Below are 72,089 nucleotides of genomic sequence, written 5' to 3'. Positions count from 1 at the left end.
ATTGAAAAAAAAAATTAAAATTTTATTTTTTGACCTTGGATTGGGTTGGACTATTTTTTTTACTGTTCAGTCTATCACGCCTTGCCCAAATTTTATGCTAGTTTATTTAGTTTTTTTTTTTTTTTTTAGGACTAGTCCACTGACGCTCGAACTCATGACCTCCATTTGGAAGAATCATTTTATACCGCTTAACTATAAGGTCTTTGGCTCAATTTATTTAGTTAGTTAAGGCTCCGTTTGGAAAGCAGGAAAATGACTTCTGAAAAATGTTTTCCGGAAAATGAGTCATTTTCCATAAAACATTTTTCTTTCCGGTGTTTGGCTACACAACGAAAAACTGTCTTTGTGTGTTTGGTTCATTTTCTAGAAAATGAGCAGAAAAATCAAAAGAATTGAATACTTCAAAATTTTAATTGTTTGATACTTTAGACAAAATCCTTCTGTGAATAGCATTCTTTTGATATATATATATATATATATATATATACATTTTAAAAAAAATGTAACTTTTTTTTTAATTTATAAATATGAAAAAATTAATATTATTTGTAGACTTTACTTATTTTTTTGAACTTTTAATTAAAAAATAATAAATAAATAAAATCGCAGACCGACCCCCGAGGCCCGTAAACCCGCATACCTCGGGTTGTGGTTGCATAAACCCTAGCCCACGGACTTGGTGGGCCGACTCGCAAAAGCCCGCCAACAATTAGCCTGAAAATTTTTGCATGTACATTCCTTGAAAAATGATTTCCCAAAAAAATAGAGGAAGGGTCATTTTTCTCCAAAACATACCTATTTTTCTTTGACTAATGCATCATTTTCCATTGACCTCATTTCTCCCCTTTTGCTAAACACTAAAAACCTGAAAAACATTTTTCAGAAGTCATTTTCCGAATTTTCAAACTCACCCTAAGTCCTAGTAGTGATTGGAAAGATGGTATGCCAATATGCTCATTTGACACCAATTAGAAATAGGGAAAGAAAGAAATTAAAATTGAGGTTGAGAGAGATATCTGAAAAATATTTTTTTAAGTAAAAATGTTAAAAGATATTTTTTTGGTTAAATATAATCTTTTTAAAACATTTTTCGACCATAATGAACATTTTTATTAACTTTATTTTTTTCTTAAATATCAAAACATTAAAAATTCAAAAATGACGTTTGGATATTATTTTTAGATTTCTAAACTACCCTAATCTTTTGAGCAACAAGAGCTCCTTTTTATGTTATAGCAAGGTATTTGGTAAATAGATGTTAGCTGATAGTTGTTAGTTAATTGGGTTAGTGACTTTGACTAGTTGATAGCATTAATTGATGGTAGAAAAGTGTTTAGTAAATTAGCTGATAGCTGATTACATGCAAAATAACTTTCTCAAAAAATTGACCGAAAAAAACTGCTTCGAACATCTTTTTGAATTTTAGCAGTTTATAACAATAAGTTGTTATTAAAAAAATAAAATAAAAATAAAAATAAAAAACTAATTAATCAAACACTCATATTAATTATTTAACTAAGTCAAACAACTAATAATAATCAAATAAACTAAAATTTACTAATAAACTAACTAAGTTACCAAACATGTGCATAATCAATTCAAAGTAAAGGTCACATTTACCTACGCACAATCAATCAATAATTTACTAATAATTCACCAATGTGATGAAAAGATATATACTTTCTAGAATTGTATAGAAACAGTCATATATTTAAGAATGGAATACTCCATGTATTAAAGTATCAAAAAGTTTCATAGATGGAGACTATTGGTACATGATAAGACCCATCTTGCTAGATAGAAACCATTCCAGGAAAGTGCTATAAGAAAATAGAAAATTTATAACATCAAATCTCACTTTATCGTACATGTCGGCGTTACTTCCTAATCTAACCCTTGTATTTTTTTTATTTTTATTTTTTGAAAAATAGTAATTTTACTCCATTAGTTATGTCTAATTAAATTGTAGACTCATCAGTTCATAAATTATTACTCTATACAATATTTCTTTTTAAAAAAAAAAATTATTACTTCGTCTATAAATTATTACTCTAAATTGTTTTTTTTTTTTAATTGTTGACTCAGTCCATTTTGTTATTACTCTAATCAACATTACAACAAATTCAACATTCACTTGAAATCATCAATGTGAAAAGTTTATTTTGTTATACTTGAAAAAAATTTACAAAATGACCAATTTGTCCTCTAATAATTTGGCAAATCAAAATAAATTTTTAATTTCAATAAAATTTATAAATAATGGATTGAAACAACCACTTTCAACATAATTAAATGACAAAAGTTGTATACATCGGAGCAATACTTTGTGGACTTAGTCTACAATTTAGGCATTATTAATTGACTAAAATCACCATTTTCCATTCTATAAAAATGAGAAAAATTCACAATCATTATTTGACGGTGTGTATTGAATAAAACATATCTTGTGACTCTAGTTTACAAATGACTACAAAAAGGTAAATCAACTACAAAAAGGTAAATCAATCTATGTTACTCATAACTAATCGGCTCAAACTAAGAAGATCAATAATAAACTGCTCCCACTGAGAATCAAACTTGTAATCTTGTGATTATCAAGCCAAAAGTCTGACTAACTTAATTAGATTTTCCAATTTAACCTTTGTTTTATGGGTATCATTGATTGATTTTGACCTAGACTTTTAGTACCAATTCAATGGCAAGATATATGCCACGACTATAAGTGGGGTGTAAAAGTAGAAAACATGTGAGACATGATCATTTTGAGTAGAATAAAGCTAGTTCATAAATTATTAAAATTATTATCAAATGTTAATGTGACATATGCTTAATCAAGAGAGTTTTTCATAAATTGACTAATGACAATACATTATAACAAAGTCTTTACCGACTAAGAAGAGTTTTAATTTTCTTACACTCAAGCCTATACCACTTATATATTATTATTATTTTGTGAAAATAAAGTACTTAACTCATTAAATCATAACATGAAGCAATTACAATAAAGTTCAGAAAAATGGTACAGTCAAACATAGAAATAACTAGAAACAACTTTTTCAGTTACGCTACAACAAAATTTACTGTTTTACAAATTGGAAGTTTGACTCCTTGAAAGGACATAAAGCTTCTTTAAGAACATTAATAATCTGGCCAAGTGTAGACAAGATTATCTCAGAAGTTCTGCACATCACTTGGAGATTCATCTATATTTTTCCGTGCATTGACAATATTACCAATATTACCGCCTTGAGAACACCCGATCTTACATCAATGAGATTTACCGATTTCTCATATGGTAGCCTACCAACCGAGCTGAACTCCATATCATAATTTAGGAGATGCACTTTTTCATTGGCTTTTACGTTGCCCAGGATGAAGTTTACATAGACCATGATCATTTTTATCATTTCACGCTTCATACAAAACCTCGTCATATAAACGAAAAGGAGAAAACTCGGCAAAGCAACAGAAGAAAATAATCTGTAAAAATATAAAGAAAACAAGGTGGACCCAGAGCCTCAAAGCAACACAAGAAACCAAGCACAAACACACCAGAACCAAAGTAACTTTCACCCTTAGCACAAACACACCAGAACCAAAGTTACTTTCACCCTTTCCTACCCAACCACAACGGGTTGTTCACTTTTTTGGTAATGAAGCTTGGAGATGGCGAGGGGCGGTGGTGAAGGAGGAAGGAAAGTCGGTTGAGAGTGCACCAAGCCTAGTCGGGTAAGTGGCCGAAAAGACTGGGAGAAGGGTGGGTTGGGGTGCCAATTGTGGTGATGGGCCAGGGGAGAGGCGGGAGGAGGTGGAGGCGGCAGGAGGTGGAGGCGGCAGGAGCAGGGGAATAAGAGAAAGACGAGAAGGAGGACGAGTCGAGAAGGCCGGTGCTGCGGCGGCCGATCGGTGGAAGTCTGGAAGATGAAAAAGACAGAAATTTTAGAGGGAGAAATAAGTAGGGTTTGATATAGGGAAATTAATAATAATAATAATAATAATAATAATAATAATAATAATAATAATAATAATAATAATAATAATAATAATAATAATAATAATAATAATTGATGGAATATAATGAGATGGGCCTGGGCCCGTAGGCATGAGGGATGCAAGCCCAAGAGGGAGGAGCCAGTAAACAGGCCCGTGGGTGTGTGTAACGACAGTGCAGGGGTGCACGCAGGGTGGCGGCGGTGTGCGTGTGGTCGCATACATGCTGGGTGGCGGCGGTGTGTGTGCCATGCGGTCGCATGCATGCAAGATGGCGACGGCCTGCGTGTTACATGGCCGCATGCATGCAGGGTGGTGGCGACTCGCGTGCGTGGTACGTGGGAGGCGGCGATCAGCGCACGGGCGAGCATGGGGGATATCATCTAGGGGAGAAACGTGGGTCGGATGCGTGGGCGTGGGCGCGCGTAAGACGCTGAGTGTGCGCAAAGGGGGGGGGGTGCGGGATGCGCGGTAGGCGGCGGCACGCATATGGCCCGAGAGAGGGAGCGCCGTTGCCGTCCACGTGGTTGGATCGGAGGGTCCCTCCTCCAGTATAAAAGAAGGGGAGATCGTAATCCAAAGGGACACGGTGGGAGGAGTAGAGGAGGTGGTAAGGATCATCGAGCGTGAGGCAAGTGGTCACGGGATCGATCTTGTATAGCGTCAATCGCTGGTCGTCAAGTAGGGCTTATCGTTGGGCCTGATAATGGGTCAGGAAATCTGGACCTTGTGTTCTTAGGATAGTATAGTCACTTATATCACCCTTATTCACTTGTTTGGTTTTATGGTGGACCCGTTTTTATTAAAACCATCAATAATAATATACCACTTATATTTTGTTTCAAAAAAAATATACCACTTATATTTGAATTGAAAAGGGGAAATCACAAATTTGATTCATCTATTATTATATTCCACATTTTGAAATATGGTTCTTCAATTTCTAAGTATATTGATGAAGAATATTTTTGCTTAAGATGAGTAATTCTTGTTCTATTGAGGATTGTTGATAGATATTTGCTTAAGCTTCTTTCAATCACAAAATATTAAAAACTTCTATAGAAATCTAGCCCTAATCACGGCTGAAAATCTTTGATTTTCCAATCACTTAAAAAAAATGCCCTAAAAAGTGACTTTTTATCAATTTTCATTGAAGGATTATGGTGGGGAAATAGGTCGAAATTTCCGACCACTTTTACTTAGTGGTCAGAAATGTCGACCACAAAATAAAGGTGGTCAAAAAAAATTCGGCAGTTTAAATTTTTTAAATTGAGTTGGGAATTTATGCTAATCTTTATAGTAGTCGATTATTTCGACCACTTTACAAAATTGGATGTTATTTCCGACCACCTTGTCCAGTGGTCGGAAATGGCGACGAAGATTTTTTCGGATACCAAAAGTGGTCGGAACAAGGGTTTCCGACTTGATTTAAGAACACTTTCACGTAGTTACAAATTCCTTGATATCCAGCAGTGAATTAGAGTGAACGAACATTATAATAATCTTCATGAGGTAGAGCTTGAGTTGTATAAAAATTATTGGATGGAGCCTCGTAGTATCCTTCTTGTGGCATGTAATCCTCATAGCCACCATATTGATTAGACCCATAGGATTGGGGATTACTAGATGGAGTCTCGTAGTATTCAACTAGCTCTTTTTCACTTTCTTGACCTCTCAATTGGGTTCTAATTTACAAAATTTTATAATCACTAATCAATGCCTTCAAATCGCCTTAATGATACAAAGGGATCAAATAAGCATATACTTAGATTCCAATTAACACAAAATCATATTTGTTTGATGTCAAATACATACACATAAAAAATAGTAAGAATTGGCACTCATCATGCATGTACAAATGTGGCCATTAATTTTTATTCAACTCGTCATTTTGATCTTTCAATTGTTGGTCAAATTTGTTATGTGGATCGGAGGACAAATTGACGACTTAAACAAAAATTGAGGGAATACATTTATTTACTTAGAAATTGTGAGATTACATTTTAAAATAGAAATAATTGAAAAAGTAAAAATATGATTGTATGTAGTTGATTGGTTTTTTGGTTTTATTAATGATTTGAGTGGGGATAAACTCTCTAAATTTGTTACGGTGTGTTGGGGTCTTTGGATGAGCAGGAATGAGTATGTTTGGAAGGGGGTTTCTTTTGATCACAAATTAATGCTACGCCAGGCTCTCATCTTTTGGGAGAATTGGAATCATGCAAATGAAATTCTGTGCAAAACCAGTGCCACTGCTACTGTTGATTATTGGGTTCGGTCGCAGAGAGGAAGACTTAAACTTAATACGGACGCAGCTTTCTACAACAATAATAATGTAATGGGTCTTGGTGGGCTCTTCGTGATGATGAAGAAGGATTTTGGCAGCTAAAAATATGAGTGTAAAGAAGCTCAAGCTATTGCTGTTAGGGAGGCTTTCAGTTGGCTCAAGGAAATTGGTATGAGTGCAATTGATGTTGAGATGGACTCCCAACTTGTTTTTCATGCTATTGCTACTTCCTTTTTTAACTCTGTTTTTGGTTACTTAGTTGCTGATTTAAAAGAATTGGCATCTGTGTTTGATGATGTTAAATTCTGTTTTGTGAAGCGTTCTGCGAACTATGTCGCCCACACTCTTGCTCGGGAGGGCTATTCTGTGTCAGATTGCGGGGAGTGATTTGATTCCTCCCCCACCCCCTCCTTTCCTTGTTGATTGTATTTCTTATGATTTAATGCATTAATGGCCCGTTTGGTTAATGGAATACGCCGGGAATGGGCAATTTATACCATACACCCCGGTGTATAGAGCTATGTACGCCCAGCATCAAAACAACGCCGTATGGAATTGTTATGTAACGAATTTTTTTTTATTAGTCTGTTAACGCCATCAAACGGTAAGAAGAGGGAAGTGAGAGAGCGGCTCTAAAGACATGATGTCGTTGCGCCGATCATGCATATTGGATTAGAGAACACGAGAGCTACCTGATTGTTCGATTTGCGTCGTATTCTGCAATTGTTGGATGGAAGCCATGTCTGATTCGATTGCGCAGCAGGATGTGGCGGAGACAGAGCATACAACTGATCATGTTGGAGTGGTAGATACAGAGGATGCTAATCCAGGTATTTGATTTTTAAGATTTTATTTTGTATTTGTGTTTGATGTATGATGAATATATTGAACTCGGTGTTGAATTATATAAGAATTGATATAGAATTTCTGTTTGATTGTGGTTGTTTTGGATGTTAGTATGGTTTGATTTGAAGTTGTTGTTTCAGTGAGGTTGTACGTGTATTATATGGTTTGATTTGTTTGGTTTTATGATTATGTGTATTGTGCCATATGTGTATGTGTATTGTAGTTATGGATTATGTACATTAACAGTATGCGATATAGGTTTTATGTATTTTAATGATTATGTGTATTGTGCCATATGTTTATGTGTATTGTAGATATGGATTATGTACATTAACAGTATGGGTAGTTAAAATGTATGTTATTTGCAGCTGATCAGGATTTGGTAGGGATGTCAGTGTGTTCGGTTGATGAAGCATATGACATGTATAATGATTATGCCTTTAGAATAGGTTTTAGCGTGAGGAGGGGTAAGCAAAGATATAGTTCTGCTACAAAAACAATGAAGACGAAGATGTTCCATTGTTCGAAGGATGGTTTTAAAAGGAGTACAGGAAAAGGGTGTTATTCTAAAATTGATGGTCGTACAGGTTGTGGTGCATTTGTCCAATTCGATTTACATGAGAATGGGATGTGGATTGTTTCGAAGCATGAGAAGTTGCATAATCATGAATTGGTTCCACCAAGCAAGAGTTACCTTCTAAGGTCACATAGGATGGTGTCTAGGAATCATATATCATATCTTACTGATTTGAAGAGCAGTGGTGTGTCTGTTGCAGATGGTGTAAGATTCCTTAAAACACAATCAGGGGGATCACCACTTGTTGGGTTTACAAGTATGGATGCATATAATTCTCTATGTATCGATGCATTGAACAGATTGGATGGTACCGATTCAAACACATTGATTGAAATATTCAAACGGAGGCAGTCAAGTGAAAGGGATTTTTACTTTGATTTTGAGGTGGATTTGGAGTCAAGGTTGTGTAGTTTTTTTTGGAGGGATGGATGGATGAGGAGAGACTATGATTTGTTCGGGGATTTGCTAGTTCACGATACAACATATCGTACTAACAAATATGACATGATTTGTGGACCTTTTGTTGGCATGAATAACCATTGCATGAATGTTATGTTTGGATGCGGTTTTTTGATGAATGAGAAGATTGAGTCATTTGTATGGTTGTTTAAGACATTTTTGAGATCTATGGATTACAAAAGTCCACAAAGCATAATGACTGATCAATGTGCTGCTATGGCTGCTGCAATTGTTCAAGTTTTTCCAAGTTCACGACATCGGCTATGTATATGGCATATTGGCGAGAACTCAAAGAAGCACATTAAAGGGTTAAGAAGTCAAAAAGATTTCCTAGATATATTCAATTGCTTGTTGAAGTATATGGATACAGAGGCAGAGTTTGAATTTTACTGGACGAGGTACGTGTCTGATGTATGCTTCGTTATTTTGTTTTTTTTTTTTTTTTGTTTTTGTTTGTTTTTATTATTAGTTTACATATGGATTATCATTGAATGAATAGTTGTAGATTATATTATACAGAATACAGAATTATTTTTCTGGATCAAGTTTATGTGTATCTGTTTGATAGTTTATGTGTATTCATGTATAAGATTATGTACATTAGTCTGTTCTGTATGTTATACACTGACATGCTTGTAGGTTTACTTTAATATATCTATGGCATGTTATTTCAGGATGGTTACAACATATAAATGTCACAATAATCACTGGATTGAAAAGTTGTATGGGTGTAGAGAAAAATGGTGTCCTGCTTTTAATAAAGATTATTTTTCGAGTGGGATTTTATCTTCTCAAAGGAGTGAGACCACCAATCACTCTATTTCTAGAAGGTTGTCCAAGACATCTGGTTTGTGTGATTTTTATAACTCTTTTGTTGGGGTCATATCAGAGTGGAGAAGTAGAGAGAATGGGGAAGATGTTCGGTGTTCACAAGGTGTACCCACAATGGTGATGGATAATGTTAAGATTTTGTTGCATGCTAGGGAAATTTATACAATTGAGATATACTATTTGTTTGAAGAACAATTTTTGAAAGGTGGATCATGCTATCAAGAGTGTGCGATGTTGGAAGATGGTGTGTATAAGTATCATGTCTGGAGGCTTGATGTTGATATTATTAGGCATGAAGTGGTGTTTAACAGTAGACAAATGGACATTGGATGTAGTTGCAAGTTGTTTACTGAATTGGGGATTTTGTGTTGTCATTGTTTACGCATTCTAAATGTGCATTGTGTTTCTGAAGTCCCCGAGAAGTATATTTTGAAGAGGTGGACTAAAAAAGTTGTTGAAGTTGATAATGTTGATATAATGTCTAGAGTTGATAGTGGTAATGGTGCATCTTCTGTTTGGTTATTAGAAATCATTAGGAAATTTCAGAGGCTTGCTGTTTATAGTCAGGAAAATATCGAAGGACGGAAGATTTGTGAAGAAGCAATTGCAGATGCAAAGAGAAGACTTGAAGCTGAATGTGGTGGCAGTTTATTTGAAGATTGTGACATAGGATCGACAAGTGGTGTTATAAAGGATCCATCTACTAGGCGGATGAAAGGGTTGCGGAATAGGAGGGTGAGCAGCGTTATTTCAAAGAAATATAACAAAGCAAGGGGACGGAAGCATCTTGCAAATATGGTTGCTTCCAAAATAAAATCTGTTGTTCAGTCTCAAGTTGAGGGTGATATTTTAAATATTGCAGGCGATGGATATCTTGTGCACCCAAGTTCCGGAGGTTCTAGTTTTTGTCACGTTAGCACAATGTCAAGCATGGATGATAATTAAAGCACATGTTAGTGTTAATCATCGTAGTAATATGTATCACGTACAGAACGATGTTAAATCACATAACTCAGCAGTAATAAAATAGACTTTTATTATGATATGTGCTGTTTTAAAAGTTTATGTGTATTAATTATATACTTTATGTGTATTCCTTATATACTTTATGTGTATTACTTCATATGATTATGTACATTTTTATTTGTGTTAATTACTTTTATTTATTTATGTACATTTCTTTTTTTAGATTTGCAGTTATCAGTATAGGGAAATGATATGCTTGGTCATATGTGTATTATGTACATGTTTACGTTCAGTAGGATGTTTGATTATATATATATTAGCAGAAACAAAATATTTGTTAGACTTTTTTTAGTAGTATGTGCACTGTTTGAAAGTTTATGTGTATTCATTATATGGGTTATATGTATTACTTCATATGATTATGTACAATTTTTGATAGTTCACAGTTTGTGTAGTATATGGATTGATTATGCACAAAACCATATTGGGGAATATGAAAAATATAGAATACAAGTAAACATTAGATTGGATTACCAAAAGGGGCATATACAAATTTTTGATAATTGTTTATCAACTGAAACTTCTAGAAATTGAACCAAAAATACAAGTAACCATGTGTTTGGATTAGCAGAACTGATTTTTACAGATTGTGGTTAGTAGTTTCACTTCTCTTTCTTGTAGTTATCCCTTGCTGATTGCATGACTGTTTCCATGTATTCGTTTTTCTTCCACATGATGATGTTTGCTGCATATTTTGCTCTAAGCGATGTAATGAAAGCAGCCTACAGTAAACAAAAGATACATGTTAAAATTAGAAGAAACAAGAGATAACATGTGTAATGTAGAACAAAGTTGATTATTACTTACATCACTATCACCCCCTACGAAACCAGTTTCTCATTTGTCTACTGCAGTCCCTTTGTAAGTTTCCATGTGGCGCATGCAATACACACCACAATCTGTTGTGTTCTCTTCATCTTGCCATGGCATGTGAATGCACTCAGCTTCGATATTCTTCACTTTTCTTACAAGGGTGTTTTTCTTCGATTGGAGGTATTTGTAGAAAGCTGTTTTCTGCACATTATAGTAATTGCAGTGTTTAATTAATTTAAGTAATGTAAATATTAAACTATAGGGTATAGATATTTAATAGGAGTATTAGTTTATCTTACCAACTTAGCCGGGCAGTTCTCATATCTGTTCGTATTTGGTATTCCCTTGGGCATTAGCTTGTTATCAATGATCTGAAGTTTTCACTTGGGGATGTTAAAGCACATCAAGTAGTAGTGAATGTGCCTCAAGATTGTAAAGAAAACCTGAAATGAATAATTAAAAGGTATTTAACAAACTGTGTCAAATACAGACATAAATTCAATAATCTTAGAATTCATATATATATATATATATATATATATATATATATATATATATATATATATATATATATATATATATATATATATATATATATATATATATATATATATATATATATTTTTTGTTTTACTTACAAGACTTGCATCTGTGATATCAATTGCAGTCCCCCTCAACTGGTAGTCAATATTTGCACAGAAGTCACCTATATCCATATTCCTTGCTTTTATTTCAACATTTTCAAGTGTCATCTGTAAAGAAGAGGTTGTGTGTCATATAGTACATTGTTTTAAAAAATGCGTTAGTTGTAGATGTGTACTTACGTAAGCAGCTTCCGAGAAGAAGATCCTTTTTGGTTGATCAATTGATCTTTTCATATCAAGCACCGTCAATCTGTGTGCCCAGATTTGCAGGATATTTGTAGCTAGTTGTCCATTTGCCAATGTTGCAATGTCCTCCCTCGTTGCAAACGGATCATGGGCAGAAGACAACATTTCACTGGAAACAAACAAAGCAAGTTGATATTACAAAATAAACATTTCACAATTTAAAGTAATATAATGTCATGAAGTAATACACATAACATATAACCAGGATACACCAATGTACATAATATCATGAATGAATACACATAATATATACCATGAATACACATAACATATATCAGGAATACACATAATGTGGTATATCAACTGAGAACACCAATGTACATAATATCATGAATGAATACACATAACATATACCATGAATACACATAACATATATCAGGAATACACATAATGTGGTATATCAATTGAGAACACCAATGTACATAATATTATGAATGAATACACATAACAAATATCATGAATACACATAATGTGGTATATCAACTGAAAGCATCTGTTATAACAAGTTATAAATGAAATACATACTAATAAGGGTACTCAGTTTCATCTGATGGCAGGAATGCATAGTCTGAGATCAGTTTTTCCCTGGCGGAAACATTCTTGAGCTTTGAAATGTTGCTTGTCCAGTACGGGGATCGACAAGCCAGAGGGAGGTTTTTGAACTTTCGCTGTGGCCTCTTCCGGACATTGACATCTTCAACATCATCTTCAGATTCAGCAATGATGCTTTGTAGAGACAGAAAAGTAATTAGGAACATGTTTTAATGTGTTAAGCAGTAGGCATAACAACATGATTAAATAATTAACAAGGATAAATGCACATAAGGATACTGTTAAGTGATATGTGAGTTTTACCTATCAAATTCAATTTGTTCTGGAGTTTTTTGTTCAGTTGCTGGTAGTGATTGGGGTGAACCATCAGCTATGTCATCAATGATATTCTCCAAGAGTGTTGCAATTGGGGTAAGTGCTGCTGTTGTGTTTCCTTTGGTTGTTTGTGGTGGTGGTGTGGTGGGTGATGCTGATAGAGTTGCTGCTCGGGGTTCAGATGTGGGTTCGGGCGGAAGTGGTGTTGTTTCAAGTGGAGTTGCATTTCTTGGAGCCTCTTCGGGAGTAGCGTCACGGCTAGTTGCGTCACGGCTAGTTCTTTAATAGACACGTACACCTGCAAATTCAAAGCCATAAGGATATCCAAGAAGATTGTTTTAGGTTGGTTTTTTAAAACAATCTTTTAATTTGTGTATTTTCCATCTAAGGGAGGGGGAACTAGACACTCAATGTTAGCTCTCTCCACCATCTATCATCTATGGCTTCCTCAACAATTAATACAATTATGGCTTCGGAGACAGATGAAGGATCTATTCATTAGCCAAGATAGATGTTTTGATCTCACCAACATTTGTGGTAGATTATGTAGAGAAACGTATGCCACTTCCACTACCGGTCTTTCCATCAAATTCCTTCTTCTCGTAACCACCGTAGACGAGTTGTTATACCAAGGACCAGGTCTTGATCTTAAATGATGTATAAATTGTGTATATTTTATTATTGGAATTGTAAACTTCTAAGTCAAAAAGCATAACAATATTAGAAGGGAATTTGTAAATACAATACAAGGTCATCAAATCATAATTTGTTAATATTGTGTGACTAAAGTATTTAAAAGGAATTTGTGAAAACAAAACAAGGTAATCAATTACATATATGTTAACATTGTGTGTTCGTATGTAGCATACAAATTGTAAATTTTTAAAAGGTGAATTGTGAACATTTGGACATGAGTCTACAGAATAATTTGCACCCTTAAACCTGTTGGACTTTAATTTTAAAATGTCAAAATACTTAGTTGAGGCCACTAAATAAGCCTGATAGTTTGGTGGTTTAAGGTTAGAGTTAAAAAAAAAAAAAAAAATTACCTAATAAAAAATTAGCTTGAAACCAATAAGTGCGACAACCCGATAGGGTTGACCCAAAACCTATAGGACTAGATGGATTGACATCCCTAATACTAGTAAGGTATACAAAAAAATAAAAATAAAAAAAAAATTAAATAGGCATTTTAGAAAGATTTGAAGAATACCCCTTATATTCAATTTGCAACTATACAAATCCTTTTATTTTTTGGATACCTTTGATTTTTTATTTTTTATTTTTGCAAAGTGTGAATGTTGAAGACAATCCATCTAGAGTTATGAAAAATTAAAATAATACTATCCATATTATCAATACTCACCATCATATCATCAATATTAATGCCAACCACAACATAGATGTACCAAATTACTATATATCTTCACCAACCACATTATTCTTAAAATTCTTATTACCCTAATTCTTCTTGAGATAATATAATGTATGCCCCACCAATGGCTTGGTAGGGAAACGGAGGTTGTGAACATGAAGGGAGAGAGCGATAGACTGGCAGGCTGCAACGGTGGAGGATGAATAAGTGGAGCATTTTTGAGATGCCAAATATTCGTACACTTAGTTTTTTTGCCATTAATGAACAATACTAGACCAAATATGATGCAATATTGTTCACCAACAACAAAATTATTGCTATTTTGACGTGTTCATTAGAAGCAATGTGTCAATTTTTTGCCAATGTTAGCTGGAGATGGTCTAAATCTTTAAACGGATGCCACAATTTGCAGCCTTGAAGGTATAAATCCAAGAACAGAACAATATTAAGGCAATGGGTTGATTGATAAACATCAAAACTACTACTGAATCGATGGTTTACATCAAATTCTTACCGATAAACACAAAGATTTACACCACTTCACTGGGCAATAGATCTAATTTAAGCGGGCACTACGTGAGAACACATTCAGAACATACAATTGAATAACCAAACCAACCTTCTTCATCTTAATTAATTAAGCCCTCTCCCCGCGAATCCTCCTAGCCAGCTGCATATCCTTGGGCATAATGGTGACCCTCTTAGCGTGAATAGCACACAGATTAGTGTCCTCAAACAATCCAACAAGGTAAGCCTCAGCCGCCTCCTGAAGCGCCGCAACAGCGCCGCTCTGGAACCGGAGATCGGTCTTAAAGTCCTGAGCGATTTCCCTCACCAGCCTCTGGAACGGAAGCTTCCGGATCAGAAGCTCAGTCGATTTCTGATACTTCCTGATCTCCCTCAGGGCCACCGTCCCCGGCCTGAATCGGTGGGGCTTCTTCACTCCGCCGGTCGCCGGAGCAGACTTCCTGGCGGCCTTCGTGGCCAGCTGCTTCCGTGGAGCCTTCCCTCCGGTGGATTTGCGAGCGGTTTGCTTAGTACGAGCCATTTCAACAATCGAATACTGATCTTCAGAGAACGAGAGAGAATTTAGAGAGAGAAATTGGGAATGGTTTGTTTGGCTATGAACTGAGAGAGTGTTTTATAGGGAATTGAGGGCTGGGCGGGAACGAAGAGAATTATGAAATTTTCAGAGGTGATTTGAAATTTGGGGATTTTGAAGGTGAGTACAAGCCGTAGATTGAGTGAAATTTTTAATGGTCAGGATTTTGTACGAAATGGAGAGTCAGATAGTGATCCGCGTGAGGATGCTTAAGCCAATGATGTTAGGACGTATCACTTTTACTGTTTTATTTTCGCGCTTGCTATGCTCCTGAAATGTGAAAACAGCTGCACAAAATTTTGGGATATATATCGAATAAAAATTTTCGTATGCATATTACGCTATTTGTAATCCGTACCAAGTTTTACATAAATATATATATATATATATTTTCAGCATATTCTTACACCAAATTATTTTTATTTTTAACTCATTTACATCAAGTTTTGTACTAACCTTTTTTTTATCTCCAATTCATTTAAACCAATTTCTATTCATACATTATAACAGAGTTACTAGTACTCAAAAAACTAAATTCTTATAATTTAAAAAATTAATTTTTTTACTTTAATTATTTTAATATAAAATATAATTTTGATATAAATAATAATATTTTAAAATAAACTTATGTTTTTAGATATTTAAATTTTTACTTATTTTATTGTTGATATTGATCTTGTTTAAAACGACTTAATAAGATCTTTAAATTTTTATAATTTATTTTTAATAATATAAATTTTTAAAAGGAAACAATTGGCAAAAAGATTTTAAAAAATTTTACACCAAAATGGTATAAATGAATAGTATTACACCATGGTGTACGTAGAATATGGTGTAATACTATTTATTTACACCATTTTGGTGTAGAATTTGGTGTCTGGAGAAAGGTTGCGCCAAAAATTTACACCAAAATGGTTCTTTGTTATCTTCTTTGGAGATGGTCTTATATAGTGAACTATCGGAGTATAATTTATATTACAAAATGATTCACTAAAATATATGTCTATTTTGGTATATTCGTTTCATTTTTATTATTAATAGGTTCATTGGTCTTGTTTCAGTTGTTTGGCAAATGAGTTGTTAGTGGTTAGCATATTGTATAATTTGTATTAGTAGTTAGCCGATTATGTTAGTTGATTTGATTAAATATTTTTTTTTTTGGTAGAAAGATTTGATTAAATATTAATTGTTTATAAAAAAGCATTAGATAAAATTAATTATTCCGTACTAATTTTAGCTGATAATATGTAAAATGCTTTTAGACGATATAAATTTATTTTACAATAATAATTTATTAATTATTAATAATTACATACAAATAAAAATAGCTTTTAATAATTTATTTTTATACATACAAATAATTTGTTTTTATTTTATTTGCCTAAGTTTTTTTAAAAAAGTTAATAATATAAATTTTTAATTAATTTAATTAATATATCACACTTGTATGTCTTTCTTGTTTAACTAAAAGCTCAACTGGAGTGCATTTTTTCATTTTAAGTGCTTGTATGCCTTTGTGGTTTCTGAGGCAATGATGGGAAATTACCAGTTTACTTATTGGTTGATAAAGAATCTTTGGGCAAATTCTACACTACTTTGTTTCTTTGCCATTATTATTTCTTGTTTTTTTTTTTTTTTACTTGGAAATGTAACACAATTTGGTGTTTAAGTAGTCATCTGGCCAGTAACAGATTTTTTTATCTGGTCTGATTAGGCATCATATTCTACGGTGTCCACCAGGTCTCTTGAATAAGCGTTGTATTATGAGAAGGTGATAATTGCTCTATTTGGTAAAATATTTAACTTATTAGTCAATAGCCTGAAATATTAACAGGACGTTTGGTTGAAGGGAATTTAAATTCCATTTCCACTTTTTTTTTATTGTTGAAAATTACTTGCTCTATTACATTGCAGTATCTGTCTCCACTGAGGCTCAAACTCATAATCTTCCAAATGGAAGTCCAACCCGGGTACCATTAGACCACATAGTCCTGGTAATTTCCTTCCCACTTAATTCTCACATAATTCCAAAGATCACAAAATTTTCTTGTTTGGTTGAAAGGAATTGCAATTCTCCCATTTTCATGAAATTAAAATCCCATGTCCCCCTGCTATTTTAATTCCTGGGATTTTAGGAAGAAAAAAAGATAGTGATGAGCAAAATTACCCCTCCCTTTTTTTAACCTAAAATTAATGCTTGACAACAACAATAGACATTTTGGACTTTATACTACTTATTCCCTTTCAATTCCCATGTATACCAAACATTGGAATTAAAATTCCCAGTAATTCTATTCCTGTAAACCAAACACTGGAATTTAAATTCTCACTTTATTTCCAGTAATTCATTTCCCATGGAATTGCAATTCCTTTCCCACGTAATTCCCCCTCTCCAACCAAATGTCGTGTAATGGATTCACCATATGTTGAGTCTCAACCTTCTCCTGTTGAAAATTCTAATGAGTTTCAATATAACTTAAAGTCTTTTGCCTTAATTCATTGAATCTTGAGTGAAGATCTTATCATTCTGATTTGGTATTGTTGTAAATATTAATATGGACATTATTATATATATGGTAGTAGTTGTAATTGATAGGTGACTACCTTTTATATGTATTGTTATTACCTTATATTTGGTGATACCTTTGTATATGAATTCTATCGATGAATGAGAAACCTCCCCTTTCTATTCTCTATTCTGATATTCTTACAACACGTTATCAGTATTTTGCTCTACCTAATGGAGTTTTGCAATCAATCCCTCCGCCCTAGGTATCCTCCCTATACCGTAGACTATTTTATTGATCCTTCGATTCGGCCGATACAACCCCGATCGGTGCCGGCGATGCCGCTGTGAGTAACGAATAGACGGAAGAAGTTAGATGCCGGGAGGAGAAGGAGATGAGATCGAATGCGTGTAGTTGTACTCTTTGCGGAGCCATGGACCGGTTTTGATTTCCTCCACCGTGATGCTAGTCTCCGAATTGGTATCGGTTTCCTCAGCGTCAGCCGGCGACCGGGGTATTGTTCAGCGTCATCAACGAACTGGTGGTCGTCAGCCATCTGCGAAGTCTCGCGCTCCGAACCCGTCTTCGTCGTTGGAGTTTTTTACCGGCGATTGGGCCATTCCATGGACGACCGAAGGGTGTAGATGGAGTTGGGGGTGTGACGAGAACATCTCCCGCTGGTCAGATTATCGATCGGAGGTCTCCGGACTTCCCCGGATTTGTTGCGCGGTCGGTAGTTTTCCGGCGAACAAGAGGAGATCTCGGTGTGGTTGCGGCTACCTGTTCTCATGGCTTTAAGCTCAATTCGACAGTCCCCTAGTATTTTTTTTCCCTCCATCGCCGCAGGTTGATCTGGTCACAAATGATGACGGCCATCTGCGAACATGCAAAGGCAGACAGCTGCGTAGTCCATGTCCGCGTTGCAGAAAAGGGGGCTGTGAATCCAACAAGGGGGATTGGACTGAAAGCAACCATAGACCCCTTGTTGTAGGTTGTTGATTGTCCAGAAGACAAAGCCTTGAATTTTAAAAAGGAAAAGGGGTAAAAGAAAATAATGATCCCAGCTTCACCATGTCTGCGATTTGTTCATCAAAGATGGAGTGGTGGAGATTACATCAGCTGCCTTGGTGTCTGTTTCACCTCCTTCTGCTGCCTGTTGCTGTTCGGTTCCACCATGCCGTGATCTTCTGAGTTAATGTGTTGAATCATGGGTGAACGGTATTTTTCATAAACACTTATTACTTGTTTATGTTTAAATAAGCTGCGCTATTGAAGGTTTTTGAGGTAACAGTAAAATATCATCAAATGAGCATAAGTTTAGAGAAAAGAAGGACTTAAATGCAATGCGTAGTGACTATATGTCTATCTGTTTCAATATCATAGAATATGTTATGCATCACTGTTCTAAGCAAGCTCTTTCTTAACTTGCTTTCTAGTTTGTATTATGCTCATACCAGAAACCCGATTTCTTTGCATAACTCCAAGGCAAAAGTTGACAATTTTCTAATTTTCCATAGCACAATAGGTGCATGAAATGGACTGTGTATAGAAGAGTGCATTGATGATAATCGTCTCTTTCCTGTGTTGTTTCCTATATATTGGCTGGTCAGGGAAATCAATACCTGAGACGATGGGGGATTTAAGGTCATCACAAAGCAGCATTTCAGTTATAATCTGATTTACTTACCGCTATTTATCCTCCGAGAAACACCTTGTTGGCCATGAAAGACAAATATTTTTTTAAATGTGTTCATGCCACAGAATGAAAACTTTTACGTTATGAGTTTTTTTTTGTGATACTTGTGAGAGTATGATACTACTCTTCTATGCCATCTTTGCCAGTTATTGAAGCTGAAGCTGATGCTCCTGGTTTTGCTTGTAAATTTTTTTTCTTTCTTGAAATGGCAATTGATGTTCATTCGATATTTGATAGTTACAACTGAGCCATGCAAAATTGAAATCACCATTTAGTTATATATGAGCATGAAAATTCTGATTGGCGCAGTTTGAAAATTAAATTCGTAAAAAATACCTATTGAACTCTTTTTGGCTTGAAATTTCTTCTGGAGAATCTAGACTTGTGTTATTTGATATCTGTCAAAATATTTTGTTGAAAATATGCTCTAGATATCCCATAAAATTCTGTAAAGTTTTTGGCATTATGTTGGCAGTTAATTTTCTGTCCGCCCCGGTTTTTGGGAAAAATTTCGCGAAAAATACTTCTAGACCTTGGATTGGTATGAAAATTTTTATGTACGTTCTAGACTTGCTGAACTACATATCTGCAAAATTTTGTGTCAAAATGTGTTACCGTTTTTTCCCAGAAAATTCTGCAATCCAGATTAAAATTCTGAAAATTTCTGCTGTTTTCAGTTTGTATATCTTGCTATTTTGTGATATTTTCATGCTTGTATGAAACCATGAGATAAAATGAGAGCTTGCTTAGAAAAGTGTTATTTTTGTCTCCCCGAAATAAGAATGAATGGGCCTAGCAGCGAACATGTGCTTGTTACCCTTCGGCGAACGGTACTTCTCTCATTTTATTTTCTAATATATGAATTAATAGAATATCTCTTGTCATGTCATGTCTTGTGTGTATCAAACATGATACTCTTTATTTAAAATGGATGTGCATGATTTGATTGAGATTTTGGTGTCTAAGACATAAAGGACAATTATATCACATATTGAATATGTTTCTCTTTAATTGACAACATTTGGCATATAATATATTGATTAGGTTCATATAAGAGAATTTGTTATTCTCTTGTTGGCAATTAATTATTTGCTATAGGCCATAACAATTGAGATTTATCACACAACTTATAAATAAGACAAAAGCATGAATTCTCAATATGGGTTTTCATTGTTAGGTTGCACCTGTTGTTGCTAAACCTTAATTTGATCTTGTGATATCGATTAGATGATATGAGTCTAAATTCTGTGATATCTAGCATGGATAATCGACTATAGTTTTTCCTGGAAGGTGAATTCGTAGCACTAATTATATGATAACAATATTCGGACAAATTATATATCTCTAATGTGAAATTGACTTGATACAATTCAAAAGTCAATAATTATTTGTCCAAAGTCAAACTTGTATATAGTGCTATTTTTGCAATAGAAAATTTTGGACATGAGTCTTAAATATAGAAATTTATCTCATATATAATATTGAGATATAAAATTTATAGCTCTTAATTTTTGAATATATATTTACCCGATGGTGAACTAAGAGCTCTAATTTCCTATGTCAACATTTGGACCAAACCTTGACAACAATAACTATTTGATAAAAATGATCCCCAAATCTTTTGTCAAACCCTGGAAGGGTCGTTAGGACGGGTGCAAACACCGTCTGATTAGATAATACTATAAAGTTAGTCAAATTATGTTAGTGTGCTTGAAGCAATTAAATTGTGAAGGGGAATTCCTAATATTTTTTTATTTAAATCTAACTAACGGCATATCACAAATCAATCCCTCAAAGATTGTTATGATTGTTATACCTAGTACATGTTTTCAAAATAAACATTTCCCTATCTGCGTTATTATTTATAGTGCGCAGTCTATTTCAATATATCACCACCACAGCGTACCTCTAAAAAGGCTACCAAAGAAGCCTTAGTCTCTTGATTAATTAATGCCAAGAGCACATGATAGGAGACTAATATACATATCTTTAGGTACGCTGACTGCATACTTAATTAATGAAGATTGTTTCTCGGCATTAGGGGGAGATATGAGTTCAAATTTAATAGAATGCCAAGAAATTCCATAGAATAAAAATATCTTCATTATTTAATCCATGTACTAGTTAGACTGAACTGAAAGTTCATAAGATGATATATTTGTGATATTAGCAAATAATCTGCCAAATACATCTATTGATCATACTGATCATAAAAGAGTAACTAGGTCCATATACCATCCCCAATTTGGACCAAATATATCTATCGATACTCCTTGATGCCAGAAGTGTAGGAGATCTATCGGTGTAAGAGATAAGAATCATTATACTAGATCTAGTAAATAAACATTGTCACTCTTGTTATACCTTGAATAATTATGTCTTGGAGACGTTCGTCCAGATGACGAAAAACCCTAGTCAATTTATAGGTGCACCAAACAAACATAATACTAGGGATGCGGGACAACCAGATGTGATAAAAAAAAAAAGTTCTGGGAAATGTCTAGAATCTGGTTGACTTAAATATTGCCATAAACTATTATAAATATGGGAGCGATTTATGAAAGTATTATAGTTGTCGACAACACAATAGCCTGTACAAATTGCTCCATTATATGATAATCTGGATCCAGAGTTATGCACTGGAAGTGCCATATGACTATTTAACGTATAAAGGAGCAATTAAGGCATAGCTCGACTCGCTAATTATTAATAATTCTCTTTATAACAATACACCGTTGAGAGTTAACCCCGAAGGTTACAAGTGGGTGTGTGCACGAAAGAGAAATAAGAATAATGAGGTGATATGATATAAAGCGAGTTGTAGTCTTATGGGTTCACGCAGATACCCTTGATTGATTTTAATCAAACATATTTTCCCACAATAAATGGCATTAAGTTCCGCTACATCATTGGCAGAATAATAAATTAGATATGCAACTAATATTAAATTCAAAAGTCCCCGAAGGATTTTAAGTTCTCAAAATGCGAAAAAGTGAAAATCGCACATTAAAATATTAAGGTCTTTATAGAATTATAGGACCTAAAATAGTTAATAATTGACCGAGTATTTTTCTCTCGAAGAAGGAATATGTATTTACTATGTGCCATTATGTACTCTTTAAAGAGTTGCGAATGGAGTTATTATCCTCATGAAAGAAGGAATAATATGTACCATTATGTGCTCGATAAAGCGTTCATAATGAACTTATTTATTCATTATCTCAGTCAATTTTGATAGTGTAAACATCAATGAAATATCTAAACAATTTGATGATATCAGTTCATGTCTAAAGGCAGAGCCCTTTTAATAAAAGGCTTGAAAAATCTAAGTATTATCTTGACTTGAAGATCGAGTTTTTCCTTGAAGAATTTTATACACCAGTTAGCCTATATATGATTTTGATTGGATATTTAGACAAACAAATATATAATGGCTACTTGAGTACTGGCTATTACTTTTGTATCTCCATAATGCCAAGTTCCAAAACTGGTTGTACTATATTTACCCCATTGTCCCATAGAGGGTAAATAAAAGGATATATAATGAAATCCTTTTGACTAGATACTATGATATTAATATTATACCACGTGAACTCCAGAAGAGTCACGAGATTATTATAGAGTATATTTATTCAATTGACAATTGTATATATTTATTTACAAAATTCCTCTATACAATTTGGAAATTTAATGTATGGGATTAAAGATTGTTATCTTGAGGGGGAGTATCATTTTACATGAATCAATCCTGAAGATTGTGTCTTAGATGACTAACGGCTGTATACTTTTCCTTAGTTAAGTTTTTCCCTACGGGTTTTTCTTTAAATCTAAGGTTTTTAATGAGGCAGTTAATCTAAAACCAGAATACACATACATCATGCACTCTTTTCCTCAACTAATTTTTCCCACTGGGTTTTGTAGTGAGGTTTTTAATGAGGCATAAGTATGATATAATTATGTAAATGGGGAAATGTTGCAAAATAATTTCTTAAGTAGACAAACCCCAAAATCCTGAAGATTATATCGAGTATGCCTTGAAGGCTTATGATTGTACTCTTTTTTCCTTAACTAAGTTTTTCCCACAGGGTTTTCTTAAGTTAAGGTTTTTAATGACGCAATCAGTACAAAATATGTTCTTACAAATATCATGTACTCTTTTCTTCAACTAGGTTTTTCCCACGTGATTTTCCTAGTGAAGTTTTTAACGAGGCATGAATATATACATTTATACTATTTTGTCTAGGTTTTCCCACAGGGTTTTCCTAGCAAATTTTTACAAGGAAGGATCATGTCAAATAATGTCCCAAGGGGGAGTGTTGTAAATATTAATATGGACATTATTATATATATGGTAGTAGTTGTAATTGATAGGTGACTACCTTTTATATGTATTGTTATTACCTTATATTTGGTGATACCTTTGTATATGAATTCTATCGATGAATGAGAAACCTCCCCTTTCTATTCTCTATTCTGATATTCTTACAACAGGTATATCATTTTCCATTTCTCATTTAGTTTTTACTTTTTCAATTCTTTTCTTTTGGCTATAATAATGCTTCCACTTTGTCTTAATCAAAGAATTTTGGGTTGATAAGTTACTCATGAATTTTTGATTTTGTTCAAAAACTCAAGTAGCAATTTGTCCACAATCATACCTTGATATTAAAAATTAGCAATCTGAGTCACATGTATTTAACTTGTGTTAGTATTTAGTACAATATATATTTAACTTGTGTTATTTCACCTATTTGCATTTTTTAATCAAGAAGTGGATGAATTATAGTCTTGAACTGCTGAAGTGGAGTGGTGAACTGGTAATTGATTTTTGAAGTAATTTATAAACTTGTAATTTGGAAAGTGTGAACTGTTAAATACTTAAATATGTAACTTTGTAAATTTCATTTTTGTATTTGATATTTCAGTCTATATATTTATAGATTAATTAGCTAATTGGGTGCTAATGACCGTGTGGTCTATTGGTATGAAGTGATTTTTCTAAATAAGAGGTCATGAGCTTGAGTCTTATAAAATTGTAACTTACATTTTACAAGTTGTATATTTTGTATTTTTTTAATTATTTTTTCAAACCGAAGTTAATTAGATATCCAATATTATTCGAACTGTATCTAGCTCCCCACAGTTGAAACAATTTCCAATTATCAGTGTGGTGTTAGAGTTATGGTATGGTTTCTTTGTAGAGGCCTCATCGCTCGAATTTGTTGAAGGGGTAATTCTAGATGGCCTGGGTCTGCATTATTTGTGGCTACAGACTGAAAATTGCAAGAATTGTTGTAAATAGTGTGCTGTAGTGTCTCATGTTGGAAAAAAGGGCTTTGTAATCTGTAATACATTTGAGATACAACAAAAAATACAGAATACATCAGGGAACAAAAACTGGATCATTTGATATCTTCAGGCGTGTAATCACTTTCCTATAAGCTTTAAATCTCCCTCTATAAAAGCAACAAGGTTCAAGATTTAATCTTATGGGATACTGCGTTATATCTACTTGTGTAAAACTTGTGTGTGTTATATCTACGTTTCTTCAAAGAGACTACGTGATTCAAGGTTCGTCCATCACTGCAATCCGAATTAATGTAACGCATATAATACTATGTGAAAGTTCAATCTCTAAGACACTTTCATTTATGCATGAGTTTTGGATTTATCTTGGTAAAGTATTAGTCTTTACTATATAAATGGAGGAGGAATGTTGGAAATTTATATAGTAATGGAGATTAATGTTTCAGATGAACTACCATGAAAGCTTAAATAATATTTGGAGTTGTGAAGTTGTAAATATTATTTTAGTTTGGTAGAAAGTTAATTAAAATACTGGGAGAAATGTATATAGTTAATATGCTTGAGAGTATATAGCTATATGCTTGTGATATATAGCTAATATGCTTGAGAGTTATAGCTAATATGCTTGAGAGTATTAATGCATGTTTGGATATTTTCATGCGTAAGGTTTTGGGGCATTTTGAAGCTATATGCTTCAAAACTACACTTAACGTGCTTGGAATATGCACTTAACGTGCTTGGAATATGCACTTTACGTGCTTGGAATATGCTCTTCTATTTATGCATTTTGAAGCTATATGCTTCAAAGTTACACTTAACATGCTTGGTATATGTAGCTGTATGCTTGAGATTATTGAATTACATATATGGATATTATTTATATTTATTCTTTGCATGTTTTCATGCGTAAGGAATATATATATATATATATATATATATATATATATATATATATATATATATATATATATATATATATATATATATATATATATATATATATAATTTTGCATACAGTTACTGACTCAAAATAATTTTATTATTTCTCCAGTGGTAGATATATCTTATCTTATGGAAGTTGAGTTTTAAATCACAGCAACTTCCATGTAACTTCTCCAAACAGATATATTTTTCATCTATAAATATATTGGAGAAACATCTGAAAGGAACAATGCAATTTACATGCATATTTTACAAGCAATTATTTTGCAGGAAACGCACATGCTTACATCTCTACAGGGAATTCTCAAACAAAGCAACTTGAGAATTTAATTCATCTTCTTGTATCCCATAAGATTAAATCTTGAACCTTGTTGCTTTTATAGAGGGAGATTTAAAGCTTATAGGAAAGTGATTACACGCCTGAAGATATCAAATGATCCAGTTTTTGTTCCCTGTTGTATTCTGTATTATTGTTGTATCTCAAATGTATTACAGAGTACAAGCCCTTTTTCAAACATCTCATAATTTGAAGACCATGGGTGTACAATTGTTGGCGGCTTTTGTTGGTTGGACTGTGAAACTATAGCTTCAGCTTGCAAAGCCATATTGTAAGCCTCATCTACGGACCAAGCATGATTTTGGCTCATCTTTTCCTGTATGGCACATCTCAAACCATTTATATAACGAGCAGCTTGTTGTTCCGAAGTTTCAAAGAGATTGCAACATGCCCCTAGCCAAAAGAACTTTTCAGTGTATTCAATGATACTCTGGAATCCTTGGAAGCAATTCTGATATTGATTAAACAAATGTTGTTGATAGTCAGGTGGTAGAAATCTACTCATCAAAAATTTTCTCATTTTCCTCCATGATCTTACTGGAGATTTCCCTTGGTATCTCCTATTATTTTGCAGCATATCCCACCAGGCAGAGGCTCCTCCTCTCAGTTTACACGCAACATATTTGGCTTGCTTGTCATGGGAAATTTCTAGCATGTCTAAATAGTGTTCCACTTCAAAGCACCAGTCCAAAAAGGCTTTTGTGTGCACATTGCCATTAAAAGTGCGTAGCTCAAGATTTGGATGGTAATGGAGATGCGGTCGATGTCGATTTCTACTCACGTGCTTTGCCGGCAGATTCCAGTCATTGATAATGTCCGGAGTTGCACCATTACCTTCTAATTGAAGATTTATATTTGCAAGAATGTTACGAATTTCTTGAAACTCGTGATTAGCATTCTCACTATATACTTGAAAAACTGCCCGAAGGTAATCCATTCCACGGTCACCGCCGAAGGATGGGTTGTTACCCTTGTTGTTGATATCGCCTTGTGCCATCTTGGGTCGTGACAAGTGGAGAGGGCTATGCCGCTATCTCGGTTGTCGCCTAGGAACTTGAGGCTCTGAATACCAACTGATGCAGGACAAGGAGAACAGGAAGAACACAAACACTAGAACTCAAACTCAAAGACTTTCAATTATATTCAACTTAAACATCTCAATACAAAAGTCTGTTTAAATAGACAATTAAGAAAACTGAAGAGTTGCAAATAATAAAAGCATGCATGGGAACTACAAAATAAACATAATGAGAATAATAACATTTAAAGCTAATTCAGGGATGTGACCATTTCTTAGACTTCATGTATGTGACCATTTCTCTACTATTTTCTCAATTCCTGTTCCGCATCACTTAGTAGTTTAGGAAAAAAAATAGTAAAAAATTAGCACAATTTATAGAAACTTTTAGAATTAACTTTTACAAATTCAAACTCCAGTTGGCACATTGACTTTTTGTGCTTCAATAGGTTGAAAAAGTGTGTATAAACAGATACTACATACTAATACTTGTTTTGCTATATATATAAGTTTTCTTTTTTAAGGTGTATTGTTTTCTTTCTGAAGGTGCCTTGTTTTTGTTCTTGAAGTGCGTGATTTCTTTTAAGGTGTGTGGCATGTGTGCTTAAGATGCGTTATTTTCCGTTTTCATGTGAGTTGTTTTCTTTTTTAACATGCGTTATTTTTCTTTTTAATGTGCGCCATTTTTACAATTTTTTTTCAAGTTAAACCACAATTCGCAATGATTCCATTACTAGAATTCTTACAATTGAGAACAACTTGAGACACTAAATGAAGAACAATCCAAAATATGTCCCTCTAAAGTAACCTTAACACAGATCAAAATGAAATTACTCATATCTCGTGCTGCACAGCCAAAATGTCTTCATCATCATCCCTATACAAATGGTAGAAGAACAGTGTCAGCTTCCTTAAGAGCTACCGGCACAACATTCCCAGCTTGTCGTGGAGACCAGGTCCGACCGCAACAACTTTCCCCGAGTTCAGTTTGGATGATTTGAGGATGCGCCTTTTTTTTCTTTAAATTTTCTTTGATCGAGCAGTTGATCTAAATTTGACAACAGTTCATATTTAACTCATTTTTCACTTGGAAACATCTTCGCGATCAAAATTACCATAGCTAAATATGTTGCCTTTCAAAATCTATAAAAATAGAAGACAATGAACCTAATTTTATTTTGTCAAACTTGTTACTCTGCAATTCCTACTATTTTTAGTTTCATTATGCTTTTAACTCACGAATTACATCCATTATTTCAACCATTTAACATTTCAAGCCTTTTAATTTTTATAATTTAAAAAAAAAAATTGCAAGGAAATTGAGGATCATTGCAAATTTTGTTGCAAAAATTGTGATGAATATAGGTTTCAATTGCAATTTTCATTATAAAAATGTTTCTTCCCAATTTTTTTCACCAAAATACAAAATTCATTCAATTGCAATGAGATCCACTTCGCTGCTAAGATAACCAATCAAACTCTTAAAACTACTAAGATATAAATTAAAGATTTAATTATTCCACTAAAAACATCTTCAATTCATTTACATCAAATATTCATATACTAAAATAGACCCTGCAAAACAATGAAAGGGGAAAAAAATGCATCAAAATTTTGCCATTCATGAACAGTACTATGCAAAATATGGTGCAATACTATTCCCACAAAGCAAAACTTTTACTATTTGGCATATTTATTGGAAGTAATTTGCATCAATTTTTTTGTCAATATGCCATTCTCCAATGTTAGTTAGAGATTATCTAAATCGTTAAATGGATGCCAAAAATTGTAGCCTTGAAGGTATAAATCCAAAAACATAACAATATTAAGAAACTAGATTGATTGATAAACATCAAAACTACTACTGCATCAATAGTTTACATCAATTTCTTACCGATAATCCTTAAGATTTACACCACTTCACTGGACAATAGATCTAATTTAAGAAGAACAAAAAATAAAGTGGGCACTACGTGAGAACACATTCAGAACGTACAGTTGAATAACCAAACCTTCTTCATCTTAATTAATTAAGCCCTCTCCCCGCGAATCCTCCTAGCGAGCTGCATATCCTTGGGCATAATGGTGACCCTCTTAGCGTGAATAGCACACAGATTGGTGTCCTCAAACAATCCAACAAGGTAAGCCTCCGCCGCCTCTTGAAGCGCCGCAACAGCGCCGCTCTGGAACCTCAGATCCGTCTTGAAGTCCTGAGCGATTTCCCTCACCAGCCTCTGGAACGGAAGCTTCCGGATCAGAAGCTCAGTTGATTTCTGGTACTTCCTGATCTCTCTCAGGGCCACCGTCCCCGGCCGGAAACGGTGGGGCTTCTTCACTCCGCCGGTCGCCGGAGCAGACTTCCTGGCGGCCTTCGTGGCAAGCTGCTTCCGTGGAGCCTTCCCTCCGGTGGATTTCCGAGCGGTTTGCTTAGTACGAGCCATTTCAACAATTGATTGAGAGAAGGAATGGTTTGTTTGGCTATGAACTGAGAGTGGAGAGAATTTTATAGCGAATTTAGGGCTGGGCGGGAGCGAAAAGAATTGAAATTTTCAGAGGTGTTTTGAAATTTGGGGATTTTGAAGGTGAATACGAGCCGTAGATTGATTGAAAATATTAATGGTCAGGATTGGGCATGAAATGGAGAGTCGGATAGTGATCCGCGTGAGGATGCTTAAGCCAATGATGTTAGGACGCATCACTTTTACTGTTTTATTTTTCGCGCTAGCTATGCTCCTGAAAACGGCTGCACAAAATTTTGCTATATATATGGAATAAAATAAAATTTTCCGAATCATATCTTCCGTCCAATTGTTATACCATAAACTATAATTTATATTTATATTACAAAAGATTTCATCAAAATATATGAGAACAAGTCTTTTCTTACGAACATGTAAATTACACTACATTGTATAACTTTAAAGAATGACTTATATGTATAACTTGATATTCATTGAATGATCTTCAGACTTAAATTGGCTTGATCTTCTAACATGTTTGGCATAGTCTTCATGGAGGATATTTTAAAAGTATTTTATTTTCAAAAGCAAACTATAAGTTTTCTCGAATCTTCTCAGGATGATTTTTATGATAAATTAGAGCTTCTATGTATTCCTCCAAGGCTAAACCCCAATCCGAAAGAGCATTTGGGAGGATGTGAATCATGGTAAAGGCTAGACATTTGTTCACTGCGTACAAGGAACCCCCTCACTTTGAGAGGTAGCTCCCACATTGATTATGTCTATTATTGATAGTTAGAGGATTGAACTATGATTGAGTGAACTTGATAGTGTCATGAGAATTGGACCTTGATACATGTATCATACCAATGATAAGTGAGAAAGGTAATTTGTCAATAAGAAGGTGCTTAGTACTACAAGCAAGAGATGTTATGATCTGTACTAGTTCGAATTGAGGGTATCGAACCATAGAGAAGAATAGAAAGATACTACTAAGTAAGAAGAAAAGTGTTTACGAAACACTCTAAAGATTTCACGCAAGAAGCGTAGAAGTTCAAAGCGTTGAGATTGAAGGAGTGGTAAGAACAGTAAGAATAAGAGAAGTAACAAAGAAACTTTTAGTTAGTGAATTCTAGTAGTTAGATTAAGCTTAGCGCCTTAGTTGTTTGGGTGCTTGTTTGGAACTCAGCTATTCCATTTCTTATTAGTATTCCAAGAGAACTCTTAAGCCAATTCTTGAAATTCTGACCATCTTTTCAAAAGCTTTCAATTCGTCCTGAGAAAATCCGTTTGTTCCTTCTAAGTTTCGGGACGAAACTTCTTTTAAGGATGGTAGAATGTGACAACCCAAAATTTTATTTTATAAATTCGGTTTTAAGAAATTCCAAAATAGGCATTTTTCACTCTATAAAAATTTTTGGGATGAAATCGGCGTTTGAATAAATTATTTTGAACCACTTTTAAATAAATTCAACACCGGGACTTATTTTGAATCTAAAATCCTAAATCCTCGGGTACATTGCGTACCTAGTTTTTGATCCGAAAGTCAATCCGAGTGAAACCGAGAGAAATCTGAGAAACCTAAACTGCGTGGTTGTCTAGAAAGTATTTTTAGAAAAATGTATTTTTGACCCCAAACTATTTAAAATCTCATTCCTAGACTATGGTCCATGTTGTAAGATAGACCACAAGCTTGCCTGGTATTTTGTAAAACTCAACCAAATTACTATTTTGCCATTAACCAATCATTGGTGATCTACCTAGGGTTTTGCACCCATATAAGTAGAACCATCTCATCTTGTTTCTCCTGATCCTCTTCTTTTTCCTCTCCATTTTTTGCGCTCTGTAGAAGAAAGAAAGCAAAGGCAGTAAGATTTCATCTCATCCCTTCATCTCTTTTTCCTTAAGCTAGCTTTCAATCTCTGAGATCTTTTCTTAGGTTGTGTGTTGTTTGTTTTGATTTGAGGTGTTTAAGAGGTGAAGGAAGTGGTGTTTGAGTAGAGTGGAGACTGAGATCCACACAAGAAAAAGAAAAAGAAGAGGAAACAACAAAGGTATAACCCCATGGATTCCCAATCTCTTTTTGACTCTGTGAAGTCACTGTTATGTAGTTAGAAATGAGTAGAAATGCTAGAACATTGTGTGTTTGAGCTATTAGATGACTTGTTGATGTTGTATAATGTGTTGATGATGTTTTGGAAGTGAAAAATTGTCTGAAATTGCTATACAGGTGAAGAATAAGCCTCTGGTGCACAACTCAGTGTGCACCAGTTAGAAGTCACGGGCCTAGCCAACGGCCCACGAGGGGAGCCACTGGCTAGAGCCGTGACGGGATGGCCCTAGGGCACGACACTAGGCAAGGGCTGTGGCCCTAGGCCGCCACCGGGCGGTCCTAGGCGGCGGGGCTCTTCTAGCCCCGCCACAAGCTCCGTTTTATTTTTTCTGTGCAGTAGCCAGGCCCTTGTGGCTCAGCTACGTGTCGTTTCAGACCGGGTGTCACGGGCCTTTGTGGCTCAGTACCTTGGGGTCGTCACGACGCACATTTGGACTTTGATTTCGTTGAATTTGGTTTAGAAATTAGCATTTTATGATAGAATTGTGAAGCAAATGTGTCACAGTAAGGTTCCAGTTCTTTGAAAATGAGAAGAGACTTGGTTTTGCCTATGTGAGCTGCTTGATACTATTTGATTGTTAAGTTGAGAAGCATGATCATTAATTGAATAAGTCTTGTTAGAAAAGCATGTCTAAGGTGTATGTTGTGATTCATAGAGATTATTTGTCAAATTCCAAGTATTAAAGTGTACAAAGCATGTTAGTCTTGAATGTTATCATCAAGAGAATAAGTCTAAGTTGATGTAGTTGAGTTCCAAATGCATGATGAATGATTGCTAAGTGTTTGATGAGGGTATTTGTCAGATTACGAATTTCAAGCATGATTATGTGCCTTTTGAGAGTTTACAGTAATATAGAATTGAAGTATGTTGCACAGTAAATTGCATTCCAAGCATATCATGTTTTAAAAGTGCATAAGTGGCCAACGTGAGCCTAAGTATTATTTTCCAAAACTCATGAGCGTGTGGAAAGTCATTATCTTGTTGCATGAAGAATTTGTTGAGAAGTTATGTGTATAAGTTTGCATAAGTAGAGGAGTCGCATGAGATATATATACTATCTATATAAGTGAGGTTTTGGAGAACCCGTTGGGACTATGTCCTTTCAGAGTAAAAGAGAAAGTAACGGACATTGCGATCCGACAGATTTATCATGTAACGCGGTATATTCCCACGTTACGAGGTTGGAGACTGCCCGCCAGGCTTGGAATCCTGGTTAGGGGGTGTGCACACTGAAAGTACGATACCTGATTCCACAGAGAGAGCAAGCAAGAAAGAAAGATAAAGAACCAAGAGAGTGGTTCTGTGGGCGAGTTGAGTATGTGGCCGGCTAGATTGCCTAGCTGGTTAGGTCCATTCACGATTCGTGAAGACCTACCTCCCCACGAGTTAGAGGTTCCGTAGCTACGGATGTGGCGGATGCACGAGATTGCAAGGGCTTCGTTGCGGCGGAGTACCTGCCTCGCACAAGAAGAGAAACGAGAAGTATGAGAAAGTTTGAGAAAGAAAGAAATCGAGTCAAGAGACTCAAGAGAAAGAAAGTGAGTCATTGCGACTCTAAGAAAGAAAGAGCAAGCGAGTCCTTGTGGCTCTAAGAAACCTCCACAGAGAAGTATTCTATTTACCAAAGAGTGTATAAGTATACTTATCATATAGCATCTTATTACATTTGAGTATAGTTTTGCACGAGATTGCATATCGAGAATGGTCGCATTAGATTGCATATTGAGAATGATTACCCGAGATTGTATTTTGAGTATGATTGCCTTAGTTGCATATTGATGTATGATATTTCTAGTTTGCATGATGAAAACTTGAAAGCATGAGAATAATTTCTTATTAATTGATAGTCCGAAATTGCTTGATAAGTTTATGTGTTAGCATGAGATTGTTATCGAAATGTTATGCATGATTGAGATTTGCTATGTTAAGTATGCGATAGTATGAGCATGTTGTTAGGTTGATATCGTTGAAGTATGCCTATATGATATTTTAGGTTGTGAGCATGTAGAAAGCTTTGTGGTTTATATCAAGGTTTTGCCTAAGTGATTGAGATTGCTTAATTTGGGAATGTGAACAGATGTTTTTCCAAAGTATATACTGTAGTATTTTACAGGGTTGAGTGGAGTTATACTTAGCTTCGTGCTAACGAGTATTTTCTATTTGTCTATTTGCAAAACCCCTTTCAGGTGGGGCCAGCTCTTGAGAGTGCTCGAGTTAGACTAGTGTAGTTAGTTGCTATGTAGTCTAAATTCTTGATCTATTATTGTTGTTTTTGAGTTTATAGATGTAGACATCTTTCGTTTTGTTGGTGATAGACACCAGGGGTACTTTTCCCCAAGTTACTTTAATGTAGTGAGTTATGAATGGTTAGTTTCTTTTGAGCATGTGCAGTCACCGTGTATGGTGATTGTGGCGGTGACACTCCTTATTCGATGATTAGTAAATTAATGTTATTGATTAGTTGCTTTATTTAAGTTAAGTATTTAATTATAAGGTTTTAGAAATATGGGTTGTTACAGGAGGACTGATGAGCCGAGGATGGTATGTTTGGCTCATGATTAATGGATAAAGTAGGCGATGAGGACGAATAATGAGTTTGGGACTTTACGCTTGGTTCCGGTTGGATTTGTGAAGGATGATGAGGTACTAGTGATTCATATTGGTTTGAGATAGATGTAGTGAGTGATATATTTGGATTAGGAACAGGTAAGGTAGCACATCGGTTGTGGATAACCATTGGTCGAGTATTGATGTAAGCACGAGAGTGGGAAGTATCACAGTTCGTATTTGAATCTATTGAGACATGATGTGGTATTTGCACTTTAAAAAGAAACTCATTATCGACAAACTTAACATGATGTGACAAATACACTCGTCCAGTACTCGAGTCTAAACACTTGTATGCAGACTGAGACATTGAGTAACCTAAGAAAACACAAGGTTTAGAACGAGGTTGCAGCTTAGTGTTTGTATATGGTCTAGGTGGTTGCCATAATTGTGTTTATAACTAGTTTTGCAGTAGAGATTATTATTTTTCAAAAAGCGTGCCAACTTTCAACAGTCCCGTGTCTCATGACCTATGAGATGACAAAAGTTGCACACAATCGTATTTTGGCCTGTATGCGGTTGAGATTGATTCGGCCATCCTTGGCTGAAGGATGAATTTCCATTATTGTTCTGACGAGTTGCACCAGTTAGAGTATGGTTATTATTTGTTGATCGTCCAGATTGAAATTTTCTCCTCTGCATGAAATTTGCTGTAGCAAGAAGCGTCTGTTGGGTAAAGTTATTTTCATGTTATAACCTTTCAAACTCCAACAATACGTCAAACATTTATGCGAAAGAAATTGGTGTTTCGGGTATCCGTAGAGCAGGAACAACATGATTGAATTCATTTCCTACTTGTGAGAGGACATGAACGACAAGATCTTCTTCACTAACTAGATTATGTGCTAGTGCAAGGTCATCGGCAATTGAACTCATTTCTTGTAGATAATCGGCACCTGATCTGCTGCCCTTGGGATTTTTCGCTCGTTTAGCTTTGAGTGACACTATTCGTGAACGGGAAACACTAGCATAACTGGAGTTCAATCGCTTCCATGCATGCATCAGACGATGTGGATGCAGAAGATAATGGGGGGTTGAATTTTATTGGAGTAGCTGCCTAAGATGGCACTGATTAATATTTGGTCTTGTCGGAACCATGTCGTATAGAGTGGATTAGTGACTTTGCATTCTGTATCAAGGAATTGGGCTGGTACAATGAGTGTATCATCAATATATCCAACCAAATCTAGTCCAGTGAGAGTAGCTGTAATATGTTTGCTCAGCAAAGTTGGATGCGGTTAATTTGATGGGAAAGTGGGTAGGGGCATTCAATTGAATAATTGAAGTTTCAGCAGTAATGGAAGTCATTGTACTGACAAGATAAAAAAAATTGCTCCATAGAGATTTTTGGCTCTTGATACCATGAAGAGTTTTGAGAATAGGAAGGGAAATGGATGAATTTTATTATTTAAGCAAAAGCCATCTATTTATACCGTGCATACAAACCATGGTAGTGGCAACCCATGATCTTAGGTAAAGGAAAAGCAATCATGGACTGAAACAAGATACACAAGAAAAGAATGAATAAAGCTAACTAATAGTATTCTTTAATATAAATCACGTGTCACAATGGCTCAGCAGACATGGTCAAATGCCGGTGTGCACGAGAAAACGATATGATGGAACTCTATGTTGCATTTGACAACTCTATCAACATAGTAAGCGATAAGATGGAATTGCAAGCAAGTGTTTTGATTTTGCAGTTACCAACCCAAAAGCCTCATCCATGTCCATCTCACTAGGTGACCTACCTTTAGGCAACTCCCAATTAAAGCCATGAGCCAAATGACTCACAATCAATTTAACATTGAGTAGCCCCAACTTTGCTCCTGGACACATTCTCTTCCCATATCCAAATGGTAGAAGAACAAAATCATGCCCGAGAATATTAACATCACTATCAATAAATCTCTCGGGAATGAAATCATCTGCATTAATGTTAGGCCAAATACTTGAATCACGCCCAATTGCCCAAGCATTTACTATAACTCGTGATTTTTTAGGTATGTGGTACCCATTTATCTCAATGTCCTCCATTAACTCTCTAGGAATGAGCAAAGGTGCTGGGGGATGGAGCCTGCCTGTTTCTTTAATCACCATCTCTAGATATTGCAATTTAGGCAAGTCCTTCTCCTCAACCATTCTATCGAGTCCAACGTTGGCTTCAAGCTCGTCTTGGAGACGTCTCATTGCCCCGGGACTTCTTAGGAGTTCAGCCATCGTCCATTCGATCCATGTGCATGAGGTATCAATGGCTCCTATGATTAATTCGAAGAGAAGTGATTTAATGTTTTCTTGGTCAAGTTTGTCTGCCGAGGAGAATATTTTGGAAGATAGCATCATATCTACGAAATCCATGTTGCCCTTTTTAGTGCCATTTCTTGCATCTTCTTCATGTTTGTTGATAATCTCCCCAACTAAGTTGTCCTTGGCTTTTCGAACTGCCTTCATTCTCTTATACAGTCCCTGCAGTTTGTTTGCACATTAAATCATAGGAAAAATACTCTCTATTTCAATTTGATACATTCTAATTTATTATTTTTATGATCAGTTTAAATTTGGAATAAAGTTTAATTTAATACTTCTAAGGCTAAACTTACCCTTGCAAGTCCCCATTTGCAAGCTGAGTTGACATGTCTTTTTTTTTTTTTTTTTTTTTTTTTTTGAATGTTACTAACTCTATTACATTGTAGTATCTGTTCAAACATACTTTCATACTTTCTCAACCTAATGAAGCACACTAGTCAACAACGCCTCCACTAAGGCTCAATCTCATAACCTCTCATATGGGAAATATCACTACATGTCATCTGACTAGGATTGTCCATTTGCATTCTATGCAAATTGGCATCCATACAAAAGCTGTCGTGACCTTTGTATATATATATATATATATATATATATATATATATATATATATATATAAATTGTTTGTTTATTTAGTTTATTTTGTTTCTTTTCTTATTTTATTTTATTTGTTTAGTTTATTTTGTATTTTGGCGTAAAGTTTGTTTGTTTTTTTTTTTTATTCTTTATTTAATATGTAATAAATTTTTTAATAAAATAATATATTAAAAGAGTACATAACATGTCATTGATTTAGAAATACAATCCTTAATTACTAAATCTAAGAGACCAGGAAGATCCATGCTAACCACTGCAAGAAATACAATGCATACAAATTAATTTCATCATATTTACTCATCTAAAAAAGATTTCATTTGTTCATCGTACAATTGTTTTTGCGTTTCATTCATAGTTGATGTATCTAATTGCATAATCTGTATGAAGAGATTTGTTCAAAGTATGAGGTTTAGTTTTACAATTCAAATCGTGGTATAATTTGTACTCGGTTATATACTATACATAATACGAATAATTTCTTAAATTATTTTTTAGAAATAAATAAAATTAAAATTAAGGTGTCTAAAAATTAAGTTGATATACGTATATTTTTTTGAAAGATTGATATACGTAAATTAAAATTACATTTAACGTTTTAGATTTAAAATTTTTTAAAAAAATTGTTTTAGATTTTCATTTTTGTTATTTTAATATTTAAATATAATTTATATATTGATATAAATTAATAATTGTGAAGAGAAAATAATATTTATTGAGAAAAAAATATTAATTTTTTAAAGTGATGTAAAATTGGGGTTACTTTTGAAAGTTGATTGGATTTGTAGGGATGTAGTATGAATAGTAAATAATTTGTAAATGAGATGATATGAAGGTGGGAGCCATTTTTGAAGGTGGGAGAGATTTACCGGGATAATGTTAGCCTATGCTTAACTTTCTTTTTTTTTCTTTAATAACGTCGACTACCAATAGGGCAATAGGTACAAGAATATGAGGGGAGATGCCACATGAGTTTAGTTTATTGGTTCAGTAAATAGTATTTGGAGATGAGATTAAGGTTTGAAATTCGGCAGTGAGAGTGTGAGAATTATGTCCAAAGTAGATAGATCCTTTATGCGCATTAACATTGACCTTGCCTGCTGAACCACTAAATTACCATAACTTACATGTTCTATCAGATCTAGATATAAGTAATGGTAACCACAGTTCCGATTCCAATTCTGAAAATGAACGAATCGAAACCGAAACATTATATAAAGGTTGCAACTCCGGCTCTAACCAGATTTTATATATAAAAAGAAAACTATGTTTTTTAGTTTTTGGCCAATATGGCCATGCTATTTGCTATTGGCCAGTAGGCCCCAGTGGCCTGCTGGTCTAAAATTGTTTTGAAAAGCCAAAGCCGCAGGCTTTTGCGGCTTTGGCTTTTCAACTTCAAACATACATATTTTTTTTGGGTTCCGGAACCGGAACCCTCTGGTTCGGAATCGGAATCGGTGGTGCCGGTTCTAGAATATTACAAACTTTAACCGGAATCAATATTAGGAATCGGAATCGAAACTGTACGGATGATTCAAGTTTCGGTTCAATTAGCACAGTGCACAGTTTGGTTTGAACCTTTTAGTTCAAATCGAACCGTGGTCATCCCTAGATGTAGGGATTTTTGAAGTTTGGAAGAAGGGATTTTTGAGGTTGGGGATTTAACCTTTTGGAAAAATAATATGAGAGGAGATATTGAGGTAAGAAGAATATCCCAATGGGAAGAAGAGTATCCCAATCCCTAAGTGCAAAAAAGAAAATTAAATATCACAGAGCAGTGAAATAAGTTAACAAAAATGTGAAGCAAAAAAAAAAAAAAAACATATTAGAATAACAGAGTAAAGACACATACGAAGGTATTGAATTAACTGAATACAATAAACGTGCTTATTTTATAAAGGGGAAAAGCGCATTTTTTCTCCAAAATTATTTGCTTATAACATTTTTTTTCTTAAATTACTTATATATTCACATTAGCCCTTTCAATTATTTTAAAAACAATAGTTTTCTCCTAGATATATTAAATAGACATTTTGATCTTTAAAATAAATATTTCATTTATTTTTCTTCTTAAACAAATTATTGCTTATATATAGTGATGATCATGGTTAAGTTCGAACTGAACCGGACACTATAGCAACCAAATTGAAAAGTTTCGGTTATGATTCAAAACTGGAACCCAATATTTGGGTTTCATTTATTAAATTCGCAACCGGAAAAACAAAATCCTGAACCGTGAACGGGCAATTCTAAATCAAAACAATTACTAGCATTATCTTAAAATTAGAATGATAATACTTGCAAATTGAGTATATTCTTTTTTCGTATTTATTCTGAGTCTCAAATATAAATAGATATGGTTGCGATTCGGTTCTGATTTTGAATTGCTGATTCACAGCTCTGGATCAAGTTTGAACTGTTGGCAGGGTCAAACTTCTTTTTAATTATACTTTTATTTTTAAATATTTTAATTCAAAAATTAATGTAAATTTTCAGTTCGCGATTTTAATAAACTGAAACTCAAATACTGGGTTCTGGTTCTAAATTGTAACCGAAACCTTTTGATTTGATTGCAATAGTGTCTGGTTCGGTTTGAACCAAATCTTGGTCATCCTTACATATAAGCAATAATTTATTAAAAAAGAAAAATTTTAAGAGTAAAGATGTCTATTTAGCATATCAAGGGAAAAAACCCTCACTTTTAGAATAATTAAGGGATTAATGTGGATAAATGAATAGTAGGAAAAAGCATTGGTATAAGTATATAATTTAGGAGGAAAAGTGTTATTTTACCTTTTATAAATATATGTACTAAAACTTCTACCAAAATGTTTAATCTCTAACCCCAAGGGTCTGAAAAAATATTTAGGAGGTTGTAAATCATGATTAAATGACTGAGTAGACATGATTAAATGTCGGTGTGTACAAGGGATGTGTCTCAATGACTCAACAAATATGACCAAATGCTACTGCGCACAAGAAATCTGTTAACTTTAGATATAATATAATTCTCACATTGTTGCTGTTCAAGTTTAAACCTTAGTATCTTATTTTAAATACGACCTACTGAACCAGTGACTTAACTACTTATATGATTTGAGGTAAACATGAAACCAAAGCAAAAATGTGAATGTTATTTACCTGAAGATCAAATGGCTTAACAAAGGGCACATATTCCGCAATATTGAAGGCTCCCATCAATGCCGTAACCTCGTGAACAATGCGCTTCAACCCATACTTCTTCTCGTTCCTAAACCCAAAAAGCATTTTATAAGTCACGTTCTCTATCAACTCCCCCACCATTTCACTAAGATCCACCACCTCCCCGCCGGCGGCCGCCGTCTTTATCGACGCTAATAAAGCCCCAACTTCCTCTCTCCTAACGCCGGCAAAAGACTCAATCTTCGCGGCGTTAAGGAGTTGTTGGATTGAGAACTTCTTGGTTTTTCGCCAATCGGGAGAATAAGGCGGCGAGAAGAGCATCCCCTTATAACTATTCGTGATATGTTCCACGGCGTCGAGCCTCGGCCGGTCGGAGAAAACGTTGTCGTGAGTTTTAAGGACGAGCTCGGCGGCGGAGGGCGAAGAGATCACCACCGTGGGTACGCTGCCTAGTTTTAAGAACATGATGGGACCGTACTTTTTGGATAGGTCGTTTAAGGCACGGTGGGGGGTGTGGCCTAGCATGTGGAGGTTTCCGATGATGGGAAGGCCGCGCGGCCCAGGTGGAAGTTTCTTGCGGCTTTTTGACGACGCCGGAGTCCATCTCCGGGCGATGAACCACAGGAGGATTCCGGCAAGGATTGACAGAAGAGATGGTGCAATGAGGAACATTATTTGTACGAATTAATGAGTAGAGTTGATACTAATATATAGCTACGGAGTAATTAAATATGCACACGTCTTGCTGTCTTAGCTTTTCATGTTTAATTGGTTGAAAACATTGACAATGATAAAAATGAGTGCAAATAAAGACAAAATGAATTTTCAGAAAAAAAAAAAAAGAAGACAAAATGATGTTTGTTTAAAACATCTAATTAAAAATGGTTTTGCTACTGACGATTATGTAGTGTGATACACTTTTGTTACCATACCAAATATAGATAGTTACAGGATCAAACTTAGATTGTGTGATATATTTAATTTTTTGAATTGAGAAAATACATATACTACCTTATAAAGAATTTTGACCGTACAAAAAATGATTTTGCTAATGAAAAACTTGGCACTATTTTTTTGGGTGACAAGGAGAAGTTGCCGTCTATTTGATAGTGCGTATTTGTGCTATTTGTTCTTTGGATTAAGTTTTCTACTAGGTGTAGGTGTGACTCTTCATGGAGCATATGCTAACAATCTTTTTTTTTTTTTTTTTTTTTAACTTAAGTGGGTATAATTTAAGAATCAATTTTTATTCATTCATTATCCTCTATAATATATTAAATTATAGAGTAAATACCAATTTTGGTCCTACGAGTATTAGCAAAATGACAGTTTTGGTCCACATGTTTAATTCCTACCAATTTTCATCCACAACTATTGTTTTAATACCAATTTTAATCCATGACTATTATTTTAGTACCAAAATTCATCATGTCGGTCACCCATTTGTTTAAGTCATCCTGAAATTTAAAAATTTTAAGGGCATTTTCATCTTTTTTAACTTAAGATTCCAATTTGAGCATAAATAAATGAATTTAAACCCTAAGATCGATCTCAATTTGCAGTTCTCTTTCTCATCCTACCTTAATTTGAAGAGGAAAATTATGAATTGAAATAGATCTTAGAGCTTAAGTTCTTTTATTCATGCTCAAATAGGGATCCTAATTTGAAAAGCACGAAACTAACCTTAATAATTTCATATTTCGGCATGTCTTGAACGAAGGGGTGACCAGCGTGATGAATTTTAGCACTAAAACAATAGTTATGGATGAAAATTGGTACTAAAACAATAATCGTGGATAAAAATTGGTAGAAATTAAATATGAAGACTAAAACTGTCATTTTGCTAATACTCGTAGGACCAAAATTAGTATTTGCCCTTATTTGTTCTTTGGATTAAGTTTTCTACTAAGTGTAGGTGTGACTCTTCATAGAGCATATGCTAATAATCATTTTTTTCAACTTAAGTGGGTATAATTTAAGAATCAATTTTTATTCATTCATTATCCTCTATAATATATTAAATTATAGAGCAAATACCAATTTTGGTCCCACGAGTATTAGCAAAATGACGGTTTTGGTCCACATGTTTAATTCCTACCAATTTTCATCCACGACTATTGTTTTAGTACCAATTTTAATCCATGACTATTATTTTAGTACTAAAATTCATCATGTCGGTCACCCATTTGTTTAAGTCATCCTGAAATTTAAAAATTTTAAGAGCATTTTCATCTTTTTCAACTTAAGATTCTAATTTGAGCATAAATAAATGAATTTAAACCCTAAGATCGATCCCAATTTGCAGTTCTCCTTCTCATCCTACCTTAATTTGAGGAGGAAAACTACGAATTGATATAGATCTTAGGGCTTAAGTTCTTTTATTCATGCTCAAATAGGGATCCTAATTTGAAAAGCACGAAACTACCCTTAATTTCATATTTCGGCATGTCTTAAACGAAGGGGTGACCAACGTGATGAATTTTGGCACTAAAACAATAGTTGTGGATGAAAATTGGTACTAAAACAATAGTCGTGGATGAAAATTGGTAGGAATTAAATATGGAGACCAAAACTATCATTTTGCTAATACTCGTGGGACCAAAATTGGTATTTGCCCCAAATACCAATTTTGGTCCCACGAGTATTAGCAAAATGACAGTTTTGGTCCACATGTTTAATTCCTACCAATTTTCATCGACGGCAATTGTTTTAGTACCAATTTTAATCCATGACTATTATTTTAGTACCAAAATTCATCACGTCGGTCACCCATTTGTTTAAGTCATCCTGAAATTTAAAAATTTTAAGGGCATTTTTATAATTTTCAACTTAAGATTCCAATTTGAGCATAAATAAATGAATTTAAACCTTAAGATCGATCCCAATTTGCAGTTCTCCTTCTCATCCTACCTTAATTTGAGGAGGAAAACTACGAATTGAAATAGATCTTAGGGCTTAACTTCTTTTATTCATGCTCAAATAGGGATCCTAATTTGAAAAGCACGAAACTATCCTTAATAATTTTATATTTCGACAAGTCTTAAACGAAGTGGTGACCAACGTGATGAATTTTGGCACTAAAACAATATTTGTGGATGAAAATTGGTACTAAACAATAGTCATGGATAAAAATTGGTAGGAATTAAATATGGAGACCAAAACTGTCATTTTGCTAATACTCGTGGGACCAAAATTGGTATTTGCCCTAGCATTATTATTATATATATTAATATAATATAATATAATGTATTATGGGGTATAATATACTGGTTGACATAATAACTGCCTAAAATAATACATGGTCCTCTGCTAGCCAAGGCCGTCAAGTTCACTTCTTTTTTTTTTTTTTTTTTTTTTTTTTTTTTTTTTTTTGCGATTATTTATGGTCTAACCCGACTCACTATATGGCGGGTTTTGACCCATTTTGATACTCATTGCTCCCATAACTTTTAAGTTTTCCACACACATATGAAGTGCATAAAATTCATTTCAAGGGCATCTCCATCTATCTATGGTTTTTGGTGTGGTTTTCGAGGAGTTAGAGCATCCACACTAGTGGAGAATGTACAAATTTTAAGAAAAATGAAGCTTTGTTGGAGGAGAGAGAAGCATGAAAGAGAAAATTGGAGAACTTCTGCAAAGGAAGGGAGAATGCAGAAAAGTTAGTCCCACTGGCCAAAAGTTTCAGACATGCGTGCTGCTCGTGATTGGAACAGAACGAGTGCGCCCAGCTGGCGCGCTGCCAATGACATTTTTTTTTTATTCCTTCCCACATTCTCTTTCCTAATCACTCTTACATTCTCCTCCTAATATCCCCAACGGATAAGAGCATCCACATCAAAGGTGAAATAGGGGTTAATGTCAGATCTATTAACTTGGGTGGGGTTAATAGCAAATGTGGGGTGGGGTTATTTTAGAAAATATTTTTCCTGCAAAACCCAATTAATATCAGAAAAGGAAAAGAATAAAAAATAAAAAGCAGCAAATGCTGAGCGCGTTTGCGCACAGCTAAAGGCCACACGGGCGGGCGTGTCAGGCGCGCTGACAGTGCGCCTGACGCATTAAATTATTATTATTATTTTTTTTTTTTTATAAAATTCAACTTTATTCTTGTTTTTTTTTTCCTTTTTTTTTTTCCTCCCATCCCACATTCTCTTTCCTAATGACTCTTACATTATCTCCCGAATAACCCCAACTGATGCGGATGCTCTAAAGATGATCTTAGTTTTTACTCAAAAAAGTTAGTCCGTGTCCCACCATGATAAATATGGCTTGCATTTGTTCACGTGCGGAGCAACCATAGTACCTGTTAAGCGCGTTAAACTGATGTTTTTTTTTTTTTTTTTTTTTTTTTTTTTAGATTGTGTTTTTATTTATTTATTTTTTTTTTCTCTTTACTCCCATCTGCAACAAAATTTATAATTCCGGTGACAACCCTCCAACCACCTTCCTTTAAAAGTTTGATCAAATTCAATTCCAACATCAATGGTTGAAGGTGAATAATTAGACATACAATACTTAAATTATTAAGGGTAGTTTTGTGCTTTTCAAATTAGGATTCCTATTTGAGCATGAATAAAAGAATTTAAGCCTTAAGATCTATTTCAATTCGTAGTTTTCCTCCTCAAATTAAGGTAGGGTGAGAAGGAGAACTGCAAATTGGGATCGATCTTAGGGTTTAAATTCATTTATTTATGCTCAAATTGGAATCTTAAGTTGAAAAAGATGAAAATGCCCTTAAAATTTTTAAATTTCAGGATGACTTAAACAAATGGGTGATTGACGTGATGAATTTTGATATTAAAATAATAGTCATGGATTAAAATTAACACTAAAACAATAGTCGTGGATGAAAATTGGTAGGAATTAAACATGTGAACTAAAACTGTCATTTTGCTAATACTCGTGGGTCCAAAATTGGTATTTGCTCATAATACTATACACACATATGTGGTACTTGTGTGCTACGCACACACGTGATAATTATGTGGTTGATATAATTTGGATATACTAAAAATTAACAGCCACCATCTATCCAGCCACCGTCCATCATCCACTATCCACTGTCCACCCATCCACTATCCATCATCCATCATCCATCATCCATCATCTATCATCCATCATCTATAACTTCTTCCTTCAAATTTTAAGAGGATATATGTATTAGTTCAAAATTGTTGTTTTTCACATTGGTTTACAGTTCCATTGTTGTTTTTCATATTGGTTTACAGTTCCCTATGTGGCTTTGCCGCCCACGTTTTGCATTGAAACATTATATTACATAAAGAGCAACATTATCAGTTGGGGAAAACATAGAGAGAATGTAAGAGTGATTAGGAAAGAGAATGTGGGAGGGGAGAAAAAAAAAACAAAACTAAATTGATTTTAAAATAAATAAAAAAAAATATATATATATAAATGATAGTCAGACGCGTGCAGTGCATGTGCCCGCTGGGTGCACTCGTGACAGCCACGATTGACTATCACGTGTGGTTCTCTTTTTGCTGGGTCCCACCATGCTACCATTTTCCCAATCTTTGCCAAAGCTTTCCAAATTTCTCTCTCCACTCTATCTCTCATCCATGTAAGCATTAAATATATTAACAGCACGTTTGGTTCACGGAATGAATTTTGAAGTAATAGGAATGTTATTCCATAAGGAATGGAATAGGCAAGGAATAGAATAAGAATTGTATTCTATTATTTGGTTCGCGGAAGGAATAGACTTTAGGAATTATATTACAGTGTTTGGTTGATTTAAGGAATAGAAATGAAATATGTTTTAAAAGACATAAATACCCTTATAAAAATATGTGATGGTGGCGATGGTGGTGGTGGTGGTGGCGGTGGTGGTGGAGATGGTGGTGGTGATGGTGGTGGTGCTGGGGTGGTAGTGGTGGTGGTGGCGGTGGTGCTGCTGGGTGGTGGTTCTGATGGTTCTAGTGGCGGTGGCGGTGGTAGCGGCGGCGACAGTGACGGTGGTGGAGGTGGTGCTGGGGTGGTAGTGGTGGTGGCGGTGGCGGTGGCAGTGGTGGGGGCGACGGTGGTGGTGGGGGCGACGACGGTTGTGGCGATGGTGGTGGTGGCGGCGGCGGCGATGGTGGTGGTGGCGACGGCGGCGGTGATGGTGGTGGTGGCGACAACAGTGGTGAAATAGGATAAATTTATATATAGGATAAAAAAAAATTAAGTTAAAGAAAGTGGTAAAAAAGAAAATAGATTCTAAAATCTATTCCTGAGCGTTCAGTAATAGGCTAATACCAGAGGGACCCTAGTAATAACTATTACCTTATTTGAGGTAATAGGCTATTACCAGGAATATTATTCCTGGTAATAGAAATAGTTACCAAACAAAAGAATAGACCTATTACTGAGAATGTTATGTCATTCCCGACCTATTCCGTGAACCAAACGGGCCATAAAAGTAATGCAATTTCCCAACTTGCTCAAGTAATGCATTATAGTTGGGTTGGACTTGGATGTTAGGCTGGTTATGTTCTTTGTGTTGTTATTGGCTTAGTAATTTGATATTTTTTTTTAATAGACAGGTTTTTATTTTTGAATCATGAAATTAAATATTTCATATTTCATTTGCGTTTATATACATTTTACACATTGCACGGTTGGAGTTAAATTATATACTCCCTCCGGTCCCGAATTATGTGTCCTACTTGTATTTAGCACAGATTTTAAGACAATGAAGAAAAATTCACTCTCTATACATTTTTACCCTTAAACACTCTGACAACATTGCACTTTCCCATCTCATCTAGACATTCCTTCATCTTTTTTCAGTAAACAATTTCTTTATCTTCATAAAGAATACAAGGTACTACTCTATATACAAGAACACACAAACAGTGACGACAAGAATACAGAGTGCTATCTGCATCTTCAAGTCTAGTGAAGTACTGTAGGTTTCTTTGCATTTCCCATAAATAAAGCTCAAATATTTGGAGAATAATTGTTATCGTAAGTGCTATTTTATCTTTCAATATAGATAGAACATTCCAAATGCATAAACTTACATGCCCATCATTGATTTCAAGCATTTTAATTGCAGATCAACTCAATAATGACCAATCTCTAAAAATACCAAAAAAAAAAACCTTATCACAATCCATATATAGATCTATGTCATATGCATTTCGTTGATTTGATTAACCAAAAAACAAAGATTAAAAATAGAAAGGGAGATGAAGGAGTGCCTGTAACTCAAAAAAGAAAAGAAAGAGAGAGAGAGGGGGGAGATGAATAAAAGATCTGGAGATTGAAAATGAGTAAAATAAAAGAATGAAGATGTAAATATGAAGGTAAACGCATAGTACTCCGTGAAGATTGTACATTTGATTTGACAACACATAACATTTACTGCACACTAATTAAATTTGGAGTACCTACTGAAAAATTTTAAAGGGAAAAGTGGGAAACACAAAAAATGTAATGATGTTTATTTTTAGAAAGTGGATAATATTTTGGGACGTATTAAAAAGGAAAGTAAGACAGATAAAATGGGACGGAGGGAGTAATATTTTTAAAATTGTTGTTCATATTTAAAAAATATTTAAGTTTGATACTAAGGTTAAATTATTTTGTAAACAAATAAAGGGTTTTTGTTTATGAATGAGAGTAATAGAATTACTGGATGCACAAGTAAATTATAATAAATAGAGCAAAACAAAAAGTTAAAACAACAGATATTTGTGTAACTGTTTTAAGCAAGTTACAGTTAATTATTGTGTAACTGTCTTAAATGATTATAGACAAAAAAAAAAATTAAAAAAACAATTTTTTTAGAACAAAAAAAAACAATTTTTTTCTTGAACAAAAAAAAGCAAGTTACATTTAATTATTTAGCTATTTAATGAAGAAGAAATAATCTTCAAAGGCACCGCATCTCTATTTTAATTAAATGTAATGGATGTTCAATAATTTATTATTGTAGAATAAAATAATATTTACATTACAATTATATTTTAAATTAAATATTTGAAGTTATAATACAAAGTCTTACTTTATAAAATAATAAATTATTTTAGTGAAGAGAGAAAAATTTGGGTTGGAGAGAGAAAAATTTGTTGTAAAAATATACTGCGAATATTTTTTTTATTTTTTATTTTTTTGTGTGTAAAATCTGTTGTAGAAATTGGTGCAGAGGGCTAGGGATGATCTTAGGGTTAGGAGAAAATGTTATATTAATGGTTTTATTGGGTTCGGGTTATAGGCTACATTAATGGGTTGGTTTCAGGCCGGATTATTTTGAAAAAAAAAAATGAAATACATAAAGCTTAGGCTAAGAATTTATTATATTAAGTACTATATTTGTTAATTAAATATTATAAAATAATATTGATGTAATGGGTTGGAGATGAAAATTTAGCTATAAGAACATACGAATAATATTTCTTTTAGTGTAAAATCTGGTATACATTTAGTTAGAGATGATCTTATGGGCCGGTTAAGATAAAACATTTAATATATAGTTTTATTGGGTTCGGATTATGAGCTGCATTATTGGGTTAGTATTGGGCCGAATTATTTTTTAAAAAATGAAAGAAATAAAGCTTGGTCCATATTTTTATTATATTAAGTAGTATGTTTCTTTATTAAATATTATAAAATAACATTTATATTGATTTATATATATATTTTGTAATTTCTAAAACACACACACACACATATAATATAATTTCTATTTATTCGTTAAGTTTTTCTGATTGAAAAATAATATTCATATATTATTATGTAATGGATGCTCAATGATTATTATTGTGAAATAAAATAATATTTACATTATAATTAAATTTTATATTAAAATATTTAAAGTTATATTACAAAGTCTTAATTTATGTAAAGAAAAACAAATTATTTTAGTGAAGAAATAAAACTTGGTGCATAATTTTGTGTAATGGGTTAAAGATAGAAAAAAGAATATACTTAAGGAGGTGTATTCAATCATGACTTTCGTAGAGTTTTAAAGACTTTTATGAACTTTAAAAGTTTGGATGTATTCAATTCAAACTTTTAGAGAGTCTTTAAAAGTCAGGCGGTATTCAATCAAGGTTTTTAAAGAGTCTTTAAAAGTCGTGTAGTATTCGATTAAGACTTTTAAGGAGTCTTTAAAAGTCACGTGGTATTTAGTTATGAACTTTTGTAGATTTTTTAATTTTAAGACTTTTGTAGACTTTTCATTCTCAAATATAAATAGTTGAAATATAACCATGATTTCAAAATTTTCTTTCTAACAACTTTGAATATTTTCTCTCTATATTTAAACTCTATTTTTTCTCCCTATTTAAACTTTATAAACCTATCTAAATTCAATAAAATTATTTTTTCTTCATTATCCTATATTTTTCTCATACCAAAACTCTACCAATTTTTCTCTCTCTCCTACAATTTACCATCTTCATCTAAAAATTTGAAATAATATTATTTTTACTTCATTATTGCTTGTTTATATTGATTTTTATTTTTTCTATGAATTTTTTATCCCTAAATTTCTCTAATTCTCCCTAAATACATGAACAAAGCAATTTTTTTATTGTAAACTTTTAGTATATGTTTCATAATATTCATATAAATACTTATATATTTTGATTTTTATTCTTTTTATGTTTATATATATATATATATATATATATATATATATATATATATATATATATATAACAACAGGTTACTACGAATAGAAACTACTGTTCGCAACAACAATTTGGGATTGCAAACAGTAGCACCTTGTTGTTGTTCGCAGTCTCAAATTGCTATTGTAAATAATATTTCTTTGCGTGATACCTAGCAATAAAAGTATATATATATATATATATATATATATATATATATATATATATATATATATATATATATATATATATATATATTACTTATTAATATTAGATTTTTATTTTTTTTATTTCATGCAACTTGTAATTATATTTTTAAATACTTTATTTGATCAATTCTTTTATTATAAATTTTATTGTTCAATATTGTTATGAATTTCTAATGAAATAGTTTTTTTGTTGATGTTTCATCATAATATGTATAAAAATAATAATGTTGAGAATGCTGATGTGGGTGAAAAATTATATAATAAGAATGTTATGATATATTATAAATGTTTTGTAAGAAAATTATAAATGATAAGAATCAAAATCTTTGAAAGTTTGTAATGATGTATTCAATTTAGAATTTCAATGACTTTTGTATACTTTTTAAAATAAAAAGTTGATAAAAGTTTATGAATGTTTTTTTATATAGACTTTTATAGAGTCTTATAAAGTTTTAAAAAATTTTGAACGACTCTATGAAAGTCAATCAAAGTTTATTAAAATCTATCATTTTAAAAGTCTTTAAAACTCTACAAAAGTCATGAATGAATACACCCCCCTTAGAATACTTCTTTTGGTGTAAAATCTATTGCAGAATTTGGTGCAAACGGTTAAAGATGGTCTTGCGGTTAGGAGAAAACATTTTATTAATGGTTTTATTTTGGTCAGGTTATGGGCTACATTAATGGGTTAGTTATGGGCCGGATTATTTAGAAAATAAATATGAAAGAAATAAAGCTTGGGCCAAGAAATTATTATATTAATTATTAAGTAGTATATTTGATAATTAAATATTATAAAATAACATTGATGTAATGGGTTAGAGATGAAAAACGCAAATTATGCCCTGGAAACGTGTTCACCATGAATGGTGAACACGGGTCCAAACGGTGTCGTTTTTACGGAAATTTTATTTTTTAGTTAATGTGCTGTTAACGGCACGCGTTTGTTCAGACTATGAATTTTCTTTTATGAGATTATGAATGTACTGTAAATTCATAATCGCATAAAAGAAAAAATATTTATTAAATTATGAATTTTCTTTTATGAGATTATGAATTTACAGTTATGTAATTATGAATTTTCTGTAAATTCATAATCTCATAACAGAAAATTCATAATTTCATAACAGAAAATTCATAATCTCATAAAAGAAAATTCATAATTTCATAACTGCACATTCATAAATCCATGCCTGCACATTCATAATTTATGAATGTTGAAGAAATTTGCGCGAAGAGGAAGTGAAACCGCAAAATGTGAAAATGAAGAAGAAAAGTCGCGCGGTTAATTAAGAAAAAAAAAAAAAGATAACGGTGCACCGTTATCGTTGGGACCGTGTTTACCATGAATGGTGAACACGGTTCCATGGCATAACGATTGGATGAAAACTTTAGTGTAAGAATATACAGAGAATATTCATTTGTTGAAAAATCTGGTACAAATGGTCTTTGGGTTAGGAGAAAAATTTAGTGTAAGAATATATAGAGAATATTCGTTAAGTTTTTCTAAATTGAAAAATAATATGAATTAAATTCATATATTTTTATACTGTATTTAGCATTATTGTATAAACTTTCTTGAATTAAATTCATATAATTCTATACTATATTTATCATTTTTTCTATATCATACGTGGATTTGTTTTTGGGAAAACATATATTTAATCAGTCGAATGTACGTAGCACTTTCAATAATAAGTAAACTAAAGAGATTAAATATTTTGATTTGTGGAGATAATGGACAATATGTGAGTACGACTAAAAATATCGTATACAAAGAAGTTCTTAATAATGTGTATACAATTGGTTAAATACCATTTTTTCTTCATTTTTTTTAATCATCATCATCATCATCATCATCATCATCATCATCATCATCATCATCATCATCATCATCATCATCATCATCATCATCATCATCATCATCATCATCATCATCATCATCATCATCATCATCATCATCATCATCATCATCATCATCATCATCATCATTCATCATCATCATCATCATCATCATCATCATCATCATCATCATCATCATCATCATCATCATCATCATCATCATCATCATCATCATCATCATCATCATCATCATCATCATCATCATCATCATCATCATCATCATCATCATCATCATCATCATCATCATCATCATCATCATCATCATCATCATCATCATCATCATCATCATCATCATCATCATCATCATCATCATCATCATCATCATCATCATCATCAATCATCATCATCATCATCATCATCATCATCATCATCATCATCATCATCATCATCATCATCATCATCATCATCCATCATCATCATCATCATCATCATCATCATCATCATCATCATCATCATCATCATCATCATCATCATCATCATCATCATCATCATCATCATCATCATCATCATCATCAATCATCATCATCATCATCATCATCATCATCATCATCATCATCATCATCATCATCATCATCATCATCATCATCATCATCATCATCATCATCATCATCATCATCATCATCATCATCATCATCATCATCATCATCATCATCATCATCATCATCATCATCATCATCATCATCATCCATCATCATCATCATCATTCATCATCATCATCATCATTCATCATCATCATCATCATCATCATCATCATCATCATCATCATCATCCATCATCATCATCATCATCATCCATCATCATCATCATCATCATCATCATCATCATCATCATCCATCATCATCATCATCATCATCATCATCATCATCATCATCATCATCATCATCATCCATGGCCGTGCATACAAATACTAGTTATAAGAATATAGTGTTGTTAGATAAGTGGCAGTTTCTCGAATCACGATGACTGCATTTGTGACTTATATATGAGTTATAGACGGCAAATAATTATAATCTACCCAGTTCACACAGAGCTGCGTGGATGTAAGTAAATTTTTAATATATATATATATATATATATATATATATATATATATATATATATATATATATATATATATATATATATATATATATATATATATATATATATATATATATAGAATAGCGCTCATATGCGGCGGGGTCTTACGGTACGGCGGTGCGGTCAAATTCCAGAATACACCAACAGTGTTAACAATATGCACCAACAGTGTAATAAAAACACACCCCAATGAAATGTAATAAAACATCACAAAATACACCACAGACTCAAAAAAACACACCATATAACTCACCACCCCCAATGGTGTATTTCCGAACAGTGTATGGTGTTTTTACTCACACCTAATGGTGTGTGTTTGGTGATGCAGTGCTCTGTTTACTCTGTTTTGTGTGGTGTATGTCCTAACGTTGATGGTGCATATTTGGTGAACTATTGGTGTTGCCGCACCGTAAGAAATAACCGCACCGTAAGACACTGCCGCACCTGAACCCGCCTATATATATATATATATATATATATATATATATATATATATATATATATATATATATATATATATATATATATTAATCTTGATTGAGTTGTAATTATGACTGGATTGTGTATACGGACTGGGGCCACCATATATTTTGGGCTTTACTCTTATAGGCCCTAATACCATATCCAACGTCTAGCCACTCACTTTCTTATGGCTCATGAAGTGATGGCACAAAAAAGTAGAAAACAAATATCAAGTCTATGTCTGCTGAACGCCTAAATAGCCCGTGGTGAGACCCCTCCCCACTCCCCCCCTGAGTCTAAGTTGAGTATAAAGGGTGTGATTTACATTAGTTGTCTCGTTAAAAACTTTAGACTAAGAAAAATTCAGTGGAAAAAACTTAGCCAAGGGAAAAAGAGTACAACAATGAGTGCAATCATCAGGACTATAAAGGGTCTGCTGGATCAACCATATTACTCTGTTTGGCTAAATCTCAAGTGAATTCTCTTATCAAGTATCGAGCGGGTACTACACTATATATCATCCAATTTTCATGGAGTACAAAGAATGTAAGAACTTATCAATATGAAGGTCGAACAACCAAGGATTCATGACCAAGTGAAAACTTTTCTATAACCAACAAATCATCGCAAGAATTTGAAATAGCTGAAATTTTTGCTCATCCAAGATTCAAAAGATAGATGAAACTCCGCCCAGTTAGGGGTTTGATTTTGAACAATTTGGTGACAAATAATCCAGGGAGATACATAATGGCCCACGCTCCTAGATCAGGGAAGACTTTTTATGATAATAAGTTCCTTATAAAGTTTCATGGCTTTGTATTTATTTGCTAAGCCTTTGGTGGAGCTAATTTTTGATCTTCACTGAGTACTTGGCAAGCTTTTGTATAAATTACATGGCTTGCCCATGAATATCACAACAGACATGGAAAAGGTCTTCACCAGCAAGTTTAGGCAAGTGTTGTTTAGAAACGTGCAGGTGAAACTAAATCTCTTAACTGCTTATCACCCTCAGATAGATGGACAAACTGAGAGAGTAAACAAGTGCTTGGAAGGATACCTAAGATGTATGGTTGTTCAGAAACTCAAGAGTTGGGTTACAATTGACAGAGTGGTACATGGTACAACACTAACTACCATTCTTCTTTCAAATGTACACCATTCCAGGCACTGTATGGTTATCCTCCCCCTATAAAGGCTTTTAATTTAAACCCAAGAAATGGTGATTTTAGTCGGCTGAATGTTGTGTTAATAGCCCTAAATGAAAACTTGAAGCAAGCTCAGAATAGAATGAAGTTGCAGGCTGACAAGGGGAGAAGTGAAAGGTCCCTGGAAGTAGGAGATTGGGTTTATCTCAAAATTCAACCCTATAAACAGGTGTCCTTGGATGTGAGGAGTAATATGAAATTATCTTCTAAGTACTATGGGCCTTATAAGGTGATTGAAAAAATTGGGGAATGAAGTTGCCTACAAGCTGTTGTTACCCCAGGGTCATTACTCCATCCAGTGTTTCATGTTTCCTATCTTAAAAAGAGGATTGGAGATGGAGTGGTGGCTCAACTTGACCCTCCAATTGTAACACCCCCCGAATTTCAACAACTTTTAAAACCAATTAAAGCTTATGAAAGAGGTAAAGTCTAATCATTAAGATTAAGCAAAGCGGAAGCTAACTACACAAATTCGGGAGATGTTATGCCACACCTACACAACATTAGGTGCACAGGCAAACACTAATTACTAAGCAGTCTAACTGATCAACTACTTAGGCTCACAGGCCTCAACAACTATTAAAGGAAGAGATTTAATCTATCTACAGGCCACTAGCGCGCTCTCCAAAGCTACTCAACCTGTAAAAGATAAGGGATAACACCCGGTCAGCGAATATTGCTGGCAACCCATCAACACGCGTTAAGTATAATAATATACATAGATATAAACAAAAGCGTTTGAAATTGGGAATACAGTATATATCATTTTAAAGCCGGGAGAAGAAACATCAATAGACTCATCAATCACTCACAACAAAGGTCAAAGACCAACATACTCAATCAAGACAATAGAACCACAAGCAACAAGCTCAACAACAAGGTACAACATGCAACACACAACGAAGGATTCACAATAGACATGCTCTTAAGCAATGGAAGGCCAGATTCACACCATAACGAGTTCCAAGTCCACGTAGGACACTATCACACCAAGTCATATACCGTGGAGTCAGCACCACGGCCCGATTTATAGTGGATCAGTGTGGAGGGCTCCAAATCATCAACAAACATGTATCACGTGGTCATCGCAACGACACGGATCACATGCATAGTGTTGTCGCAATGACAAAGACCGCAGCCCAATGGAAACAGAGCTAGCAACTTTAAGTGTATACACCCCCTATTGAGATTCCAAGTTCAACGGGTTAGCTACCATCTCTAGCAACGGGGATAAGTTTCCCATGTTGCCCACAAGTCACAAGTAACCAAACGGCCATCCGGAGCTTCACTACCGGTCCATTCACACATAAGTCCCCACACTGTCCACTTTACCAGCTCAATCATCTCATCACATCAATCCATCATCTCATCAAGAGTCAATACACATGGAATCTAGAGATACAACAACACCTAGATTCTACACACAGTGTGTACAACAAAGGATAAGCTCAACAATAGCTTAATCAAGAAACAATCATACACACGGGATCACATCAAGGGATTCAATCAAGGGGTTTTAATGAAGGACATGAAACGATACTTAACAACAACAATGGACCTCAATCCAATATCAACATGATTGGCAACACGAGTTGCCAATCCTCAATAGAAAGAGACAAACAACACATACTAGCATCAATGACACCAAGACTAGCATGCATATCAAACGGGTAAACCAAAATAGTTTCAATGAACCACAAAGACTCAACATCAATCCAACGAATCACAAGGTTGGATCATAAGCACGATTCAAGACACCAAATTCTAACATGGATTCCTAACTCATCGTTCTAGACATACGAAACATCAAGAAGACTCACAAAAGCTCAATAATTCAACAACGGGAGGTCAAAACATCAAATACCAAGAAGAAGGGATCACGGGGAACAAATCCCCGCAATCCCCAAACATGTTCCCCGAGGGTGGGGCCACGGGTGGACCTCCACCCGCGGGTACACCCTGCACCCAAAAATTAGCATTTGCGATTTTGCACTTTTAAGGCCAAGTTCAAGTCCAAACGACCCCAAATCTTTCACACAAAAAAGATATGACTTGAACCTATGAATAACTCATAAAATAACATCCAAGAACCCTAAAATACAAGCTCTAAACATGCATTATCACAAGATCATGCATCAATCACTCAAACACATCAAGAATATCACATAGAAGCCAATAATCATTATTATCAAGTGAAAATAGGTTTTGTGTAACATGGGTTACCTCTTGTAGACCAAGAACACCTTCTTCAACCTCAAAGCAAGACCAAAGCTCCTCTAGATCAACCTAGCACTTCACCCACCACTAGATCTTCTACGAACTCCCAAAACCCACAAGGTAGAAGAAATATTTAGAGAAAAGATGGAGGAATCTTGTAAGGAAAAGGTAGGGAAGGATAGATCTTACCATTCCTAGACTTGTAGTGTTGGAAAGTTGGAATCTTGGCTTGGGATTTCTTGAAGAACTTGTGAAGATCAACTCTAGGATTTCCTAGAGAGAAGGAGGAGTAGGGAGCAAGAAAGAGATGTAGAGAGAAGGGAAATCCTGAAAAATGATTTGGATTTCCTTGGTTAGGGTAGGGTTTTAATGCTAGCATTGTGTGAAATGACCAAAGGGCCCCTTCCTCCCAAAACTTGTTAAGAGAAAGACAAAGTCTAAGGTACAAGGTCTAAAACCCAAGGTACAACTCATTGACCAAATTAGGAGGATAAGGAATTTGGTCAACTAGGTCCTTCAACTAATTTCAAAGGGAAATTAGGATAGGAATTGTAAAGCTACAAGGAATTAATTAAGGAATTAATTCGGGTTTTATGGAATGAATTTCCGGGGTGTCACACCAATTGTGGGACAAGAGGGGCGGATTCTCATGGAGCCTTTGGCAGCGTTGGGTAAGAGGTTAGTTAAAAGGAATAATCAAGCCGTAACTCAGATCCTAGTCTGATGGACTAACTTACCTACGGAGGAAGTTAATTGGGAAGATTATTATCACATTTGAAGCCAATTCCCTTCATTTGATCATTGGGGACAAGGACCTTTTGCAGAAGGGGGTGATGTAACGGTCCTTGAAGGGAGTATAAATGGAGGTGAAGGAATAAGGAAGGGGAGGAAGGCCAAGGAAAGGGAGTTGATGGCTGAGAATGAAGTGCATGATGAACATATGAAGGAAACAACGCCGTTTGAAGCAGCAGTTAGGAGCCGTTAATGAAGGAGTCCAATAGTGTCGTTTAAAGCTGGCAGTTGAATACGATTGAACCTCCTCATCAGATGATGTCATTTTACAGCTTGTACTCAGTACCTTCTTCTGTTGCAATTGAGCTGAGTTGTTAGATGCAGTTAGGGTGTAAAGGGGATGTTAAGCTCTATATTTAATCCTATTTGAATGTATTGAAGGTTTTTATGTTGAGTATTGAAATAAATTTCCTTCTTCTCTATTCTCCTTCTTTTAAACTCTAATATTCTCTCTTCTTTGCTATTTCCCCTAATTTTCCCTAAGTGTGTTACAATTTCTCCCTCAACATAAATAGTAAACGACTAACACAATCACATATATGAAATTAAAACTGTCAATAATCCAGAGCCAATAACAACCAAATTATCCCGTATAAAACCCTGCGATGATAACCACGACTAGGGATGACATTTCAATCCGTCCCGTAGATATCCACCCGAATCCACCTTGCATGAGTCAGGTGATAGTGAGTGATGGGTCGAGGGTAAGTCTTAAAAAAGTAAACCCGCGGTGGATCGGATTTAATTCAGATTTTCACAGGCGTTGCTCAAAGAAACCTTTGTTTCCAATAAAGCAGAAATCTTTTTTTGAGCTGTTTAAGCTCCACCCTGATATCTCTAGCTCTTTTCCAATTGCTATAAGCTAATTATTGCCTGTTCTTGTTCTGCTTCACCGCTTGTTACCAATCCCACTACCAAAACACTGATCAAGCTAAAATCCCATTTTAGGTCAGTTTCAAGAACCCTCATTCTTGTCAAATTTCTTCTTCTCCTCCCCAAATTCCCCCAAATAGAAACATCAAAAGGAACATAAATCAAGAATGTGCAATACCACCCAATTTTCTTTTATGTTATGTTAAGTTCACCTTATGCTTAACACTAGGTGATTTTGACAAAGCAAAATAGACTTCTATACTATGAAATTATAGTGTTTGGGTGTGACACCCTGTAAATCCAAATTCTATTTAAGGATTAATTAGATAATTAATCCTAGCTTAATTGATAATTTATTCCTAAAATCCTAAAAATTCAATAGTCGGAGGACTAGAAATTGTCTAGTCAATCCAAGTCAATGGGTTGTACTCTAAGCTTTATGAATTGTTCCCTTGTATCCTTACACTTCTCATTTTAGTAAGGGTAAATAAGACTTTTCACCTTATGTTTGTGTCACAAGCTAACCTAGAGTCATTCTTCATTTCATTTCCCTAACACCCTACACACAAAAGCTCCACCTTCTCTCTAGAAAAATTGTTAGCTTCTTCTTCAAGCCAAGTTTTGGGCAATCCTAGATTCTTCAAGTTGGTCTCCAAGCTTCAAACTTTCTTGACCTTGAGCATAAGGGAGGGTAAGATCCTTAGTCCCTTAGTGTTTTTAATACCTTTTTATGTGTCTTTTCTAAAAGGTAGAATCTTTGTTGTCTTTTGGTGTGTTCTTGAAGTTGAAGTTGAAGGAGAGCTTTAGGAGAAGCTTTAAGGGTGTGAAAAGTGAAGGTTTAGGCTACAAGAGGTAACCCATGCTCTACAAAATCTATTTTCTTACCTATGTGATGATTTCTTGACTTCTACATGTGATTTTTGCTATGAAATGTGAGTTTTGATGCATTGTCTTGTGAGAATGCATATCTAGAGCTTGTTATTAGGGTTCTTGTATGCCATTGCTTGGCTATTCCTTTGATTCAAGTCATATTGTTGTATTTTGTGAGATTTTGGGTGTTTTGGACTTGAATTTGGACTTGGTGTTGAAAATCCTTGAAGGGATTATTTTGGTACAAGGTTAGTACACGCGGGCGGAACGGCGGGTAGTGCACCACCCGTCGCCCCACCCGCGGGGTACGTGTGGTTTGTGGCTTTGGTTCCCGCGGGCGGAACCACGGGTGGAGGTCCACCCGTGGCCCCACCCGCAGGGAACACCTATGATGATGTTCGGGGATTTGTTCCCCGTGATTATTTTGACTCGGTAATTGATGTTTTGACTTCCCGATGTTGTTTTGTTCGGCTATTTGAGCGTCTTCTTGATGTTTCATATGTCTAGAACGGTATGTTAGGAATCCATGTAAGGTTTGGTGTCTTGAATCGTGCTAAGTGTTCAACTTTGTGATTCATTGAACCATGATGAGTCTTGTATGTTCTTCGGAACTTTGTTTGGTTTACCCGTTTGATAAGCATGCTAGTTTGATGTTGAAATGTAACGTGTGCGGTTTGTTCTTCCCTTTTGAGAATGACAACTTGTGTTGATCATTGTTTGGAGTTGGATTGTAATCCTTCCTTGTTGAGTATGGTTTCATATCTTTGTTGTGATCCATTGATCGATTCCTGTGATGAAAGTGTGTGTATTGGTTGTACCTTGATTGCACGGTTAATAGTATGGGACATTAATCACCAAGGTACAGATGTGGTCCTCGTGGTGGCCATGAAATGATATTGGAGTTGTAAACTGGGCTTCAGGCTCATGTGATTGGTGGTTGTGTGATTGAAATTATCGGTACCCTCGTGTACTTTGAGATCGGTGGAAATGACTTGGTGGTTGTTGGAGGGGGAACGACGGTTCCTGGAGGGATAAGTTTGGACTTGGAAGTACAGGGTGGCACTCGGAGGTAAAGGTTGGAACTGTAATAAGGTCGGGGGTAGCCGTAAGGTTGGAACTTGTGACATGAAGTGTCACTGTGGCATGTAGTTGGCAATGTGTGTATGTCTATCCTTTTCTGATGAGCATGTCGAGTGGTATTCTACTTTGTGATCAGTAGAATAAACCTCGAGTTGTACTTGTTTATTGTTGTTGTCTTTGCCTTGATGTTTTACTGCTTTGTGATCAGTAGATTACATCTTGAGCTGTGTTGAGTTGTACTGTTGATGTTCTTGTCTTGATGTGGTCTCGGGATGTTGATTTCCCTTGTTCTTTTGAGAGTGAAATAGAGTCTTTGCAGTTGACTTCTCTCTTTGACTTTGAATTGATATATATTGTATTCCGTTTCGAAAATGATTTTGTATTATACTATCTATATATGCTATTGAACGCGTATTGATGGGTTACCAGCAATATTCGCTGACCGGGCGTCGTCCCATTTCTTTATGTGCTTTACAGGTCTTGAGTAGACATGACGAGAGCGTTAGCCGTTGGTAGTTTAGCTCCCTTGACAATGTAATTAGTGTTTTGGCCTGTGTGCCACAGTTGTTGAACAGATTAGTTTGATGGTTTTAGACTTGCCTGTGCATTCGATTAGAGAGAATGATTAATCATTAACCAAAGAATAGGAATACAAAGTTATCTTAATAACTATCCTCTAACAACTCCTGACTAATAGTCTAAATACACTGTACACCACACATATTATAACTATACAATAAAGCTATAATAATAACAATATGAATAATACTAACACACCCCCTCAAGCACAAGGTGTGGTAGAAACAACATTGAGCTTGTCGCGTAACGCCGCAAACCTCGGTGTAGACAACGGCTTGGTGAAGATGTCGGCAAGTTGATCAGTAGTCGAAACATAATTCACAACAAACTCACCAGAAGCAACCTTGTCACGCACAAAATGGTAGTCAATTTCCACATGCTTGGTCCGGGCGTGAAAAACGGGATTCGCACAGAGATAGGTGGCCCCAAGATTATCACACCACAACGTTGCTGGACCCCCAGAGTACAACCCAAGCTCGCGTAACAAAGAGACTACCCAAGTGACCTTGGCGGAGACGTCAGCTAGAGCCTTGTATTCTGCCTCGGTGGAAGATCGTGCTACAGTGCGTTGCTTCTTCGATAACCAAGAGACTAGATTAGTACCCAGAAAAACTGCAAAGCCACTTGTACTCTTCCGATCTATAGGGCAGCCAGCCCAGTCAGAGTCCAAGAAAGCGTGAATGCCAGAGGAAGAGGACGGAGTAAACTGCAACCCATAATCCAGAGTCCCCTTAATATAGCGTAGAACCCGCTTCACTAAGCCCCAATGTTCTGTTGTGGGAGAATGCATATGTTGACAAAGACGGTTTACTGAAAAAGCAAGATCAGGTCTTGTGATGGTCAAATATTGTAAAGCCCCAACAATCCGTAGCAAGCTGACGCAACAGAGTGTGTACTAGTTTGGAATCGTTGCCCATCATTATTATATCATCTACGTAGACCAAGAGAAACACCCGAGATGCCCCTGCTGAATAGTAAAACAGCGAAACATCGGTCTTGGAGGATATAAAGCCCGCAGATAATAGAAAATCGTGCAAACGTTTAAACCACGCCCTCGGAGCTTGTTTCAAACCATATAAGGACCGCTGTAGGTGACACACATGACCTGGTACAGTTGGGTCCTCATACCCCGGAGGCTGTTTCATATACACAGTTTCTTCTAAATGTCCATTCAGAAAGGTATTATGGACATCTAGCTGGCGTAGAGTCCACTGATGAGACACAGCTAATGAAAATAACAACCGAACCGTGGTTGGTTTAACCACTGGACTGTATGTGTCAAAGAAATCCTCACCGGCTACCTGGTTGAACCCTTTGGCTACCAGACGAGCCTTATACCGCTCAATGGACCCGGTGGTTGTATGTTTAGTCCGAAATACCCACTTGCAGCCAATGATGTTCATGTGTGGTTGTGGGGGGACCAAACGCCAAGTGTTATTATGCAGGAGAGCATTGAACTCCTGGTCCATAGCCTCACGCCAATGAGCATGACCAACCGCCTGAGAATAGCAAGTTGGATCAGCAATAGCGTTCAATGCATGAAATGGCTCACTTGTGCCTTTTGTCATGTGCCGCAGTCTCATGACATGGTCCCGGCTCTGAGGTTGAGCGCGGGCCTTTCGTGCCCTGACTGGAGCGGTGCGTGTGATAGCCAGCTGTGGGGGCGCACACGCAAGGGGTACCGGCTCACTACTATGATGATCAGAAATAGGCGGTGTAGCTACTTCTGTTGTGGCGGGGGGCTGAGCTACGGGTACAATAGCCCACGGTAGTGCCGGTGGTGTAGATACTCCTTGTGAACACCCTGTAGCAAAGGGAAAAACAGATTCGTCAAAGCGAACATGACGACAGATATAGTCTTTTCCACTAGTCAAGTCTACACACCGATATCCCCTAAATGAAACCGGGTAACCTAGGAAGACACATGGAGTAGTCCTGTACTCAATCTTATGCCGATTGTAAGGGCGTAGATGTGGGTAACAGCGACACCCGAAGACTTAAAGGAAAGTGTATTGGGGATTGACTTTGAATAGCTTTGTGTATGGGCTTTCATATTTTAGTGCAGAAGAGGGTAAGTAGTTAATTAGGCAGGTAGCTGTTTCAAATGCGTAGTCCCAATATTCATGGGGTACTTTACCACCAGCGAGTAGAGCTAGGCCTGTTTCGACAATGTGTCTATTACGCCGCTCTACTCTACCGTTTTGTTCATGCGTATAAGCGCACGACTGGCGATGATTAATACCGAGACTTTGAAAGGTATTGTGTAACTTGCGGTACTCACCCCCTAGATCGGACTGAATGGACTTGATAGAGCGCGAAAATTGTCGCTCTACCAAAACACGAAACACTTCAAAAACTTTATATAAATCAGATTTTACCCGAAGTGGATAAAACCAGTAAAAACCCGAGTAATCATCTACAAATAAACAGAAATAACGATAACCACTAACTGATACGATAGGTGAAGGTCCCCAAATATCAGTAAAGACTAAATCTAATACATTTTGACTAGTCCGTGGCACGCTATCTAATTTGAAGCGAGATGATTTTCCAAGATGACAAGCAACACACGACTCGATTGACTCATTTTTATTAGACGACACCGGACAGCTTTGTAAAGCTTTTTTTAGAGCTTGCTTGTGCGGGTGGCCAAGCCTTTGATGCCATATGTTGGGAGTGGCCCGGGAACTGACGAACGCAAAACTGGACCGAGACACCGGAAGCTTGTATAACCCGCCTGATGTGGAACCTCTAAGCAGAACCGCCCGGGTTGTGGAGTCCTTCACAACGAAAAAATTATTGTGAAATTAGAAAAACACATTGTTATCTAAAGTAAATTTTTGAACAGATAACAACGGGACAGAAAGATTAGGAACATGTAATATATTGTTTAAACGTAAACATTTAGACTCGGATGGGATTGATGCTTGGCCGATTCGTGTAATTTCCAAACCTGCGCCATTGCCCACTCGCAATACATCTGAACCTGTATACTCATCGGACTGCCCCATCATAGCAGCGTCCGGAGTGGCGTGGGCCGTCGCACCGGTATCGGGATACCAATTATCCGCCGGGATGGATTGCGGAATCATCGGAGCTTCATCGGAGACGGCCACATTCGCTTGGGCCGGCGGTTGCGTGGTGTACCGCTTATAGCAATAGACGGCGGAGTGGCCGTGTGACCGGCAAATCTGGCAGCGAGGTCCACCACGGCCTCCACGTCCGCCGCGATGCTGCTGCTGCCCACCGCGATTTCCGCGGCCACCACTGCCGCCACGGTGTTGCTGGTTCGCTGACTGCCGCCCGCCTCCGCGTGCGAGCCTCTGCCGGTTCCAGCATACAAAGCCGTATGAGATGCTGCCCCGTCCACTGATGGATAGTCATCCACGAGGATAAATTCGTGGGCTTGGAGGAAATCGGACAGATTGGACAAGGTGACTTGTGCGCCGGACACCGTGAGACTGGTGGCCAGCGCCTTCAGCTCCGGTCGGAGCCCACGGATTACGTAAAGCGTCTGCTCCATGAGTGATAACGGGCGACCGGCCTGGATGAGAGACTCGACGAGCACGCCAGCTCGTGCGAGGTAATCGGCAATTGTGGAGTTCCCTTGCCGAAGATGCTGGAACTGCCCAAGTAGGTTGATACACCGGGCTTCGCTGGTGGAACCGAGCGCCGAGGAGATGGAGGCCCAGATGTCGGCGGAGGTGTGCCGTCCGAGAGCGAGGTGCAACACCTCGCCCGACATCGCTGAGATGAGAAGGGATACGATGGTTTGATCCTGCTTCACCCAAGCGTGAAACGCTGGGTTTGGGACCATCGTTGCCGGCGTCGCTGAACTGGTGCCTGAAGACTGATCGGCGGCGACCATTTCCGGCGGGCAGGGGTGACTTCCATCGACGAAGCCGGTGAGCTCTTGGCCTCGGAGGAATGGGAGAAGTTGCATCCGCCAAAACAGAAAATTCTTGGATGTTAACTTCATAGTCACGTAGTGGTGAGCACCGGCTAGGACGTTACCGGCGGCCGGCGAAGGTGTGCTGGCGGCGGAGAGAGTGTGCTCCGATGAGTTGGTTGACATTGCGGATAGGGGAGGGGGGGGGGGAGAATTGTACGGTGGAGGTTAGGAGAGAGTTGATTGTTTCCGATAACCTGACTTCTGATACCAGATTAGAGAGAATGATTAATCATTAACCAAAGAATAGGAATACAAAGTTATCTTAATAACTATCCTCTAACAACTCCTGACTATAGTCTAAATACACTGTACACCACATATATTATAACTATACAATAAAGCTATAATAATAACAATATGAATAATACTAACACATTCACGTTGAGGTGAATGTGGCATAACACTCCTTGGTTTTCTTTGTTTTGATATTAGACTTCCGCTGTGCTTACGTTTTATGATTTATGTCAGCTACCTTACCTTACGTATTTAAGTTTTAAAATGTCATGAAAATAGGGGGGGGGGGGGGGTTACATTGGGCCTAATACTACGTCCTAGATTACACTTTGACTCAAAATCTAAATGCACTTTTTCCTAACAGCTAGTAGTAATTGCTTGGATTAACTTTGGACACAACGATGGCTCCCATATTAAGTGCAACGACTCTTGTACTAAATGCTTGGGTTAACTCCCCGCGACTGACCATTATTAGTGATGTTTGATGATCATTATAGTAATGTTCCGCATTGGATACCCGTATACTTATCCAATTATCATGTCAGCCACAGTTGGCAAAGAGACTATATATTCGCATCCGTTCCAATTCTTTAACTAGCTTTTAGTATTTATATTTGTTTTCTTTTTATTGTTTCTGGAAAACGAGTCCATTTACAGTGGAAGCAAAAAAAAAAGACTCACACAATTTTATTACGGAGTATTAAATGTACAAAGATTTGTATGTGCAAAAAGAACTATTTCAATCCTTTTAATTTATGCTTTCTCTATTGATGTCTTGCCCAAGAAATATCTAATATGCACATTATATTTGTTAGGTAAAATTTAGGAATAATTATTGGAACATGCAACGTATGAGGAAGAATGTAACAAGCCTAGGGCAATAGTGTAATTCTCCTAAAAACTAGTTATAACCAACTTTCCCGATATTGCCTATCATATATATGTATCATCTTCCCTGTATGAAACTTGAGTTCTCTGGTTTTACAGTCAAATGCTTCTCCATCTTCACTCACTGTCTATCACCTAAACTCACTCGAAATGGTATCAGAGCTCCGATCATATGCCGCCGCCGTTGGCGGCACCAGAAAATCAAACCAAGGCGCACAGGTACTTGGTACCACCTCCACGAACCTTCCACAGCAGAGTTCCCCTGCGCAGATGCATATGAACTATAACATTAAGGAACTGGAGAATCCTTTGTTCTTCAATGCTAACGATAATCCATCAGCGATTTTAGTTTCTCCATCGCTCACAGGAAGCTCGAACTACAATTCGTGGGCGATCTCTATGCGTATAGCCCTTGAGGTGAAAAACAAGTTGTAACACCCCCGATTTTAGGCATATTTTAAAACTGTTTAAGCTTAAGAAAAAAATAACATCTAAACATTAATATGAAGTAAAGCGGAAGCTAATCCCATGAAAACCGGGAAATGTTATGCCACACTTATACAACTATAGGTGCATAGGATAAAGTATAACCAAATCATCATCCATCAACAAAGTCATAATATTCAAGGCACACAGGCCACAAGTCTAACTAAAGGAACATAAAAGAGCTACGCTATCTATCCGCCTTCTAGCGCACTCGAGGGAACTACTCATCACCTGAAAACACAAGGGTAGCACCCGTCAGCGAATAATGCTGGTAACCCATCAATACACGTTAAGTATCATATCATATAAGTATAGGGAAAATCAGTTGAGACAGTGGAATACAATATATAACCTTTCAAAACGAGGAACTGAGACATCATAAGACTCATCATGTACACTCTCAATCAAAGACCAACATCAACGGTTACTCAATAAATCAATAAGACACCACACGATAACCGATCAAGAAATAACATCAAGCATGCTCGTAAGCAATGAAAGACAAGATCATATTCAACACAAGTTCCAATTTTCAAACAATATAATTCAAAGATCACATATCAAATGACTAGTTCCAACCTTATGCCATGTTCCAACCTTATGGCTACCCCTGGCCTTATTTCAGTTCCAACCTTTACCTCCGAGTGCCACCCTGTACACCGAGTCCAACCTTATTCCGCCTGGGACCGTTGTCCCCCACCAATCATACCATTAATCATTATACCGCCGAACTCTCAGCACACGAGGGTGCCATTAAATATCATAGTAACCATACCACCAATCTCATGAGCAAAACTCAGTAACAATACCACCAATCTCATAGTAACACATAGTCATCATCAAGAGGATTGAGGCTCATCAATAGCCCAATCATGCATCAACAAATGTAAACAACATATGCACAAGATCATGTCAAGGAATCAATCGATAGAATTCAAGGAAGGACATGATTCAACCATCAAATAACGATACAACAACGATAGACCTTAACCCAAGGTTAACATGATTAGCAACACAAGTTGACAATACTCACAAGGAAACAAAGGAACAACGCATACTAGCATCAATCAATATAATAACTAGCATGTACATCAAAAGGAGAAACGTAACGGTTCAATCGAACGTCAACACTTTCACATTAATCCAACGAATCACAAAGTTGGATCGTAAGCACAATTCAAGACTCACAATCTTATAACAGATACATAGGACACCGTTCTAGACGTATGAAACATCAAAAGAGACACACAATTGCATAATGATTCAAAAAACCGGAGGTCAAAGCACAACGTACTAGTGGGCCGAATGGTGGGTGGACAACCACCCGCCGACCCCCTTCATGTATACCAGCGGGTAGAACCACGGGTGGGCCTCCACCCGCGGCTTTGACCGCCAATACAAGCCACACCACCCGCGGAACACTACTGTACCCACGAAAATTCCTTCGGGAAAAACATCAACATCTCCAAGTCCAAGTCCAAAACACCCCAAATCTCACATTCAACAAGGAAATGACTTGAACACATGAATAGCTCAAAGAATAGCATTTATGAACCCTTGATACAAGCTCTAAACATGCATAAACACAAGATTATGCATCAAATCACTCACAAAATCAAGAACAACCATAAAATAGCAAGAAATCATCATAACACGTGTAAAATAGGTTTTGTAAAGCATGAGTTACCTTTGTAGACCACAAATCTCTTCCTTAGACTCCTAGACTTCTCCTTGGAGTTCCTCCCCACCCAAATCTTCTCAACAAAACCAATAACCACACAAATAAAACCATTCTTAGATAAAGACTATGAAAGACTAGAATACTAGCTAAGCTAAGATCTTACCCTTCCTAATGCTTTAATGGTGGAAAGGTGAAATCTTGAAGAGTTTTCTTGCAAGGCAGAAAGTGGACTTTACTTGGCTAGGGAAGAAAGTTACTATTCTAGAGAGAAGGTGGAGGGTTTAGAGTGTCTTGCCAAATGAGGAAAATGAAATGTGATATTGTTAGAGAAAGGCTTGAATGCCAAGCAAATGTGAAAAGACAATCATACCCTTACTAAATAAAAGGCTAGGAAGACAAAGAGCTAGGTACAACTTATAAAGCTCAAAGTCCTTCCTTTTGAATAAGTCAATTGACCAAGAGATTGGTCAATTTAAGTCTTCCGACTTTCAATTAAAGAATTGGAAAGAGAAATTCACAAGAAGTGTTTATAATTAATTACATAATTAATTCTATTTAAGGATTGGATTTTCGGGGTATTCCACAAGTGGAGTTTCATTGAAGGCAGCATACTAGCACCAGATCGAGGCCATCGTAACTATACGACTTGGAGGAGATGTAATTTGATGGTTTGTTCATGGATTTTCAAGTCTGTGCAGCCATCAATCGCACAGAGCGTCATGCATCTCGATAAGGCCAAAGAGGTATGGAAAGATATGGAGAAACGATTCTCTCAACATGATGCACAACGCATCTCAGTTCTACAAAATGAAATATACAACCTCAAGCAGTTTAACTTGTCCGTGAACGAGTACTACACAAAGTCCAGAACACTATGGGAGGAGTTGAATGTACTGAGGCTTCTTCCGATCTGTCGGTGCGATCCGCGCTGCTCTTGTGACCTAATCGACCAAATCAGGAAGGAACGCGATGAAGATCAGGTAATTCGCTTCCTTCAAGGTCTAAGTGAAGATTATAACAGTTTGAAATCTAATGTTCTAGTGCTTGATCCCTTGCCAGAGGTCTATAAAGTATTTGTGATGGCTAAAAAGGTTGAACGCAAATCAGATTGACAAACTTATGCCTAAGTAATCTGGACATCAATCATGCTAATGCAATCCAGAGTACACAGATTACTCATGCTCCCAATTATGAGGAAATTATGAGTGCTGCTGCTGCTGTGAATTCTTATAATGGAAGACGAGGAAACGGAAAAGGAGCAAAGTGTACTTATTGTGAAATGTCAGGGCACACCATAGACAAATGCTACAAGAAGCACGGCTATCCTCCGGGATGGGTGCCGGGCTATAAATCCAAAGCAAAACAGCAAATCGCGGCAGTAAGTAGCAGTGTTAATAACTTGGGAATTTCAAATGAACAGTTGAGAAAAATCCTATCAGTCCTTCAACCACAATCTACACAAGCATCCTCTTCTGCTACTGCCAATAGTACTACTATTGCAGTTTCTCTTGTCTCTAACTTCAATTCGGTTGAGGAAGGTAAGTGCTCTATTTCTCATATTAACTTTATTTCTATGTCTGCAAATACTTGGATTGGTCTTCATGTCTGGGCAGTGTTTGATTCAAGAAGCTTATGGAATGACACATGGTTTAGCTAAACAAGAACAAGGGCTGTACATGCTGTTGGAGCCACCACAGATGAAAAACAGGAAATATGCTATGCAATGTATTAGTAATGAGATTTGGCATCAAAGATTAGGCCATTTCCCAAAAAATAAATTGAATCTATTCAATGACATTGTTGTCTCAAATAATAAGAGTCTGCCTTGTGATGTATGCTATCTTGCAAAACAAAAAATGTCTCCATTCCCCTTAAGCACTTCTGTTTCCAAATCTTGCTTTGATATAATCCATATGGATATTTGGGGTCCATTTCCTGTTGGGTCTTTAAAAGGGAAACATTACTTCCTAACTATAGTAGATGACCATTCAAGGTTTGCATGCATACGTTTGATGAAGAATAAGTCCCAAGTAAGACAGCTTATCAAGAATTTCTACACATTTGCAAACACTTAATTTGGGGTAATGATCAAGATCATACGCAGTGGCAATGGTCCCGAGTTTCACATGGAAGAGTTCTTTGCTGAGAAAGGGATCATACACCAAAGATCTTGTGTCAACACACCACAGCAGAATGCCATAGTTGAGCGCAAACACCAACATATATTGAATGTGGCTCGTGTTCTTAGATTTCAAGCTCATTTTCCCCTTGAGTTTTGGGGGCAGTGTGCCTTGAATGCCACCTAAATCATTAACAGATTACCCTCGCCGGTCATTGAATGTTCAAGCCCTTATCAAAAGTTGTATGGAAAGGATCCTATCATAAGCAATATGAGGGTATTTGGATATTTATGCTATGCAGCGACGTTATCACATTCTAGGCATATAATGGCTCCAAGGGGAAAAAAGTGTGCTTTCATTGGCATACCGACAGATGTCAAGGGCTACTTACTATATGACATGGATACCAAAGATGTCTTTATCTCAAGGGATGTCACATTTTATGAGACACAATTCCCATTTGATCAATCAGAAGTGACACAGTTGCCAGAGTCTCATGGTCCTCTTCTTCCTAACATACCTATCACAAATCCCATGCCATATGCAGAATGTGGACAACATTTCATTAGTAATGAACAACAGCATTCCACCTATGAGCCTCTAGCAGTTGATGTGCAGAATCACCAAGAAATTGGTAGCCCAGCCAATGATATGCAAAATAGCAGTAATGATAGTTACAATGCAGATGATATGTTAAGAGAGAATAGCCCAGCCAATGATTGTAACACCCCGTGTTACGACCTCTAACCCAAACTAATTATTTAATTACTTACCCTTAAAAGAGAATTAAATTCCCTTAATTAACTAGGAAGGGTCCACCATAGACCATGGACCCTTATCCCTAAACCAAACCCTTAGTCCTATAAGAAATAGAATTAGTAAGCCCATACCATTCAGATCCTAATTAGGACTTTTAGATATATATATATATATATATATATATATATATATATATATATATATATATATATATATATATATATATATATATATATATATATATATCAAAGGACATAGGAGGCACCTAGAATTCACACCACAATAGATTTCACCACACAAGAATTCCTAAGAATTCCCCTATCACCAAACGTAGGAGAAATCAAGAATAGGAGATCTTAGAGAAAGAACCTTTATAGCCAAGGATTCTAATTAAGGCTAAGAGGTAACCCATGTCTCAACAAAACCTATTTTCCTTGCTATAATCTTCTTCTTTGGCTCATTTTGATATACAATTCTATGCTTGTGTCTTGATAAATCTTTTACGATGATTATGATATGATCTTGATGTTGATGAGATGATCTTATGTGTTGATCTTGATAATCTTGATGATTATAAGAGGATCTTGATAATTGTGTGTCGTTCTTGATAAATCTTGATGTTCTTGATTTTAAAGATAAAGTATGATTTTGTGATTTAAATATGATTAGAGCCCTAGGTTAAATCGTGATTTTCGTTTTATGATATTCTTGGTATATTTGGGTGAGATTTCGCATGATCGGGTGTTAATTATGTTTAGAAGTCATGTTAGGATGTATTTAAATGTGATTCTTGGTTTGATCCATTATTTGACTACGTGGTGTCGTCGTTTGTGTTTAAAAGTGTCTAAACATGGTTTCGGGTGTAACAGCCCGTGTTACGACCCCTAAATTAGAACTAATCTAATTATCCCCCACCCCAAAAAGGGAATTAAAATCCATTAAATGACTAAAGAGGGGTCCACTA

The 72,089-nt window shown here is 35.6% G+C and overlaps 4 protein-coding genes and 1 long non-coding RNA gene across 5 annotated transcripts; 1 reads left to right on the top strand and 4 right to left on the bottom strand.

Moving 5' to 3' along the window:
* Positions 1 to 7,016: 7,016 nt before the first annotated feature.
* Positions 7,017 to 9,935, top strand: LOC109174245 (protein FAR1-RELATED SEQUENCE 12-like). Its single transcript, XM_019323490.1, has 3 exons — positions 7,017 to 7,107; positions 7,492 to 8,557; positions 8,834 to 9,935. The coding sequence occupies exons 1-3, from the start codon at positions 7,017 to 7,019 to the stop codon at positions 9,933 to 9,935; spliced, it is 2,259 nt and encodes a 752-aa protein (XP_019179035.1).
* A 4,451-nt stretch (positions 9,936 to 14,386) lies between these two features.
* Positions 14,387 to 15,100, bottom strand: LOC109174287 (histone H3.2-like). The gene has a single exon (XM_019323534.1). It carries the CDS (start codon positions 15,007 to 15,009, stop codon positions 14,599 to 14,601), a length of 411 nt encoding a protein of 136 aa, XP_019179079.1. The 5' UTR covers positions 15,010 to 15,100; the 3' UTR covers positions 14,387 to 14,598.
* A 13,587-nt stretch (positions 15,101 to 28,687) lies between these two features.
* Positions 28,688 to 29,359, bottom strand: LOC109174286 (histone H3.2-like). Its single transcript, XM_019323533.1, has 2 exons — positions 28,849 to 29,359; positions 28,688 to 28,818 (listed from the first exon to the last, which is right to left on the bottom strand). Exon 1 carries the CDS (start codon positions 29,309 to 29,311, stop codon positions 28,901 to 28,903), a length of 411 nt encoding a protein of 136 aa, XP_019179078.1. The 5' UTR covers positions 29,312 to 29,359; the 3' UTR covers positions 28,688 to 28,818; positions 28,849 to 28,900.
* A 901-nt stretch (positions 29,360 to 30,260) lies between these two features.
* On the bottom strand, positions 30,261 to 53,660 carry LOC109174237. The gene is made up of 3 exons (XR_002053037.1): positions 53,510 to 53,660; positions 41,793 to 41,796; positions 30,261 to 30,271 (listed from the first exon to the last, which is right to left on the bottom strand). It is a non-coding gene; the product is annotated as an uncharacterized LOC109174237 (long non-coding RNA).
* Positions 35,507 to 40,794, bottom strand: LOC109174236 (cytochrome P450 CYP736A12-like). Its single transcript, XM_019323483.1, has 2 exons — positions 40,093 to 40,794; positions 35,507 to 36,516 (listed from the first exon to the last, which is right to left on the bottom strand). Exons 1-2 carry the CDS (start codon positions 40,783 to 40,785, stop codon positions 35,701 to 35,703), a joined length of 1,509 nt encoding a protein of 502 aa, XP_019179028.1. The 5' UTR covers positions 40,786 to 40,794; the 3' UTR covers positions 35,507 to 35,700.
* Positions 53,661 to 72,089: the final 18,429 nt, after the last annotated feature.

The sequence above is a fragment of the Ipomoea nil genome, unplaced genomic scaffold (genome assembly GCF_001879475.1).
Source record: "Ipomoea nil cultivar Tokyo-kokei standard unplaced genomic scaffold, Asagao_1.1 scaffold0579, whole genome shotgun sequence".
Classification (NCBI taxonomy): Eukaryota; Viridiplantae; Streptophyta; class Magnoliopsida; order Solanales; family Convolvulaceae; genus Ipomoea; species Ipomoea nil.
This window is presented reverse-complemented; position numbering and strand designations above follow the sequence as displayed.

Excerpts from the sequence above, each read along its gene's own strand:
- LOC109174245 (XM_019323490.1), top strand. The coding sequence starts at position 7,017 with ATGTCTGATTCGATTGCGCAGCAGGATGTGGCGGAGACAGAGCATACA. Across the intron at positions 7,108-7,491 it reads TACAGAGGATGCTAATCCAG|CTGATCAGGATTTGGTAGGG; the intron begins GTATTTGATTTT and ends TGTTATTTGCAG. Across the intron at positions 8,558-8,833 it reads TTTGAATTTTACTGGACGAG|GATGGTTACAACATATAAAT; the intron begins GTACGTGTCTGA and ends ATGTTATTTCAG.
- LOC109174287 (XM_019323534.1), bottom strand. The coding sequence starts at position 15,009 with ATGGCTCGTACTAAGCAAACCGCTCGCAAATCCACCGGAGGGAAGGCT.
- LOC109174286 (XM_019323533.1), bottom strand. The coding sequence starts at position 29,311 with ATGGCTCGTACTAAGCAAACCGCTCGGAAATCCACCGGAGGGAAGGCT.
- LOC109174236 (XM_019323483.1), bottom strand. The coding sequence starts at position 40,785 with ATGTTCCTCATTGCACCATCTCTTCTGTCAATCCTTGCCGGAATCCTC. Across the intron at positions 36,517-40,092 it reads TTAAGCCATTTGATCTTCAG|GGACTGTATAAGAGAATGAA; the intron begins GTAAATAACATT and ends AACAAACTGCAG.